Source organism: Danio rerio, chromosome 25 (assembly GCF_049306965.1).
Source record: "Danio rerio strain Tuebingen ecotype United States chromosome 25, GRCz12tu, whole genome shotgun sequence".
Lineage (NCBI taxonomy): Eukaryota > Metazoa > Chordata > Actinopteri > Cypriniformes > Danionidae > Danio > Danio rerio.
The window spans coordinates 29,064,031-29,130,942 of record NC_133200.1 but is presented as its reverse complement, the minus strand read 5'-3'; the positions used below and the strand labels follow the sequence as shown (position 1 = coordinate 29,130,942).

The window sequence follows — 66,912 nt, the reverse complement described above, 5'->3', positions numbered from 1 at the left end:
GTTTCTGACCCTGTGCTTGTTCTACGATTACGAAAGACATCTGCCTGCCCCTGATCTCCAGCCTGTTATTCTGACCAGTAAGATATCTGCCTGCCTTTGAACTTTTGCCTGTCCCACGTTCTGTCTCCTGGATTGCCCCTTTGTGTTTGTTTGTATGTGTGCTCTTAATAAAGCTTGCAAATGGATTCAATGCCTTCTGATTCATCACAACACTAATACAACCTTATTGTAGTGTTACCATCTTCAGAAAGACAGATACTAACTAAATTAAACTAAGTAACTAAACTACGCTTCAACCATCACAGTCTCCAAAATACAATTCTGTTTACAAAGTTTACAAAATACCTATTTTTAAAGTGGCTGCAGTAAAAAAAAAAAAAAAAAACATCACTCACAACTAAGAATCACAAGTAAAATACATTACATCTGTTTGAGGTTTTATAGGTTGTGAGAATTGCTTGAGGTAAAAGCTGGCACTCGGGACAAAGAATTAAGTGTAAAACACTAAAACATCTATATCAGTCTAGCAGTTAAATACATATTTATTTCTCAAACACCAGGTGAGTATCCTACAAAATCAATAATGAGTTTTGCCATTCCAATTCATTGTGAATGAATGGCTTCACTTTCACAATAGTAAAAACTCCTGCTATAATCTATAAACCTGACATTTCTCCTTCACTTTGCAGGTCTGCATGCTAAATATTTAGTTTTTTTTTTTTTTTTTTTTTTTTGGCATAAAGTACATCTATTGTGTTTAGCATTACTGCAGAAAAACTGAGCACCTGTGACAGTGGAACATGTAGACAAATATTTCAGTAAATCATCAAGAAAATGTGTAGAATATATGATTTGATTCTCTCTCACAAACACAACAGTAATAGCAGTTTGTTATTCCGTTATTATTAGTATCATAAAAATTGCATGTTCACAGGGGTCTTATAATAATGGCTCACATTTGTGAATGTAGGACTATTCACCTAGTAGATAAATTTCACTATTACATGTCACATTAAGTGTTCATATAGGTTCTGTTATTAATTACTTGTGTCATCCCAGAGACCTGTTAATCTTCAGAGCACAAACTAAAATATGTTTAATTAAATGCTCCTCATCCTCTACAGACAGCAATGGTCCCAAGATGATCATAGTCCAGATAAGGCACAAAACACATTGTCAAAACGTTCCATGTGACTTCAGTGATTTCAACTGTGAACATACCAAGCTCCAACAACACTTTATTGAGGCAAAACAAAACAGTAAATACAAATGTGTTTGCGTATATCTCTCCCGCATCAGATCAGCGCGTGCGTTTACTACAAGCAGTAAGCACACACCATGACCTGTTGTGGCAAAGGCAAACAAGTTATTTTTACAGTACTTACTGTGATTTAACCTTTATGACAAATGTACTGGACCTGTTACACATATATCACTATCTTTAATTAACACAAATTTCACTGTAACAAGTGCTGTCGTTTTGCTCCAGTAATACCTTCAAAGAACATCGGACTAGTCAGACATCCATACAAAAGCAGAGAGTTTGGTCTTGTGTAGCAGAACTGCAATAGATGTCTGTCTAGGCTGACACTTGTTTAGGCCATCAGTTTGTCCTTGATGCCCTCAACTGGAGCTTCCAGAAAACCTGCAATAAATAAAATACTAGGTTACAAGTAAGTTGGTATCTGCTATTATACAAAGTGAAATTCAAATATTTTTTTTTTTTTGGAATCCAAATTTATCCTATAATATCGTCACACTCAATAATTTTGACTTAACCATCTGAATATTCCTAACTAAGAGAAGTGAAGAATTAGGTGTGATATCATCAGGAAGCCCTTCGCCACCACCGGTACCAGCATTTTCCAGAATTCAAATTTCAGATTCTCAAAAAACAAAAACGAAGAAAAAAAAAAAAGAATCATGAAACATTCAACACATCTAATAATTACAAGTTGTTGTAAACCATTACATGTACTGTAAAAGCTGTTTAAAGCCTTTTAGACATACGGGTTGAGAAAAAGTCTAGAAGGAGCAGCACTTCTGCAAAAGTCTTCATGTACGACAGAGAATTAAAGGGATAGTTCAAAATTTGTATTCTGTCGTCATTTACTGACCACGTTGAACACAAAAGAAGATATTTTGAAGAAAGCTGCAAATCTATAACCATTGACTTCTATAGTATTTTTTTCTACTATGAAGGTCAATGTTTACAGGTTTTTAGTTTTTTTTCAGAATAGCCTCTTTTGAGTTCAACAGAATAAACTCATAATGGTTTTAAACCACTTGGGGAGTAAAATGTGAGTAAATTTTCATTCTTGGGAGAACTATCCCTTTCAGTTGGAAAACACCAATATTCTTAGACCCTTTTCGCAAGACAGATGATGCATTTCATTTGTCATCTTAATCCTCAAGTTTTTAATATTTAGATTTATTTAAATAGCATGTTTATTTATTTGTTTTAATGACATTTAATAAAAACAACTTCTCAATGACATCACATGTTCTGGACCTGCTACACATGTATCACTATTTTTATGAATACAAATTTCACTGTAACAGGTGCTGTTGTTTTGCTCCATAATACCTTTAGAGAACACAGTAGTCAGACATCCATACAAAAGCCTTGGCGTGGAGTAGCAGAACTGCAGTCTGTCCAGGCTGACACAGGTTTAGGCCATCTGCGTGTTCTTGATGCCCCTCAACTGGACCTTCCAGAAAACCAAGAATGTTAAAACCCATTACACCTCTTATCTGCTACTATAAAGTGTAATTTAAGCATTAATTTCTCACTAAATACATATTTGTTCCCAAATACCGTCACATAGTATAACATCACAACATATCACAATAATAATATCAATATAACAATATAATATCACAACATAGCCTAACAATCAATAAACAAACAGATTATAAAGAGAATATCACCAACCAAAGCACCAAGAAGATTTAACAGATGGACAAAGCCTTTTCCATTCAATGCTGTGCAAGTGAGTGCGTCTCTGGAGTAAGTGACATCTCTAAAAGCAAAAACAACAACAACAGTGAAACGACAGCAGTTCACTTTGTAATAATAACACTAATTATACAGCGTATATAAAAAAAAGATATTGTTTTATAACGTTGCTCAGTAACTTTAAACTGCGTTAGGAGTTTATCGCTTTGACTTTGTCATAAAAACATTTAGACTAACGTTAAACGTGACATTACCTCACACTTGAGGTAATGAGTACAATGAGGTACACTTCACCTCAAAAGTCACGTTTAAGATAAACTGTGTGTAAAACAAAATCAGGGGTAAATAAAACATTAAAGCATCGAAAAACACGCTTACCTCTAAATTCTGCTGCACTGCAGGTCAGGTGTTCGTAATTAAGTGAAGCGCTGCGCGTGGCCGCGTGCGCCGAGTCCTCCGATGATACCGGTAACCAAACATGTTGAATATTGGGTGAAGCCATGACGTTAATTCAACATACAGATCATGATAAAAAAATGTCAACGTTGATTTGTACAAGGATTTCTGTAAATTTTTGTCAACCATTTATCATTCAACATTGTTTCAACATTAAAGCAACAACTGACGTATTTTCAACCACATTTCAACGTTGAAGCCTTGTCATATGCAGGCTGTTTTTCAACCGTTCAACATTAAACGTTCTATCAACATTATTTCAACGTGCAAAACACATCTGACCCTATTTCAACCATATTTCAACGTTGAAGGTCGGTCGTGTGCCGGCTGGGAAACGTCACAACAACATGTAGTGCAAGCTCTGTAATCGGTTAGCTTGGTAGTGCTGATGAGTGTGGGTGGAGGTGACAGCCACACGAGCCTGTTGGAGCGAATATTTGAAGTGTGGAGTCCCGTGAAGGAACTCCAGATGGAAACTGTTGTTTTGTGTTTACCCTATAATTAAAGTTGTTGCATGTCCGCCGAGTCCCGATTAAAAATGAGCGAGTTCAAGCCACTTGCATATTAAGGTAGCATTTATAAAAAACAAAACACCAGCAAAGAAACTCGACAAAGAGGGACATAAACACCTACCGCCAGCTAGCATTTCTGAAGTGTTATTGCAGAGGAACACAGCACGCAGAAGTATAAATGGACGGCTACGCGCATTGCATGCGCCTTGTGTGACACTGATTAATTGACGCAGAAGTATAAACCAGGCTTTCCTTGTATGCGTCCTTGAGAGGCCAGCCAGCTTGTTGTGCATAATAAATTAGCTTGCTATAGACTGAGCAAATTATTTTTTTGTTTGCTGTGTATGTGTCTGCTTCTACATCTTGTGTTTCTTCATCAAAAGGGGAAACATAGTAGATAACAACTATAAACACAGATCAAGGCCCCTATTATACACCCGGCGCAATGTGGCACGGCGCAATACTTGTTTGGTAGTTTCAGCTTGGCGCAAGAGTCATTTTGAGGCGTTGCGCTACGCTGTTTAAATAGCAAATGCATTAGCGCTCATATGTGCATCCATAGATGTTCTGGTCTAAAAAGGAAGGCGTTCTGAGGCGCACTGCTGGCGGGTCGCTATTTTGAGAAACTATAATAGATTTTTCATTAGACCAAAACAAACCCAGTCTAAATTCTGGCGCAGAGTTGCGCCTCGCTTACACACTGCTTAATACGCACAAGAGAGCAATAGGCAAATATCTTTACATATGAAAAAAATTAAATATTAATGATATATATAGGATATAATAAGAATAGATATAGGATATAAATATAAAGGATTAAAATATTACAAAACATACTATTTTCTAGTCTACATAAATATGAAAAATCACTGCTTTTATGCCTTCTTCATCTCGGGAGGCTTTTTCATTTCATTCATAACAATTTTCTTTTGTATAATGTTATTATTATTAGCAGTATTATTTATTATATCCATATTTATATTTGTTTTATTAAAAACAAGCTTAGATTTGTCCACCTGTCAGGTTTTAGACCATAAGGGGCACTGCATGTGTTTTAGGATATAACTCAGGTTTTTCAACACACTTCATTAATATTGTTCATTTATTCGTTTGCTGGAAATTAGAACTGAATTTAGAAATAGTTTTAAATCAAATATTTGCGCTTAACAAACGCAATTAATTATTTATAGACTAATTGATGTCTGTGCTTAAAGGTTTCCCCATCCAAGAGCGAAAGTGAAAGTGATCCATCTCTCATTCTCACGCAGTAGATGTTCTGTTTAACAGTTTTCTGTAAAAAAAGACTTACTTAGACTTCCACTTCCACTTCCACTTCTTCCACTTAGACTTACTTTACGTCCTGTAAATAGCGAATGCGCTTATGGCGCAACGCAGCTGGCTCTTAAAGGAAATGGGAGATAAGACTCTAATTGGTTTATTCTCAAAACACACCTATAACTCATTAAGAAAATAAACTCAACCCTTTTAGACCATGCGCCTTGGCGCAATGTGGATTTTCCCGTCCGTAAATTAGCAAAAATGTGTTCTGACATGCCCTGAAAGCGTTTGCGCCCTGCGTTTTGCGCTCTGCGCATGGACCGTCAAAATAGAGCCCCAAGACTCTGTAAAGATTAGACAACATCAGACCATCACCAGTGATAGAGCAGTTGCAAATCACGGGAGAACTACAATTTGCTGCTACCAGAGCTACAACTGCAAGAATTGTCTAAGCAGCTACCTAATCTGATAATGCCTCCTGAAAACTAGGGTTGTCTGAACTCCCAGTGCCTCCTGAACCTGAGACTCCTAACCAGTGTTTAATTTGTGAATTGCGAGGTCACGGAATATATGGTAACGGATCTGGCATGTTATCTGAGGGTTGATGGTGGTGGCGTTGGATAGCAGAGGGGTGTCACGGACGAATGACGAAAGTAAAAAGGGGTCGGTTGTCGCAGACAAAAGTGAAGAGGGTTGGGGAGTTACAGAAGAAAGTTAAAGTGAACAGCTGATTGTGAAGGAGGGCGGTTGAGGAGGGGGATCAGTAAAATGAGGTGCCGGATCACTGGGGTCATCTGAACTGCCAGTGTATTCTCACCCTAAACCACCTGATCCACTGGAGTTGTATGACCCACCAGTGTCTACAGACCTATGCTCCCAGATCTATCTCAGGTCCACGCTCCCGGCCCTTCGCAGCTTGACAAAGATGTAAGAAGCAGCAAGAGTACATCAAAGGCACACATAGGTACACGGTGTGTCACACCATCTCTAAACATTTAATTCTAAACAACTTTGAGAGATATGGACACTCACGTATAATACAAGCCCACTTACATGCAAGCACACAAATAATTCCTTAATATTAAGAAATGTCCAAGGCCACTTTTGCTATTTTAAGGATGGAAAGAACAGTATGTGCACCCAGTGTGTGGTCTATGAGGGTTTTCCTTGCTCTCTTAATGAGTTAATGGGTGTGTTTTGGGTATAAAAAGGCATGCATTAAACATATTGGAGGAGGTAGCAGTTTTTATATTTAATTAGAGAATAAGCCTTTTTAATTGTTCATATTTAAAGATATTTGTGTACTGCTGTACACCCTGTGTGTATAAAGCAATGTGTATACATGTTTTGGACCTGCATGGGTCCATACCACTAATTAAAACACAGCAATGTTGACTTATTACCAGTTATTAATTGGTCAGTGGAGCAGTCTATTTTGGTTGCTTTAAAACATGAACGTAAGTCAACAATGTGCCTTAACACACCTCCTTTTCAAAGCAGTATGACCATGGGTGCATAAATCGGCAGACATTTATTTGGTATTTACAGAATGTTGCACAGTAGTGAAAATGACAATACAGGCTAATTCTGAAAAGCATAGCCTAAGGGTGCTTTCACACCTACACTTTTGTTTCGGAACGTATCTCGTTTGCCCAGTTAGCGCGGTTCGTTTGGCATATGTGAACAGGGCAATCACGCTCTGTTCCGCGCCAAAGTAATCGCTCCGGCATCACTTGAATGAGGTGGTCTCAGCTCGATTGAAACGAACTCTGGAGCGGTTCGATTGCAGTGAGAAAGCGATCCGATCCGAGCGCGGTTATATCACAGTGTTTTATGGATATGTAATAGGCTTACGGCTATATGATATATATATATAAGTTTCGCGAGTCTCCGGATGCTTGCAAACGAGTGATGATCTCCCGGTAATCTAGCGTCTTCCTCCCGGTCCTCAAATAGGCATCGTCACGCACCCTTCTCACCCCTCCCTATCGCGTCTCTCCTCAGACACGTCGCGCGCGCACCCTGTCAATCACCACCAAACCACCACCTCTCCTGACAGCTTAGCGGGACGCTGCAAAATAAACCCTGACACTGACCAAATTTATGGAGAGTTTACTCGCACGTGACTTGTTTAAGCTCTTTTGGTCCTTTTAGAAACTTTGCAGTGTGAAAGCGAACCGCTCCAAGAGCAAAGAGCAACAATGTAACAATTGTAATCTCTGTTTCGAAACAACTGAATCGATTCACAGGTTTGAAAGCACCCTAAATCCTCTAGAGATCACAAATTATGTAGCCAAAGGTACGTATGGCTGCATTTCGTCTTTAAAATCAATGCTACAGCATGGTATAATGCTGTTCTTTTTTTGCTGACCAGCTGACTGCTTATCTCTGTGTGGATGGCTTTTCCACTGTTTTACCAGTTTGAGCAATAGCTCAACACATATGTCGGAGGATTTGAGATGCAGAGCGGAGTTGACTGTGGGTTTGAGTCCAGTGAACAACAGCCCTCCTGCTCCTCCCTGGTGTTGGAGGGCTGGAGCCGTGTCTCTCCTGCTGGATTGTCCCTGGGTCATCCCTCCCGCTCGTCCCTGGTGTGCCAGTGTCAGCTCCAGCCCCAGAGCGCCCGCCAGTGTCGGCTCCAGCCCCAGAGCGCCCGCCAGTGTCGGTCCCAGTCCGGCTCCTTGCTTTACAGGTGCCACCCAGACTCCTTGCCCTGCCGGCCCCAGCCCGGCTCCTGTCCAGCTGCCTCCAGCCCCATTGGCTCCTGTCCAGCTGCCTCCAGCCCCATTGGCTCCTGTCCAGCTGCCTCCAGCCCCGCCGATTCCTGTCCAGTTGCCTCTCATCCAGCCGGCTTCCCACAGACCTCTTGCCTTGTCTCTCCTGCTGGATTGTCCCTGGGTCATCCCTCCCGCTCCTCCCTGGTGTGCTTCTCCACTACTCGGGTGGACCCTCCGGCTTCACCCTGGTTTACTGCTGGGGTCCCTGAACTGCTGAACCCACCCTGGACGTTCTCTCCCGTTCCTCCCTGGTTTGACCATCCCATCCCTAGCCTTGCTTCTTCTTCTTCTCTTTTTGTTGACTTAGTTTTATTAATTACAATTAAAACTGGAAAAAAAACACTCATTTATATTTCTTCATCACAAAATAAACAGACATATGAAAGTGATTACCAAGGACCTGTTTATATTCCTTTATTGCAGAAAGAAAAACACAAATGTATTTAAAACTTTCAAAAAAATAATTATATTTATAATGATTTCTAATCACAGTGCAGTGGTTAGTACGTTCGCCTCAAAGCAAGAAGGTCGCTGGTTCGAGCTCGGCTGGGTCAGTTGGCATTTCTGTATGGAGTTTGCATGTTCTCCCCGTGTTAGCAAGGGTTTCCTCCGGGTGCTCCGGTTTCCACCACAAGTCCAAAGACATGTGGTACAGGTGAATTGGGTAAACTAAATTGTCCGTAGTGTATGTGTGTGTGTGTGTGTGTGTGTGTGTGTGTGTGTGTGTGTGTGTGTGTGTGTGTGTGAATGAGTGTGTATGGATGTTTTGCAGTGATTAGTTGCAGCTGAAAGGGCATCCGCTGCGGAAAAACATATGCTGAAAAAGTTGGCGGTTCATTCCGCTGTGGCGACCCAGAATTAATAAAGTGACTAAGCCAAAAAGAAAAAGAATGAATTATAAGTATTTATAATGCTTCTGTCACAATAAATGCTAATATATTTTCATAACACACAGCAGTTGGTGTAGATGTGGATGTCTGATGAATGTTAGTGATTCGTTCATTTTAACGAATCTTCAATATGACTCGGGAACTACGAGTTCTCTCAGGGAGTGATTCGTTCATCCGCGCGTGTGCACATTTGTGCAGGTGTTTTTTTTTTTTTTTTAATTTGCCTTTCAAAAACAACAATTTAGGCCAAACTCAGTCCAAACATAATCTTGCACAAACTGACTGAGACATGTCAGATATACAGTGAATCAAGTACAAAACCAAACAAAAAATGAAAATAAATAAAAAACAATGTTCAAAATAACTTAATAAAACGAAACAAAAAGAAATAAATGACAACATACCATGCAGACATCTAACAGAAACTCTGTAAGGGGTTAAATAAAACCATATTCAAGAAACAAATCATATAATCTTTTAGCCTTCTCACCTTTCATTATTTTTAAAGCTTCAACATAAGTGGCAAACTCCTTTTTAAACACAATCAATTGAGGAGCTGTTTTCATAATTTTGCATTTGTGGATGAAGAATTTAAGTAAAATGAGTAAACAATTTGCAGTAAAGTCATCATCTTTGCTGTCCAAATGCACACCAAATTTCACAATGTCCCAACAAATATAAGGAAACCTTGAAATGTATTGTTTTATCCAGACTTCCACATTTGACCAAAAAGGATTAACCAAATTACAATGAAGAAATAGATGTTCAACAGTTTCAATATTACTATTGCAAAATTGACAAACATTACAATTCACATTGAATCTCTTTCTCAGAAACTTCTTTGCAGGGTAAATATCATACATAATTTTAAAATATACTTCTTTGTATTTTTAAGGAAGAGGAAACGTCAAATATTTGCATCTAATTTTTTAAACAAAATTTTTATTAAAATGTTGAAAAATATTATTTCTTTTAATAGGACCAGGATAGCATTCCTGTATAAGACATTTTATAATAAATATATTTGTACATTTCTTGTCCATAAAATTTAGCTTACCAATTTTAATGTCCCGAATTTTTGGTGTGACTGTGGAATAAACTAGTATCTCTTTTAACATAATAATTAATGGTAAGGGAATACTTCTAATTACTTTCAAATAATCTTTTTTAACACAATTAAAATTAAATATATTACCAAGTTCATTGCAACTGATAAAACAACCATCCTTATCCAAAATATGCAGTACTGACCAAATACCATTTTGTGACTATTCCTCCAAAAAAAAAAAGATTTACGTTGCGTTAATATACAACGATTGTTTCATAAAGACACATTATGAGGACTGAAGTTATGTCTGTACAACATTTTCCAATACAACAAAACCTGCTTATGAAAATTGGAAAGTTTCAGAGGAATTTTTGATAATTCAAAGTCACATTGTAAAAAAAACTTTATACCTCCTAGTTTTTTAAACAAATAAGATGGAATTACAAACCAATAAGAATCCTCATTTTTTATAAATGTTTGCAGCCATTTAATTTTAAGTACTCCGTTCATAATATCAAAATCTATAGCCTTTAATCCACCTTCACTATATTCCTTAATTATGTCATCTTTCCTAAAATAATGATACTTTTTTTATAATTAATAATTTATAATTAATTTTATTTATTTCTTTTAACTTTTTGGATGACATTGATAATGAAAAGCATGGATAAATTAATCTGGAAATACTTTCAATTTTTGTTAGTAATATTCTACCGAAAACTGTAATATCCCTTTGTAGCCAAGAATTTAAAATTATTTTACTTTTCTCAATTTTTGTGCCAATGTTTAGCTTTTCGTTTCTCTCTACATCTTTTGAAATTATAATACCCAAGTATTTTACTTCATTTTTAACTGAGATGTTATAAAGTGAGGTCAAATGGTGTTCTGAGTGAGTTCTTGAAGAAAGATTATATTTGAATTTTGGCTCTTGCAAAAAAGAAAAATACCTTTCCTTTTAATTGAATCTTTTAGACCCCTACAGTTTAAAGATGAAAAAGAGAGATTAGATAATACGAGAACATTAGAACAACTTTAACAACAAAAAAGACCTTCTAAATAGTTTTTAAACGTGTGGAATTAAATTGTAGGAAAAACCCAAGTACAAAAAAGTTGTACAAACTGTAAAATGTCCCACATCATTTGTCTATCATCTTACTTAACAAATGATACTGTCCATAGACCCCTTAATTTTCTGAAATTCGTTTTCTGTTTATGTAAGCAAAAGGACCTCGAAATCCAGCTGCCTTCCCCTCTTTTCTTGCTTGCTCAATCTTTGGCCATAGCGCTCTTCTTGCCTCTCTGTCCTCTTTCGTCAAATCTTGCGCAAATCTAATCCCCGCAACCTTGCACACGTTGGGTTTTTTGTTCTCTTCCAAATTTCCTCTCTCATTCCTATTCGCGCGAAGAGGATGATCACTTCTCTGGCCCTGTCAGCCTCTTTTTCCCCACTTGATGCACCACGTCCACCGCTTGGCTCATGCTGGACGAAAATTAGGTGTAATCTTTATTAGAAGCTGAATCACATCTTCTCGAATGGATTCTCCTGGCGTTTCTTTCATACCTTAGATATGAAGGGTCCATCTTCTCTTGTATCTTTCCTGTTCTAGAACTCGATTCTTCAAGCTGCTGTTTTCTCTTGTGAAAACCTCCACCTGCTTTTCTAACGTGTTTACTTTTCCTTTACACTCCTTAACTTCTTCTGCATTCAACTGTACCGCCTTTGCGACACTTGCGATCATGGCGCTATGTTGTTGTAATTGTGTGCTAATGTCTTCGTGCTGCTCATCCACTTTAACACCGAGAGCTTTTATTGCTTCTAAAATAGCGACATTCAACACACCAGCATCAGATGAGTTTGGATCCATTTCCATCGTGTTTTTTCACCTTTTTTCCACCCTGAGGCTTTAACGGGGTGGCAGGGTCAGAGTCCGTGCCCCGTTCTCTTTTACCGGAAAGCTCGGAGTCCATCGAGTACCCGTGTTCCTCCATACTATCTAATTAGATGGATGCTAAAGGGAAATCATATACGAACTTGAGACAAACAACTTCGGGTATAACGACACTAGACTTCAAAACTAATGAGATAAAAAATATTTAAACCATTTAGGACTAAACTTGGGACATATATACAACATAAATAAGAAAGGTTGACTGCTCAGTTTGCCATCTTGCCGGAACCCTATTTGTGCAGGTGGTATTGTTCATTTCAAGTCTTTTGAGTCATTCATCGCGGAAAGGCAGAAGCCAATCATACTCGTTTAGAGCCGGAAAAAGAATTGATACATTCACCTCTCGAGTCCTCTATCGGATCTGAGTCATTCGTTCATCACGGGCCAATCATATGCGTTTAGAGCCAGAAAAATAATTGATCCATTTACCTCTCGAGTCCTCTATCGGGTCTGAGTTATTCGTTCATCACAGGCCAATCATATGCGTTTAAAGCTGGAAAAAGAATTGAACCGTTCATCTCTCGAGTCCTCGGGTTTGAGTCATTCTGTCACGTGATGAACGAACGACTCAAGAACCAGAAAACTTGTGAACTAATTATCATGGCTTCTATCAACTCAGACTGTGTACATTGGTTAAGATTATATGTGACTGTCAGTGTAACGTGAAAGAACCACTGACAGTTGAAGACATGAAGAGGTGAGCTGAACAAAGAGACAACAATACCTTCATAGACAAAAGAGCAGGTAAACATTGAATTATTATTTTCTCCTTCTTATAGTATTCTATTTATAACTTATTTGTCATGTGATCAACCTTTTGGGCTAGTTGTAGATATGTTTGGCAGCAATTTGTTACATTTTAATAATATTTTGGCAAATTGAACCAAATGAAAGAAATGACTCGAAAAAAAATTCGTTCATCTTGATGAACGAGACTCAAAGATCAAAGTCAGTAAAATTATCTGAACTTTCCTATCACTAATGAATGTAGAAGTAGATGTCTGATGAGTGTAAATGTGGAGGTCTAATAAGTGTAGAAGTGGATGTTTGATAAGTGCAGATGTGGATGTCTGATGAATGTAGAAGTGGATGTCTAGAGTGTAGAAGTGGATGCCTGAGGAGTGCAGATGTGGACATCTGAGGAGTCAATGTAGATGTATTATGGCTGAGTGATCACCTGCAAGGATAAATTGCAGTGACAGATGTAAAAATCATATAATTTTTGTATTCCACATGTCTCTTGTGTCCATGTATTTATTATTGTTTTTGTTAACAAAATTCAAACTACTTTAAAACTGTTGTATGCCAGTTCCTATAAAGATCCATTTATAAAATAATGTCAAGTTACACCTAAACAAATTATATAGAGCAGGTCACCAGCAAACTGCCCTGTTACTTTTCAAATCAACACCCCAAAACAGAGCTAGTAAATTATTCATGGTTTTCATAATTGTCTCTAAACAAATGAATTAAGAAAATAAATTATGAAAAACTTGTTATATTAGATAAGCTTTTTTAATATTAGCATAGGCTACTCTTAAAGGGATATTTTATTGTATCCCTTTATATTAACAGTGTAATGATTCATCAGGCATTTCTGGATCCATTTGCACACTTTAATAACAGTAAGATATCACAGGCGGAAACTCACAAACATCAGATAGAAATGGAACTTTCCAGTAGAATAGTCAAAGAGCAGGCGTGGGTCGGGGCTAGGAGAGAGTGATCGTAAACGAGAGACAGGCAGAGATTCTAGGCTGGCGGCTGGCAGAAGGAATCAATATAACTATGCAGTGGTCAAGGCAGGCAGATAGTTTCAGAAACGGTAAGACAGTCCAGGATTGATACACAGAAAGGCAATAAACAACAAGGTAACGCTCAGAGATGATTGCCGGGGCTAATCAAAACTTCGCACCGAGTGAAGGATGTGTGCGTTTATATCGAGAGTCTGAAATGGGTTTCAGCTGTATGTAATCAGTCCCAGTCGAGCCTTGGGGAGATTAGAACTCAGGTGATGGCTCCCTCTGGTGGTCACACGAGGAACGTTCATGAGTGGATTTCACAACAGAACCCTCTCCCTGCGAGCAGCTCCGGAGGCGAGTAATTTGTCGGCGCCGGGGTCTTCCGCGCGGTCGGGGGGCCGGCTTGTCCGGATGTCTCTGATGAAATTCTAGGGTGAGTGTGGGATCGAGGATGTCCCTCGCGTTGACCCAACTTTGTTCCTCTGAACCGTAACCCTCCCAGTCCACCAGATATTGGAGGGCGCCACCCCGACGCCTCGAATCGAGTAATTCTCGAACTCGATAAGCCACCTCGCCCTCTATGGTGATGGGGAGCGCCTGTTCATCGTGTAGTGGTATTTCCTCTCGTGGACCACCAGCGGGTTTCAGCAAGGAAACATGAAATGTGGGAGAAATGCGATAATGATTAGGGAGTTCAAGACGAAATGATACTGGGGTAACTTGACGGATAATTTTAAAAGGACCAACATACCTGGGATTAAGTTTTCTACAGGAATTTCGGTTGCGTAGATCTCTGGTTGATAACCACACCCACTGTCCTGGCATGTATCGATGACCTGTTCGCCGATGCTGGTTGGCTTGCACCTCCTGTCTTCTCACCGCTCTTAATAGGTGTGTATGAGTTCTGTTCCAGATCTCCTCACTTCTTCGGAACCAATCATCAACTGCAGGTAATGTAGTGGGTTCTCCGGACCATGGAAATAGAGGCGGTTGATATCCGAGAATGCATTTGAATGGGGTTATTCCGGTAGAGGGTTTGACAAGGGAATTTTGTGCGTACTCGGCCCACAAGAGATAGCGATTCCAATCTGACGGATGCTGATGACAATAGGATCGAAGGAAGCGGGTAATTTCCTGATTTAGTCGTTCGGTCTGTCCATTTGACTCAGGGTAATATCCAGAGGTGAGGCTGACGTTGATATTTAGGTTTCTACAAAAAGCAGCCCATAATCGTGACGTAAATTGGGGTCCCCGATCAGAGACAATGTCATCAGGGAGCCCATAAAAGCGAAATACCCAGTTACACATCGCCTCCGCTGTCTCTAGCGCGGTGGGCAGTTTAGGCAGAGGAATGAGACGACATGCCTTAGAGAAGCGATCAATGACGGTGAGCACCACCGTGTTGCCCTGAGATACCGGAAGATCGGTTATAAAATCTAGAGCGATATGGGACCAGGGACGTTCGGGAACTGGGAGTGGTTGTAATAATCCGGCTGGTACTTCATGTGAAGATTTTGTGGTCTGGCAAGTGATGCAGTTCTTCACGTACCCCATGACATCCTTCCATAACGCTGGCCACCAGAAACGATTGGAAACTAGATTCTTTGTGGCTGTTATACCTGGGTGACCTGCGCTGGGGTTGTCGTGCACTTGCTTTAACACCTCCTGTCGAAACTCCGGTGGTACAAATGTCAAACCAGCAGAACAGTTTGCAGGTGGGGTATTGTCGTGATTAAACTGAGTAATCTCCGTGATTAAGTCCCATTGAACGGGAGCCAGTAGTAAATGATCGGGTATAATGGCATCAGCCTGCTCAACCTCGTTACCCCTCTCCTCCATTCGTGAAAGTGCGTCCGCCTTGGTGTTCTTGCTGCCCGGACGATAAGTTACAGTAAAGTTAAATCGAGTAAAGAACAAAGCCCAGCGAGCCTGTCGGGGATTGAGGCGCTTGGCGGTGCGCAAGTACTCAAGATTTTTGTGGTCGGTTAGTACGGTAAATGGAAAAGTCGCTCCCTCTAACCAATGTCGCCATTCCTCCAGTGCAAGCTTGATAGCTAGGAGTTCCCTGTTACCGACGTCATAGTTACGTTCTGCACTGTTCAACTTGCGTGAGAAGAAGGCGCATGGATACATCTTCTCGGGGAAGCCCTGGCGCTGAGAGAGTACCGCCCCTACTCCTGTGTTGGAGGCGTCCACTTCCACCACAAAAGGTAGTTCGGGATTAGGATGACGTAATACTGGAGCGGAGGTGAATCTCTCCTTTAGCACTGAGAAGGCCTGTATAGCTTCGGGTTGCCAGATTAATTTAGAATGACTGCGTTTAGTCATGGAGGTGAGGGGAGCTGCTAGGGTACTGAAGTTTCTAATAAATCTTCTATAGAAGTTTGCGAAGCCTAGGAAGCGTTGTAGCTGCTTTAATGTCTGGGGGAGTGGCCACTCTTGCACTGCGGTTACCTTTCTCTCATCCATGGTAACTCCTTCCGCGCTGATAATGTAGCCCAGGAAAGACACACTTGTCAGATGGAACTCACATTTCTCGAATTTTGCATAAAGGTGATGGTGAATAAGCCTCTGTAATACTGCTCTTACATGTTGGATGTGTTCCTCCACAGTATTAGAGTAGATCAGGATGTCGTCTATATAGACGATTACCCACTGATCCAGCATGTCACGGAAGACATCATTCATAAATGCCTGAAAAACGGATGGACTGTTGGCCAACCCGAAGGGCATCACGGTGTATTCATAGTGCCCCCTGGTGGTGGAAAACCCGGCCTTCCACTCGTCTCCCTGCTTTATCTGTATTAGATTATAGGCACTTCGCAAGTCGAGTTTGGTATAGATTTTAGCCTGACGTAGTTGTTCTAGGGCTGCTGGTACCAGAGGAAGAGGATAACGATATTTGACTGTGATCTCATTGAGACCACGATAATCAATGCATGGACGCAGATTACCATCTTTCTTCTTAACGAAAAAGAAGCCGGCCGCCGCCGGTGAAGTAGATGGGCGAATTAATCCTTTTTCTAGTTCCTCCTGGATGTAGGAGTTCATGGCTTCTGACTCGGGCTGAGACAGTGGAAATATTCTTCCCTTGGGAGGTATCGTGCCTGGCAGCAGCTCAATAGCACAGTCATAGGGGCGATGAGGTGGTAAGTGAGTAGCGCTTTGCTGGCTGAACACCTCGGTCAAATCAGAATATACTGTTGGTAATGTGGCAAACTCTTGACCTTGAAGGGACTGTATATTTATTGTCTGGACAGGAAGCTTAGTGATCTCATCAAGGCATTGATGTAAGCAAGTTGAGCCCCACTGCAGTATCTGCCCCTTCTGCCAGGAAATGTGAGGGTCGTGCCGGCGCAGCCAGGGTAAACCGAGAATTACAGGATGTCTGGATGGCTGAATTATATAGAAATTGATCCTTTCCTTATGCAGCGCCCCGATTTGTAAATTAAGGGATTTTGTGACATGCTGGATCCTTCCATTTCCAATAGGACGTCCGTCTAGCGCCTCCACTGCAAGCACAGATTCACATGGTAGCAACGTTAACTTCTAGCAAATTCCCATGACATAAAATTACCAGCGGCACCTGAATCAATGAGGGCTGTACAATCAATACCCCAATCCGCCTGTGACATTCTTATTCGAATAGTTAAACTTGATATGTTAGAAGATGATAGACTCACCGATCGAGCTGGACGGATCGTGCAATTAATGCGTCGATGCCCAGATTCTCCAAAATACAGACAGAGATGATTCTGCAATCTGCGTTCACGCTCCTCCGGAGTTAATTGAGTGTAACCGAGTTGCATGGGTTCGTTCTGAGTCGGTTCGATATCAGGGAGGCGTCGCAGCTGCGGTACTCGGCGTGCTCTGATAAGATTATCCAGTCGGATTGTGATTTCAATCAATTCACTAAGAGTTTTCCCCTCTTCGCGACAAGCCAGTTCTGACTGTAATTCAGCAGACAGTCCCTTACGAAAAAACAGCTTAAGAGGGTCCTCTCCCCAGTTTGTTTGGGCTGCCAGTGTACGAAAGGCGAGTGCATACTCAGCCGCTGTTCGCCTTCCCTAAACAAGTGTCAACAGCTGCTCTCCGGGGCTCTTCCCATCGGCGGGGTGTTCGAACACTGCTCGAAATTGTGTCAGGAAATCCTTAAAGAATATAAAAGTGTTACCCTCCGGCTTCCATATAGCTGTAGCCCATTCCAGGGCTTTTCCAGAAAGCAGAGCGCATACAAAGGCGATTCGGCTGGAATCAGTGGGGTAAAGAAACGGTTGTTGATCAACAAATAATGAACATTGCAGTAAAAATCCCTTACATTTGGAGGGATTGCCGTCAAATTTATCGGGGAAAGCCAATCTGGGATTTACTGCAGACTGTGGCAGGGGATCGAGGGGCATACTGAGGGGCGACGGAGGAGGAGGAGGAGAAGGAGCGGCCGAGAGGTTAACAGGTGCGACATGTAGCCGTTGTACAGCTTGAACAAGCTCCTCGGTTAAAGTGGTCAGTCGTACCAGTTGTTGTCGATGAAGGGCTAACTGAGCTCCTTGAGTGGACAATTCGGACGATAACTGTAGTAGAGTTGCTGGATCCCCTTGCGGCGAAGTTTTCTGTAATGATTCATCAGGCATTTCTGGATCCATTTGCACACTTTAATAACAGTAAGATATCACAGGCGGAAACTCACAAACATCAGATAGAAATGGAACTTTCCAGTAGAATAGTCAAAGAGCAGGCGTGGGTTGGGGCTAGGAGAGTGATCGTAAACGAGAGACAGGCAGAGATTCTAGGCTGGCGGCTGGCAGAAGGAATCAATATAACTATGCAGTGGTCAAGGCAGGCAGATAGTTTCAGAAACGGTAAGACAGTCCAGGTCGATACACAGAAAGGCAATAAACAACAAGGTAACGCTCAGAGATGATGGCCGGGGCTAATCAAAACTTCGCACCGAGTGAAGGATGTGTGCGTTTATATCGAGAGTCTGAAATGGGTTTCAGCTGTATGTAATCAGTCCCAGTCGAGCCTTGGGGAGATTAGAACTTAGGTGATGGCTCCCTCTGGTGGTCACACGAGGAACGTTCATGAGTGGATTTCACAACAAACAGCTTAATTAATGTTTACTTACACTTATGTACTTGTTTGTGGGATAGATAACATGACTAAACAATAAACAACATGTTTATTCAGTAGTAGTGAATCTTGGTTAATCTAAACTTATTAATATTGTATAATGTTAGTTACTGCATTAGTTAATATGAACAAATAATGAACAATGATCCAAATTCAATGCTACACAATGTTCACTTTGCATGTTATTCATGTTTGTGGACTCTTTACCAACTCAGTTTATAACTAACAAAGCATAAATAAGGGAATTAGGATTCTTTTAGTACCTTATACAGTACTTTAACATTAATAAACTGTTACGAGCATTTGTAAACTCGTTACTAGCATGGTTTATCAGTAACAAACCATCTTTTAAAGGAATCAAAAACTTTATTGTAATGTGTACATCACTCCAACATTATGTGTTACTAACATATGTAAACTCTTTAATGATATAAATTTCACATAGCTCTTGTTCTTAATTTTTTTCTTTAATTTTTGCTTATTTTTTATTTTAAAGTCTGGCAATGTTCTCCCTGTTATGTGTAACCCTCGATATACAAATGTATTATAAGCTGTTAATCAATGGACCAGATGCTCAGAAGTCTAAATTCATCCAAAGAGAGAGAAGATACAACAGCAGTGAAGGACTCGGACACAGAGGTAAAAATAATAAAAGATTGTATTGTAAAATTTTTACAGAAATATAAAAAAAAATTGACTAAAAAAATAAAACAAATTCTAGGCTTTTTTCACACTTATCTAATGACCTGAATCTTATTTACACTCTCTAATAACACTTCTCTTTCTTCACAGGGTTTTATGGCTGTATCACTAATAAGGCAAGTTAATATTATATTATTTTTCTGTTTTTCTATTGTTAAGGGATAATATTATGTTTAGGTTACTATTATAACAATAATGTAATACTAATATACTAATAACAATACTATGTTAAAGGTTTATAAGTGTAAGTTAATAATACAATATTAAAATTGTTTTATCATTCAACATATAATCAAGATTTCCCTTCTTAAACCAATTAACTTCTCTTTATAAAGCTTCAAAAATTGCAACGAATAAACACTAAAAAGAAACAATGTACAAATAAAATAAAAATGAAAATAAAACATTCACTTAAAACATTTCAAAATATCCCAAAAGTCCAGTACAGGTGATGAACTTTCAAAAAGATTTTTTTTAATTTTTTTTTTTATTTTGCAAAACAACTAGGTTGCAAATTCAGTTCCAGAGATCCAGGATGTTGCACTTGTGAGTGTGTTGTAAATGTGCACTCCCACCATGACGCTGAATAGGTTTTACTTTGTATCTTTCCAACAGGTGTATCCAAAGAATCCACTTAATGGGAGGCTTGCCAGTCCAACTCCACAATTAGGCACGCACGAAGTTGAGACAATCCAAATCCATAAAAGAGTTCACACTTCAATTAATTCGAATCCATAGCAGATCACATTCAGCAACTGACGTCAATAGAACATCTCACCGATGAAAAACCAGAAGAAGATGCACAAACAAACAAAACAAAGGAAAAAAAAACTGGCCTTAAAAACACAAGGCCAAAGAAACCATTAGCATTTTACAGTGTATGCATTATCTCAGCTTAACACATTTATAAATAAACAGCAACAGTAAATAACCATGTATATGCTTCTCTCTGCTGAATTTCTGTGTTTTCCTATTTCTCTCTCCTATTTGGCATTTTCTTTTAACAAATGACAGCATTTTACTTAAACTATCTTAATTAAACTTTATACAATCACTTGTATGATACTGTGTATAATACTGTGTTTTTACTAGACCAAACAAATGGTTAATTAATGAAACACATTTTTGACACTAGTTTAAATCATGTTATAATAAAAAAAAAAAAAAAAAAACACGAACTCACCAAGGAAATCATTCAAAATCAAAGCGAAAAAAACAGGAAAACTCCAAATGGCACTCGTGTGCAGATTTCACAGATACAAATCTTGTTTTTCTCTCAATCCTTCATTAAAAATATATGATAGAAATCATTTCAGCATCTTATTAATGGTCAATTTTCACAGTTAATACGCATTTAAAACATTAAAAGATATAAATATAATAGTTTTCTATTGTTATTAATATAACAACTTTAATCTCTGCATTCCCTTGCGAACACTGAATCACCATAGCAACAGTAAACACAAGCAAACAGACAAGAGAGATTTGTTATCGTTTGTAAAGCTGATCTGCTGCTATAGTAGAAGGCACGGTGATGTCATTCTAAAGCACTATTCCCTTGAATGCTGTATAATGCTCTATTATAAATTATTTATATAAATAAATAATTTTAATATATATTATTTAATCAAGTATTCTGACAATGTTTTTTTTCTCATGTTTATAAGAGTATTTCTATTAGCTCTATTGCTGTGTACTACCCACTGGTAACCTGGGTTACATATGTAATGTAGTAAAGGATCTGACAAAGATCTGTAAATGGTTTTACACAGTAAAATCATTAATTACTGCTTTGTAATAAACCCATAGATGTTAGTAACACATGAGTTATAGTGTTGGGTTAGTGGTAAGTCAGCATAGAGGTTACAGATGTAACACGTTGAAGTAGTGTTCATTTTACAATAAGGTTCCTAATTCACTTAACTAATGCTTTGCTAGTGATCAATCATATTAGAAAAGAGTCTACAAACATTAATAACATGTCAGATGAAGATTGTAAAGTGTTGAACTTGAGCTACTGTTCATTATTTGTTCATGTTAACTGCATTAAGTAACATATTACATTGCATTAAGTTTACATTAACAATGTTTTAGTATTAATGAATAAATGTGTTGTTTATTGCTTAGTGATGTCATTTAACCAAAGAACAAATACATTAGTCTGTGAAAGTAAACATTAGCTTTTTATGTTAAGCTGTTTATGTAAAGAGATACAATACAACAATGAGAAACGTGTTAACTGATGCATATGTTTATTTAACATTAGTAAAGATTAATTAACGATTTACATATGTGTTTTTCACGGTAAGTTTGTGTTAACTAATGTATGGACACTATCTAATGCAACCTTCCTGTAAATGTTACCCTTTAATCTCATAAAAAAATGAATTTACTGTAAACAAGCTAGCGGTTGCTAAACTGTTTACTTTATCTCAAAACACACGGATGACATCGAGGGGCCTTTGTGCAGGATATATCAGATACATATCACGATCGTCTGTAATAACATTCACCTAATAACTAAAAAAAAACACATCTATTGACATCGCAATTGGAATATACTTACAGCACGAGTGTCCGTACCAGAAGCATCAGTCTCACAGAGAGTGAAAGCGAGCCCGCATGTGCTTGTGCGGCTGAGTGCTGTCTGGTTGCGCATGTCCACCTGAGATTGCATCACTCTGAATGCTCATGTCTGGCTGAGATTGCACCAGTCTGAGACTGCATCATGTCTGCATCCAGACCCTTCTCAGTCAGTCAGTCAGTCAGTCAGTCAGTCAGTCAATCGACAGTGGTCTCTGGTGGATTTACGCAAGAACAGCAGGCAGAATGGCACTTGCGAAAGAAATTTTAGATCTGAAAAAGCATACACATTGGCCTCTGGCAGATTTGCAAAAACAAAACTGCAAAAAAAAAAAAAAAAAACTAGCTCCTGGGACGTATTTCACAATCTCCAGAAATGTATATAAGGGTATGTAATCAGAAAGAGCTTGGGTTGGAAAATGATATCTGTGCCAGACTGAAACTAGCACAAAAAAAAATAAAAATAAAAAATACGACTGTTACGACTAGCACTGCATTGCACAGCAAGTTTATGATTAAAACCCTAGAATTGCAAGATATTTTCAAAAAGATGGAGTGTTAAAAAAAAGTGTTGTGCATGCAGAGATGAGAAAGTGAGTCCTACAGGTAATTTGTCAAGCCCACTCATCTGTGTGGAGCACATCAAAATTTCCAAGGTATGATAGATGTGAGTAGGTCACCGGCGAGTGTTTAGTCTAGCCCACAGGATTATGTGGGGGCTCGTCTGTCACTTTGGTTTTTCCATCCAATAAAATAATTCAGCAAAAAAATTGTTCTTAAACTGTCACTAAAATGCAATATTTATACCTCATAATTAAATAGAAAAATCAGGTGAATAACTGCAAAAAGGTTCAGTTTTTTCAGAAAAAAAAATAACCACCCCTTTTATTAAGCTGGCAACAGGCCAGACAGTTTAATATTAAAAGAATGTTGACTAACTGATAAAGAGAGAATTTAAGAAAGACTTAAGATGGATAAGGAAAGGTTGAGCACAGGCTGTGTTTTTTTCTGACAAATTGTCTCAACCAAAATTGGATATGAGAGATTAAGAGAACTGGCATAGCTCCTATACTGCATTTAGCTGTTTATTCTGCAGTTAGTTTTCAAGGCATATTATGTACAGACTATATCAGCCTGATAAAACTATAGATAGTGCGTTAAAGCGGGGGAAAACACAAGCATTAACGGCATAAACATGATGACTCATTCAGTGGCGAACTTAAGTTTAGACTTACACTTTTTGTTGAAAAAAGCTAGTAGAAAAAAGAAGCTCACTTTGCTACCAACAAGCAAAGTTTTGTTTATTTATCATCTCCATGTTGTCAAGACTCTGATTAAATAGAGGAGAGGTAGTAACAACAGTTACAATTTCATCAGCAGTCCCATAACTAATCTTCTTGGATCCAGTCCCAAGTCTCTGTTCTCTGACTTCAACAAGCAAAACAGGAAACAAGAAATTTTAAGTTGCCATTCAATATCTGAGAACTGTTAACAGTTTAAAGTTCTCACTTACCACAAGAATCTTAAATACCAATACAGAAAGAAGGCAGAAAGAATCAACCCATGTCAGACAAGCACACACCTCTACCACACCCATTGTACTGTCTTATTTAACAATGTGGACCACCTGTTCTCCCACACTCCAGCAATTTTCTTCTTGAACTTCACATTGTGGATTTACACTTTGTTTTTCTTCTTATTTTCTGGTGTTTTCCTCTGTCTTCGAAGTTACGGAACCAAACCCATCACTTGCTCTTGTCAACATTTTGTCAACAAGTCAACAGTATTGATGTGGCTTATAAGGACATGCTTTATGTCCTTGTAATTCAAAATGCTTAAAAATCATATCAACATTTAACATTCAAATGTTGCCACAGGTTTGCTGTGGGGGTTGGGTTTATCCTGAAAGTATTCATAGCAATTCACTTTTTTTTCAAAATGTTTTATATTACAGCCTTATTCCAAAATTTATTACATTTATTTATTTCTTCAAAATTCTACACACAAAAGCCCACAATGAAAATGTGGAAAAATATATTTATTTTTTTAAATTGCTGCAAATGTAGTAAAAATAAAAAACCTGAAATCACATGTACATAAGTTTTCACAGCCTTTGCCGTGAAGCTCGAAATGGATCTCAGGTACATTCTGTTTCCACTGATCATTCTTGAGATGTTTCAGCAGGGATAGCATAGAGTTCCCCTGTGGTAAATTCAGATGATTGGGCATGATTTAAAATGGCATACACCTGTCTATATAAGGTTACAGGGTTGACAGTTGTAGGGAGTCAACGGATCGTTCCAGAACCGAACAAATCACAGACCATATTTTTCTTAAAAGATTGGTTGGTGCCTACATGTCTGAGCTTTGATTTCATTTTCAAGGCAATCCACAGTATGACTTGCCAGTCGCGATCACAACTGCGTGCTAATTAATTTTTACACCTTAAAACAATAAGAGGCTCTACAATCCAAAACCCACCAAACCGGTTTCTTAAAGTGCCTTTTGTTTCACGCCTGCGACCCACGTCTGAGAGGAATACGCATTCTAGGCTCACAAAGAAGCGATCACGAGCTTCCAAATCTTAAATGGACATACAGTAAAACTGTTTATTTGATTAATGTATGTTTGCTTCATGTTTCTGTAGGTTTTTGTGTGTACATGTTCCATGTGTTTAACAAAACTGTTATGGATAGTCATTGAGTAATAGCCCTCAGTGACAAATGAAATCTACAGAATGTTTGTGATATACTTCATGTTTGGTATTGATTGAAAGCTAGGAACATTTCAAATTCATTGGTTTATATGAAGAAACCATACTATGAAAAGTGTCCATGTTATGAGACTTTATTTTAACCACTATGCTATCAAAGCAGCACCCACACCAGGTGTCAACCTGGCCTTCTAGAGGGTGGAATTGGGGTGTGACTCCACCCCGCACCTTCTCTGATTGGACAAGTATTGTGTAGACCCAGCCTCTACCAAAGCCTATAAAACTTTGAACTAGGAAATTTCGTCGTCGTCTTTTGCCGGTCAACACAAAGTATAGCCTACAGTCAGTGAAAACCTCTCATCTGTGTCTGTAATCTTCAGCAGCACATGTAGCCTTTATTAGAGAGTCATTCCATCATTCCCAGTTCATATTAGTCCAAAAGGTCATGATAAAAATTAAAACAAGGCAGTTTGTTCACGTCTGCTGAAGAAATAACGTGCTCCTTGGCTTTCCATTTTTTTCCGCACTCCAATCTTGCGTTTGTCCTTTTCTTTCTGAATGTGTCATTCTCGTGTTTGTCAGCTTCTCACAGGATCGGGTTTCCAAAGCTTGTCAATAATCAAGCCAAGTTATTATCATCAGCTCAAAAAGTTAGTTATTTCAGATATAGACGTGCGGCGAGTGCAAGTAATCTCTCGCTGTGCATTTCAAACATGGCGGGTCCTTTGTTTACATTCTGGCTTGTTGCGTAAGCAAATGACGTATCTCTAAATCAATAGCGTTCAGCTGCGTGTCTACCTCCGCCTTTTGTTGTGTTTGGGACCCTTTCGAAAGGGTGCCGAAAAAGTGGTATGGTACGGTTTGGTTCGGTATGCCTTTTGACAATGGAAACGGCCATTAAAGCGTACCAAACCGAACCGTACCGTACCGTACCACTCAGTGGAAACGGGCCATAAGCTGAGTGACTGGGGGTGAAAGGCCTTAGTCAGGGAGGTGATCAATAACCCAATGATGCCTCTGTCTGAGCTCCAGCTTTCTTCTGTGGAGAGAGGAGAACCTTACAGAAGGACAAACAACTGGGCAGCAATCCACCAATCAGGCCTGTATGGTGGCCAGACAGAAGCCACTTCCCATCTGGAATTTGCCAAAAGGCTTCTGAAGGACTCTCAGACCATAAGAAACAGAATTCTCTAGTCTGATGAGACTAAAATTTAACACTTTGGAGTGAATGCCAGGCGTTACGTTTGGAGAAAACCAGGTACCGCCTACCACCAGACTAATACCTTCTCTACAGTGAAGCATGGTGGTGGCAACATCATGATGTGGGGATGTTTATCAGCAGCATGAACTGAAAGACTAGTCAGGATAGAGGGAAAGAAAAATGCAGCAATGTACAAAGACATCCTGAATGAAAACATGCTTCAAAGTGCTCTTGACCTCAGACTGGGAGCTAGAGCCCAGCTACAGCTAGAGCCCAGACCTAAATCCTATTGAATATCTGAAAATGGCTGTACATCGTCACTTCCCTTTCAACCTGATAGAGCTTGAGAGGTAATGCAAAGAGGAATGGGCAAAATTTTCCAGACAGGTGTGCCAAGCTTGTGGCATCATATTCAAAAAGACTTGAGGCTGTAATTTCTGCCAAAGGTGCATCAACAATGTATTGAGCAAAGGCTGTGAATAATTATGTACATGCGATTTTAAGTTTTTTTATTTTTAATAAATTTGCAACAATTTAAAAAAAATCTTTTTTCATATTGTCATTATGGGGTATTTTGTGTAAAATTTTGAGGAAATAAATTAATTTAATCCATTTTGGAATAAGGTCGTAACATAATAATTTGGAAAAAGTTAAGTGCTATAAATACTTTCCAGATGCACTGTAATAATACGTTTGTATAAACTGTATAAAAAAATACATTAAGTCTATGGACAGTCATCTCCTCATAAACCACAAATACCAACATGTGTGTATGTATTATGTACTCAGTAAGCAAGTAAGTAAGTAATGTGTATTTATATAGCACATTTCTTGTGTATGGCCATACACCCAAAGCGCTTTACAACCATGAAGGGGGGTCTTCCACACCACCACCAGTGCACAGCATCCACTTGGATGGGGTGACAGCAGCCACAGGACAACAGCAACAGCTCACCACACACCAGCTATTGGTGGAGTGGAGGGACAGTGATACAGCCAATTCAGTGGATGGGGATGATTGGGAGACCATGATCGGTAAGGACCAATGGAGGGAATTTGGCCAGAACTTACTGAGAGAAAGCTTCCAAATGGGTCAAGGCAATTTTTTAATGCTTTTATAGTAAACCAAAGACAATTGTATTTAAATGGCATTTTAGTGATAAGTGAATAAAGAAAAACGAGGGAAGCCAATGTATAACCATATCTGGTGAGTTATTTGAAACAGACATTCACAAATGTGAATCTACATTTGTCCCCTCCTCAAAGTTTATTGCTCTTATCTTGTGAAAGTACAAAGTTCAAGTTATCCTCCCCTTTTATAATTTACAAACCTTCACCTTCACCAGTGTTCACACAACAGTGGTTCACTATGAGGGAGCTTGGCATAATTTTATTCATTTTTGCTCTGAACCACAACATTCAGGCCCAAACACGAAAGCCAGGTAAGAGGGGTCTTCTTATCCTCCTTTTTCAAATAAAGATTAAAATGTAAATATTAGTTTGTGTTGTGAGTGACAAAATGTTTTTATACTAATTAAATAATACATTGTTATATAAAATCATTTTTTAAGGTTAAAAATTTTTTTAAAACACACAAAACACAATCATCATCTTGTGTGATAAAATGAGGCAGAGTAAATTTTTTTAATTATGAGCAACCTGTGGGGTCCCTGTCTCACCTTAGAAAGCCATTTTGCCATTTATGGTGTAAAGGACGGTTATAGTTTGTTTCTGAATTTGAGGAATTTAGAAAATTTTAATACCAGAGGTTGATCTAGATGAAAGTGGAAATAAATTAAAAAGTAAAAAAGCAGGTTCAATCAGGATAAACCCTGAATTATAGCTTAAGTGTAACTCTTCTTTAAAAAAGAAGATTTTGTTCAGAAAAAAAAATAACTATGTATATTTAATAATGAACCTTTACAAATGCATTAACACTCAAATCTGCATGAATTTGTTTCATAATTCAGTGAAGTCAACTTCCTGTAACTACAATTCAACTCCCTGCAGGGTGTGGCCAATTCAATTCAAATTTACTCCATAAACTGAAAGAGAAACAGACACAACCCTGATATAATTGAATCCTCTTTTATAGTTATAAAAGTAAAATTATGAAAGCATAATTAAAACATGTACATTTTGAATTTACATTTAAAGTGATGATGAAAAATTCTTAAAAAATAATATATTCTGTGAATATATATATTGTGAATATATATATTGTGAATAATATTTAAAAGAACCGTAATGGAAATAAAAAAGTGAAAAAAAAGAACTTAAAGATTAATCTTCAAAGAACAGCACAGAACTGCTCTCCTAAAAATGCTCTACATTGGCCTTGTGGCTTCAAAGAAGAACCTTAACACCTATAGAAATGTGTAATTCCATATAAAGTTCTTTATTTAAAATAGCAATAAAATGTCCTCAAACTAAAAAAAATGGTTTTGTGAAAGCCAAAATATTTCTTTTAAGGCATCAGTGTAAATAAAACTTCTGGAACTTTTATTTTTAAAAGTGGAGAACACACAAACACACTGGAACTGAACAATTTGAACAGATTTAACACTCCTGAACTGTTCTATGTAATTTAACAATCTATGTGACTATAACATTGACATCTTTTACTATTTTAATGTGTACAGCCCTGTTGTCTTGAGGTTTATAGGCAATACATAGCCACTGCCGTCCAGGTGTAAATCGCTAGCAATCATTAACATATTATAAAAAATGACAACATTTACAACTGTCATAAAAACTAGGTGTGCCCAGACTAGTTACACATTATTCATTCAGCAAGAGCATCCCCTTTTCACTGATGTTATAATACTTTATTTATTTCGAAATAAAAAAAACTGGTAAAACTGATTTTAAAGGATCATTAATCAATCGTTTTAGCTTTTGATAAATCAACCTGTTTTCTTTGTTTTAACATATTTTTTTAATAATTTGTGGGGAAAGAATTTGCAGGAAAAACTACATCGCCTATGATCAACATTTCACCATCTTCTTTTAATGAAAAACTAAATTAAAAAAGATTATATATATATATAAAAGAACTTTTCATATTATTTATTTTATTTGATTTGTGTTCACATTATGTTTTAATTTTATGTTATTGTACTTAATTATATATAGATATATGGGCTGCACAGTGGCTCAGTGGTTAACACTGTCGATTCACAGCAAGAAGGTCACTGGTTTGAGTGCCAGCTGAGCCAGTTGGCATTTCTGTGTGGAGTTTGCATATTCTTTCCGTGTTTGCATGACTTTCCTCTGGGTGCTTTGGATGATCTAAATTGGCCATAGCGTATGAGTGTATGTCAGAGTGTATGGGTGTTTCCCAATAATGGGTTGCGACTGGAATGACATTCGTTGCGTAAAACATATGCTGGAATAGTTGGCGATTCATTCCGCTGTGGCGACCACTGATAAATAAGAGCCTATATATATTTATTTATTTATTTATAGGTAAATAAGAATAGCCTAATTGAAAGTACTTCTGGATTTAACAACACTGAAAAAGAAGCCAGGCACTAATGAACTGTAGCCTACACATGAGAATTTTTAAAATATCGATTGCTGGACAGAATGTTGGACATTAACGAAATGCAATTCATTCTACCTTTTCCCTCCAAAATAGAGGCCTGCACTCTCAAACAAGATGAAGGGACAGGAAACGACGTTGTGGTTTATATGTATTATGATGCAGATAAAGACAGCTGTTATCCTTTTCGATACAATGGCGAGGGTGGCAATTCAAACCGTTTCATAACTGAGAAGCAGTGCATGAGAAACTGTTCACACCGAGCTGATCAGCTGTTCCCTATGGATGGTAATTTTCTATGAACAAATGTGTCTACAATACTGTGCCAATTGTTTTCTCTCTCTCTCTCTCTCTCTCTCTCTCTCTCTCTCTCTTCATTTTGATGCAGATTGTTTCATTTTCTCATTAATTTATGGATCAACAATGCTTTAAATACATGATTTATTAACTTAAGAAAATGCTGCCACCCTGTGGTAAAAAAACAACTTTTTCCCCGCATGTCACCTTCTTCTTCTTTTTTTTTTTTTTTTTTTTTACAGGAAAACAGATTTGCGTGCTTCCCAGAGAGCCAGGACAATGTTTCGGTCACTATCTTCGGTATTACTACAGCCCCGAGCATCACACATGCAAGCCGTTCTATTGGACTGGTTGTGTGGGCAATGGAAACCGATTCCTATCACTTAATCGTTGCAATGCCACTTGTTACAACTCAGCAGGTACAAAATTAATATTACAATAGTTATTTAACCTTAAGATGAATATGACAAAAATGTATATTTGTTTGAATAGATAAAGGCCATGAGGACCATTCAGGTGAATCTGATGTACCTGTTGGTAAGTGAAACTTGAAAATGATCTTTTTCATTCACATTATTAATGAAATGATGCTGACTTATAATTATCCCAATAGGAATTATCCTGGGTGTAGTGTTCGGTCTAATTGGTGCCATTATTCTCATTGTGGTGATCGTCTTTGCTGTCAAGAAGTATGTCATTTTATTTATGTTTGTGTTAATTTTCATTTGAAATGTTTATACTTCAGTTAGACAACATACCATTTCAAACAATTCTTTCAATTTTACAGGCCTAGCTCAAAGAAACGTGAGAAAAAAGATGGAAAGTCAACAGAGCAACCACTAAGGGAGCAGGCAGTTGAGATGGAAGGAGGGGAAGCACAGCCAGCCACTCTTGAAATCTCTACAATCCAAACTTAAAAATCGTTGAACTCACATTTGTACATTGAACACTCAGGCCGATCATTGTTTACTTTTGTAGAAGAGGTTAATTTGACAAATAAAAAAAAGTACAAAATATGTGTGTTGCTTATTTGCTTTATTCTTTTTTCTACTATATATTTTTTTATCTTTCTAATTTACGTTGTAATATATGTCTGCCATATTAAAATACACAATGCATAAAAAATGTCTGTAAGGTATTAAATTGTTTGAATTATAAAACTGCACATTGTTTGCTTGTGTTTGAAAAGTTAAAAAGCACAGTGGCCTCCATAAACTTTATTTATCCAATTCACCAATACCGCATGTCTTTGCACTGTGGGGTAAACAAAGAACATGGAGCAAACCCACACAAACACAGAGAACATGCAGACTCCACACAAAAAGTCCTCCTGGTCCAGTCAGGACTCAAACAAGCAACCTTATTGCGGTGAGGTGTCAGGGCTAATCACTGAGCCACTTAACATATTCATAACCAGTATTGCAAAATTCCCAGAGAAAACAGATTCCTTGTTCTATTTATAATGAAGTCTAACCTTGTAGATTCAAGCTGTTGAGACACTTTGAGATAAGAACAAACTTGAAACCGTATTTAAAGACAGGATATGCAGTCTAGGAATTCAGAACAAAAAATATATATTTTACTGGCATATAATATTCCATTAAAAAAGACTTGTTATAATTAAAATTCAACACAGGTCAAATAGTTTTGTTATAGCGGTATGGGTGACATAGGTTGTGTTGTCGCCTTACAGCAAGAAGGTTGCTGGTTTGAGCCTCAGCTGAGTCAGTTGGCATTTTTGTATGGAGTTTGCATATTCTCACTGCGTTCGCGTGGGTTTTCTCGAGTGCATTGGTTTCCCCCGCAGTTCAAAGACATGCACTATAGGTGAATTGGGTAAGCTAAAATCGTTCGTATGTGTTTGAATGAGAGTGTATAATGTTTCCCAATATGAGTTGCAGCTGGAAGGACATCCGCTGCATAAAACATTTGCAGAATAAGTTGGCGGTTCATTCCGCTGTGGCAACCCCAGCAGGTTAAAGGACTAAGCCAAAAAAGAAAATTATTGAATAGGCTAAGTACATAATTAAAATACCAAGTAAATAAGAAAAAAAAAATACACGTGAAATGAAAACAAAACAATTGAACATTTAGCAAATATTTTATATTAGATTGTTTGCCATATTTTTACATAAAAAGCTCACACATTTTTAGATATTTTGCAATATTAGTAGAACAGAAGGTGATATAATAATTATTGCTTTCTCTATCCATTAAAAAATCTGATGGCAATATACAAGTTACACATATGCTAAAACAAAATCTACACGTTTGAGTTTGGATTTCACATATAAACATATGGTATATAGCCAATGTACAAAATCAAAATATTGGAAAATAGCCATATTTCCCCCCAAATATTAGAATATGTATCATTATGCAGCAACTTCCCTTAAGCCTAAAAATATTTAATTATTTGTGGAGCAGAAAACGTGTTTCGTTTTACTAGAACGCAACATATGTCTTTTCTCGCCCCAAGGGCATCTTTCTTGCGCTCTCTCTGCTTTTTAGAGCTGAACACAGTAGGTGGCGATAATATCCCTTAAACGTTGGTCCTTCCCGCCGTAAAACCGAAGAAGAAGTTCTCTTTTTAGACAGCATTTTTGATGTATAGTTAGGGAACTTGGTAGGTTTTGAAACAGCCTGAGTCTGTGCGTGCATGTCTGCTATTTTAACCCATAACAACACTGTTTCATTTAACAGACCAGCAATATAGCTCACACATTTAAACGTAAAAGTAATCACCCATTTGAAAACGTATTTTGTGCCTCTCAACTTGCATTTTAAAAATTTAATAATTACAGTAATCATTTAAACGTAGACTTAGCTAGTGTAGCTAGCTCACAGATTCATGGAGTGTCCTCACCTCAACTCCAGTGTCTGCATGACAGTGGATCTCACCCGGTTCCCCAACGGTTCCCCTTCTTCATGGTGCTGTTCCGGTGAGTTAAATACACATGGTAATGGTGGCTATCTCTTATAATCAGCATTTCAGTCAGTTTCCTGTAACGTTACGCTCGTTAGCCGAAGTGGCTAATTCTTCATTGCTCACAGCAGATCGCGCAGTGAGACTACACATTGGTGCTAATAAAACTAATAATTTTAAGAAGACATCATCGTATACGTATATTAAACACGTAATGTAATTGTGTTAAATTTTACAATGAAAGTAACTGCATTTAATTATAACCCAATTCAAGTAACGTTAGCTTAACACAACATTCAAACTTGCTCAGTTCAGTCTGACACCACTGTTGTTCTTTGAACATATTTTACATTTTGTTTGTTTTTTCAAGGACATAAAACTGATGTCACATTTACTGTATCGCTTGTTTAGCTGATGGCTTTTCATAGACCGAAAATTTGTAACACTTGCATGTAGATTGTTGAAAATGTTGATTTTACAGGAAGTTATTAATATTACTTTTATGTGCAGCACTGTTCAAAATATAAAGCGGTTTATGTAGTGTTATTTACATAGACCGGAAATAAATGCAAACATTTTCGCAACTTAGTCTAGTGGTAAGCTGGTTTCAATGAATTCACTAGCTATTGCAAATTGTAATTATTGGCTTAGTATATTACAGGCCTTGCGGGAAAATGTTTCTGAGAACAAATAAGAAAGACATTAATGGTTGAAAATAACTTTATAGTTATCCATTAGGTCTCAGAGAAGTAAACCTATAAAGTGGAGCATAGTGTCTGTCTGATCAGCTGTTTTCTCATCAGCAGGTTTTTCATATAAAACAAGGCTTAGGCAAGAAGTAGAGGGGAAATGTCAGGGGCACTATTACCTATTTAGACAACTGAAATGTATAAATATACATATATATATAGGGCTTGATTAGGTCAAGAAGACCATGATTGTTCCCCTCTGTACTATAACTTTTAGGTGTGTATGTAAAATGAAAGGATGTCTGGTAATTGTTTTATATCATGGCTAATATTATAAATACATAGTTATTTAGTGATGTACAGGGGATTGGGGTCAGTATTTTTCTCTTTTACTCTAGTAAAAATTGACAAAACATGCACATAGCACTAAAGGAGATATTTAATAAAAAGATCAAAAATAGCATTTTCAAATAAATGGTTTTCCTATCAGTTTTTCAACTTAATTTGGCTTTGCTGAAGCTATTTTTTTTACACACACACACACATATATATAAGCCATCTTACTCTGCAGATTGTAGGCAAGACAAGTTATAGACTCAAGATGAATTGTCATATGAGATTACATTAAAAACATATGAACATTTAGGGTGTGACTGCCAGTAGCCCTTCACACACCCAGAGGACCTAAAAATGCTCCATATCTTGTTTAACACATTTTACACTTATGAAACATACAGAGACCTTCTCGTATTTACAATGGGTTATATACACAGTAAGTGTTTTTCAGCCATAGATAAACTTAAGTGAAAGGTTAATGTGACTAATTTTAATTTCAAATTGCTCCTTTTATAGCATTGATAATGTAATTAATTTAAATTTAGTCAGTTAAATAGACTTTAGGATTTAAGACATGTTGTGGAACAATGAAATTTAATGCAGTGCTTACTTTGTGTCAGCCACTTTATATTGTATCTCAATCAGGCAGTGAAGGTAATTTATTTTATTAAGAAACCAGATCTTAAATGTGGTGATTTTATAATGGGAGACTAGGAAGCGTTTGAGCTGGATTACTGAATATTTAAATGTCCTGTACATATACCCAATAATTAGTAACTTTTAAATATTCACTAAAAATTAAAATAATGAAATAAAACAGAACTAGGAACTACTTCAAACAAACAAATAACAAATATATAAATTGAAATTACTGCAATTTTGCTGCACTTTCATGGCAAATTCTTAAAGTACTGTTCACACCTACATTGATTTTGTTTTCTGTTTTTAGTAATACTGCAGTTTTGTTAGTATGTCACTTCTTTTGTGTAAAGTACATTATAACTCCCATTACAGTAGCAAAGACTTATTTTTTTCCTATTATTTTTTTCAATCATTGCACAGGCAGTTAGTAGGTACAAGGAGACAGACTAGGTCTGTTGACTTTTTCCACATTTGTTGGATCATGGACAGACTAGCATTCATGAGAATCGAGTGTTTCTTAGCAACGGCTAATTCAGATGCTTGATGTGCGCTCAGAGGGAAGGTGATCAAGGCATTAGAACAAAGCTCTTTTTCCCAGCAGACGACAGCCAGAAATTACATTCAGATGAAGTTAACATGTCACCTTATATGTTCACTATGCGAAAGTGTTTATTATGTTTTTTTTCTTCTTTGATATATGGGTTTGGTTTTATGCATCTGTAAAATTATAATTATATAATGAATGTAACTTCAATATGTATTGATGTTTTGTAGTTTGCCGGTCAAACAAAAGCCCTTGGGTTTGCCTGACGTGTATGAACGTGCATTGTGGACGGTGAGTACTTAAATGTATAGATTATTTTTTCAACTTAGTCCTTTTATTAATCAAGGGTCTCCACAGTAGAATGAACTGCCAACTTATCCAGCATATGTTTTGCGCTGCGTATACTCTTCCAGCTGCAACCTATGACTGGGAAACCCATACACACTTATTCTCACACAAACACCATGGCCAGATTAAGCTTTCCTAATTTACCTATAATTCACCTTTCCTAATTCACTTATAATTTATTTAAAAAAAAATATTCTGTCATAATTTCTTCACTCTCAACCTCTTTGGGCTTCTTTCTTCTGCTAGACCAAAAAACTATTTAAAATTATATATATATATATATATATATATATATATATATATATATATATATATATATATATATATATATATATATATATATATTTAGTACACACAGTAACATAGATTTGGGGTTTAATATTGTGAAAATTTATATTTAATTGGTATTATTAATGTATTACAGAATATACAAACATATTTATAACATGTTGAAGTACAATTCTACTGAAATAAATAACATTTAATCATTAAAATATACACACATAAGCATTTAATCTCTTTTCTTTTGTAGGTATGTTAATGGCCATGCCAAAAAGCATTTTGAAGAGATTGAAGCTCCAGGTTGCAGCCAAAGGAAGCCAGACAGAGAAAAGTTGAGGGAGAAGGGTCAACAGCACTCTGTGTGTATGGACTGTAACAGTTATAGCACATTCTGGTAGGTTTCTTGCCCTATTATTCATTCATCATTCATTTATTCATTCATATATTCATTCATTCATTCATATTTGTCAATGGACTTTAAAATTTAATATTGTTCAGTAAGCAGTGTTATATGTTAAAAAAAAACTATTTTTGAGTTTCTTACCTATTTCCTGCAGTTATAAATGCGACGAATTTGTGGTGAATGACACAAAACTTGGGCATGTGCAGAGGGTCAGAGAACATCTACAGAGTTTGGAGAAGTAAGACTGTAGTTTATAATGTATCTGTTTATCAATCAAACATCATAAAACTTTATTGACATTGTTGTGTTTAAATGGTTTATTCTTTGTCCAGCTCTGTGTGTAATACCGACAGACAGAGAAAGAGAAAAATGTCTGAAAGTTTTTCTCCTGACAGCAAGATGAAGCAAGACAGTGTAAGTTTAATTTGTTTCTATGCATCTTTGCAAAAATGTGCCAAGAAATAGCTTAGAAAAAATATTATGCACCCACCTACACATGCACATCTTTTGAAAAAGTTAGGACACCTTATTTAACTTGGTGGGTTTTTATCAGGAGAAAATAAACGAAATAAAAGTTTAAATGTCATTTTTTACTTAAAAATAAAGCCAAAATTTAAAAAAAGTGATGAGTGATGAGCTTAGGACACTCTTAAAATAGGGATTAAGAATGTAAGTAGCAGTCAAGCACAGCTAGTCAAATGCCATTTAATAAGCTGATCATCAGCAAGTGTGTGCCCCTCTAAAAGCAGGCGTTTTGGCAATTTGTTGGTCTGGAGCCTTCAAGTTTGTGTTAAGACACTGCAATTATCAAGCAACAGTTGCTGCCATCAATCAGAAGTCCATCATCCCACAGTTAGTTGAAGACTTATGAAGTGGACATTCTATCAATTTTACTCCAAGATCCACAAGAGAAGTGGCAGGAAAATCAAGCCTAACCCTAACCCTAACTTCATCATGGATTCTACAGGCCTCATTTAACATGTGAAAGAATAATGTTCATGACCGTAGTACAATTGGAAAAAGATCGGACAGGTATGGCACGTTTGGAAGGGTTGCCAGAGGAAAACATCTCTTCTCTAAAACAACATGACAGTACATTTTGAAAGCTAAACTAAAGAACCATAGGGGGAAAAAAGCCTAGAAAAATGTCTAGGTGTTGCAATAGTCGAGTAACAGTTCAGACAAAATCCTAAAAGCCATGGTATTCTTCAATAGGTTGTCTAAACTTTTTCTCACAACTGTGTCAGAAGTTGTCATAAGCTACTGAAAATTTAGTTGTACTGTTTCAAAATTTTCAAATATTTTTTCCTTATAAAATTAATTCATTCGTGAAGGATATTTTGATGAAAATGGCAGTTTATTGACCGAGAAAACAGTTATTTTTAAATATAATTTTTTCCACAACATTACTGCCTATACTGTAATATTCTTTAATTATATGTTATCATTATAAGGTAAATAATCAGTGAATAAATAAAATGTTTATAATTGATTTTTCCTTTTTATTTTTAAATGTAAACACACAGGAGGGCGCTCTAGTGCAATGTGCCACAGGCCTTCGCAATCTGGGCAACACCTGCTTTATGAATGCCATTCTCCAGTCTCTGAGGTAAGAACAGCCTTTATGACCCTGAGCAAGGGGCAGTTGATTATGCGTAGCTTGGCGGGGTATGGGTAGCCCAGCCAGTCGTGCTTAAATGCCTCCCCTGAACCTATGTTGGTGCCTTTAGTGTGATTTGGCAGACAGCGATGCCTCTGTGGCCTGTCAGCTGGCTGAAGTAGAACTTAGTGGGCAGCAAAGGGATGGATTAGGCAATCTGCCTGCTCATAGCAGCTTTAAACTGGCCAGGCTGGTGAAACTAAATAGCCCTTGTCAAACCGATTAATGGGATCAGTTAAATGATAAAAAAATATCTATTTACATATATATATATATATATATATATATATATATATATATATATATATATATATATATATATATATATATATTGTTGTTATTAATTATTTATTTATTTATTTTTAGTTTTATAAATTTTTAATTGGCTGCATAAATGTGCTATGCATATTAGTTGACTCGCGGGACAGTAACATGTGCAACCACATGTGCCTACAGACATATTTTGCCAAAAAAGCAAAATGAAAGAAGGATATTGCTGGTCACAGTATAACACAATCGAGTTGATGCCAAACTAGCGCTGATGCTGATTGCCTGGATCTGTGTCATAATGTCAAGTATAATTTTTTGCACAATTGGAGAAAGAAGCTGTCAGCAACCCTCTATTTTGGACACAAGCAGGCCACAAGTCAGAGCGTCTGGGTTTTCTCTCCGTCAGAGTGCGCTCTGGTTGTGTTCTCAAAAACACAACAAATAAGCTAAAGTTGTAATTATTTAGCGTGCAACTAACAAACCAACCTTTTTTATTTGTAATATAACAGTTATTAATAGTTCTTATAAAATATCAATTTTTAAAATAGCCTACATAATCTACAAATCAAACAAATCTAAAGATTTTTTAGATTTTTGCATAATGATAACTACAAACTGAGGCTTTCATTTTATAGCTTATAAAACATCTATGCAAATTAATGCAATATCATATGTAAACAACAAAATTGTTACATAGAATAGTAGCCTATTCTAAAAAGTCAACGTATGTGCCTTATCATTGTTTTTCATCACACGCAGCGTGTGCACATGAACTGCAAGTGAGAAAGGAAATAAAAGCACACAAGCTCTAAGGTAAAACCATACATTTAAGACATAATCTTTAAAATAATGACTTATATAAAAAATGTTGACAGAGTTTTATGATATTAGAATAAGAGCGAAGAATTAATTAAATGCATATTTTCTGTGAAGCGATCAATTTGAGTATAGCCTGCTAATTTTTTTTGACAGAAGAAAAAAAAACATGATAGGGAAAAAACAGCCTTTGTTGGTTCTTAAAATGTATTCAGTTTTGTTTTGTAATTTAAATTTGTCATTTAAGTGAAAAATATCTAGGGAAGGACCATTTATTTTATTCTTTTATTTAGTTTACAACCGGTGGTTGTTGGTTGGCAAAATTAACCAAGATGAGCATCCCTACTTACCAAATATCATATAAACCACTAAACTAGCATTTTTTGACTATTTAGAGGGAGCATTTTGTTTACTGAAGTTACACTTCAAACATTTGCAGTCAGTAAGATTTTTTAAAAGGTAAAATATATATATTTGCAGCAAGGATATGCTTATGTATGACTTTACATTTAGTTAAAACAAATGCTGTTTTTAATCATTCAATTTGTCAAAGTATCCTTAAACATATTAATCATTACAGCTGGTTTCTACATTCATGATAATAATCTGAACTGTTGCTTAAGCACCAATTACAGGAGAAATTAGTTAAAATAGAACACTTATTTTAAGTTCCAATAACATTTTACTATTACTGTTTTTTTTTAATAAAGAGACAAATATATGTAAGAGTTTAACAAGACATTAGAAAGTGACCATATATTCTTGTTCTCAGGATTAAATGGCATTATTTTGGCAGCTGTTCAGTACATAGTTTTAGAAATTAAATTCATGTAGAATTATGTGCACATGTCATATTGATGCCAACTCAAATCAGGATGATTGTCACTAAAATGCAATTATTACATAAAAATATTATGTGTCATGTTTTCTTATATTCTAAACAATTCTGAAGTCATACAACATTTGTTTTGAGAAACAAACTGTAATTTAAACAAATTGAGTGCTGCTTGAAAATCTACAATGTAGTTTATATTTAACATTCAATTTCACCAATTATGTAATTTAAATTGCTTTTAATCAGATTTATTGTTGAGCTGTCAATGATTTCAAAGCTTGCATAATGGAAACTAAATCTAACTCGAAAAAAAACATTTACATTTAAACTCGTTTGCTGGGCATAATTCTTATAAGAGGACTGCATTGACAGAGTTCTGTATTATTTTGGTAAATTGTCAGAGTTACAATGATGTTTGAAAAGACACGCCGAAATTTATGTGAAAGACATCTGTTAAGTTAAAGCCTGTTTTTTGTTTGTTTGTTTGATTGTTTGTTTGTTTCCTGTCTCCAGTAATATCCAAGTTTTCAGCTGTTATTTCAAGGAGTTGCCTTCAGTGGCCTTACGAAGTGGGAAAACGGCAGGAAGGAGAATGTACCACACCAGAAGTCAGGGGGACAGCAGTGTGTAAGGTCCTCTCCATTAAATGGCAAACAGAAGGGAGGGGGTTGTTTAAGGAAATTAAAATATTTTGGCATGTATTTCTGTTTAAACACATTTATATGTAAGTTTTACTTTCATATAAAATTGGTACATTAGCTCGTGTTGATCTAGCAACAATTCCTAACATGATGAAGGCTTAAATGTTATGATTTTAGTTTAACATTGATAACCACTTGTTATACAGTATAATCCTCTATAACCTCACAGATATATTAGAGTCCATATGGTGTCTATTACAATGGCTATATTTATCTGCCCTGTTGTGCAGATCTCTGGTTGAAGAGTTCAGAAAAACCCTGTGTTCGCTTTGGCAAGGAAGTCAGACTGCCTTCAGCCCAGATGCTCTCTTTTATGTCATCTGGAAAATAATGCCAAGTTTCAGGTACCATAAAATCACACAGCTGCACAAGTTGTTGCATATTTTCCTTTGGATTTGTCAAACTCTTCTTTTAAGGAATATTCTAGGTTTCATATTATTTTGTGTATCACTAAAGTTGTGTAATTTTAAATAGTAAATGATTCGTTTAGATTTTTTTGTTTTTAATTCATAAAATAATCTTGAAAATTCTTGATTTTGTAATCTTGTTGTAGTTAAAATGCCAAAACTGTGCACTTGAATATATGGAAAGCAGAGGTGTAACCGAGCGCGGTTGATCCATGATTCGTATGGATCACAACCCACGGTTCGGAACACACTGACCACAGTGGATTAATACATTTTCTTACATGTAAATTAATCCTAAATTTGTAATTATCGCAGAGAGATCGCCTGTCGCCTCATTCTAATAACTTTTATGAAACTATTTGGCCTTTCCTGTAAAATATAATTATGATGGAAGAAGTTGTGGTGGGTTATTTAGAATGTGGTGGGTTATTAGTTTATTGAAGGTGTTTTCTGTTACTACTTGTTTAGCCTGCATCAATGCATTCAGTGTGTACACTGCTCAATTAATCATTAAAATATCGGGATCTCAACACCCACGCAACATAAATTAGAAATAATGGTGATTTGCATTTGTTTATTAATTTTAAGAGATTGAGTTTTTAGTCTTTTGAGTTAATTATGAAGTTACAAATGGTCAAATAACACAGAAGTACTGGGATAACAGTTTATAGTTTAAATAAAACCACTGATATTTATGGTAAAGATAAATTCACCGTCATATGCATTTAACTTGATGCTCAAAAATGAAAGTTGTATGCAGCAATTACATTATTTAACCAAAAGGTGGCGGCCAAAATATGACACTGAATAACTCTTCAAAAGTTATCATCTAGCAATGAAACATGAAGTTTTATAAGTGAATAACTGAATCATTTATTGAAAATGAGACTAAAAATAAATATGGGTTGTACAAATTATGATGTTAGGTTTCTACATGTAGCGTTATCAACAAAAGCAGTAGTAACAGTGAATTTTTCACAGTACTGAATATTTTACAATTTATTGCTACAAATTTTTGCTCTGTTTGCTGTAAAAACTGTAACTCTTTTAATTTAAATGTTTACATTTTACTGCCATAATTATGTATATTATTTGCAATAATATTTCTGAGTAACCCACTGTAATTATCCTATATAGAAGTTCTGGATTGTATCAGTTTGGTGCCAGACTAAATTTTATTTTTATTTTTTTACTAAATCTACATAGCTTTGTCACTTTTAGGTAGCATTGACAAATACTATCTCTGGCCTTGTGATGTCATCATTTGAATATCATTTGTATATTTCAAAACAATAAAAAATAGATATATACTATGTTCTTGTCAATAAACATAATACTAAGTATGTCTTGAAGAAAGCAAATAGGATTGATTTTTGAATTTTTATTGTTATTATTATTGCAGGGGCTACCAACAACAGGATGCACATGAGTTCTTGCGTTACCTGCTGGACCATCTCCACCGAGAGATGCAGGGAAACAAGAATGGGTCACCCAGTCCTCCTGTGACCTCCGATGAACCCAATCATGCCTCCGAGAGCAAATGCTTCATGTACGAGACCCCTCTGAACACGCATGTATTCTTTCTACTCGCATTCACCTTAGCATGGACAAGTGAGACCCCACTCAGTGCAAAACATTTTTAATTGCACTGTCCCACTTTTGATAACTGCTGAAGGTTTATTCTTTTATTAAATAGACCTAAAGTGACATTCAGCAAAGTTTTACCAGGAAAAGTTATTATATATTAAACTTAAGTTTTTTTTTATTTGTTTGTTGTTTCTCATTGTATTTGCTTTAATGAACTGATCTTGCCATAAAAGTAGCCTTTGTACATGATGTGGTATTAAGTTAAAATTGATATGTGATATGAAGTTATCTAAAATTCAGTCTTATTCCAAACCATGGTGTTTAGGATAATGTTAAGTGTTAATTAATAACATTTTTGTGGGGAAAATTGGTAGATTCTTACTGCATGTCAACTACATCAAATGTGGATGGGCTGTTAATACAGTCTTGGTGGTGTGCAGAAGTTCTGTTGTCACAGGTGAGAGATCACATTGACACAGGGATATCCCCGCTCTCCTTACTTCCTCTATGCGTCGTGGCTTATATTCCCCTCTCCTGATGAGCCTCACCTGACCCAGATCGACAAGCTGTTTGAGGTGAGAGAGTGATGGTAATCTCCATGGCGAATGAAACCACACTGGCAGGTCTGCCACATTGCCTCATTTGGACCATACCAGTGTGGCTGAAGGGCACCCTGATGATGGGTGGCAGATCTGGTGGTTTAAGGGGAAGGTGATGAGTAGAGGTGCACTCAAAGAAGGCTACAGACCTGGCGCATCTTTGCTTCCAGTTCTGGCCGGTAGTATTTCTCCTGGACCCACTGCCCCTCTCTCTCTCTCTTGCCTCTTGGGCTTCAGTTGCCTCCCTCAGCTCCAGCGCCTTAAGTTCTGTCCAGCTGGCGGTGCTGCGGAGCATAAACAGATAAAGTCATCGGTAAGGCAGTGCCTGCAGTAGGCAGTTGATCCCTACCCTCTTGGCGACCTGGATGGCGGAGGGTCTATCATGTAGCAGCCAGGCATGGGCATGATGTAGCAGGTCTGCCGCTTGCGTCCTGGCCGAACACCGCTCATCAAATGTCCACTGTTGGTACTCGGATGCTGCACACCGATGTTTGGCCTAAAAGAGGCCGGATCTCCCTCTTAAATGCAGAATAATCCTGATGAAGTTGGGGCTGGAGGGAGTGATAAGCTGGCTGGCCCTCCCCTGTCATGTAGGGGGTGAGTAGCTGGATTCATCCCACACCACTTTGTCTGCTAGCACCTCAAAGCTGCGCAGGTACGCCTCAACATTATCAAGGTCACCGAGTTTGGGTAGAAAATGGTATGGGGTTAAGGACTCGGGGGTGGGGCATCTGGGAGTGAATAAACAGCCTGCCCTGCCCTCTCAAGTTCCGCTAACTGTCCCCAATTGACATGCTCATTGAGGTGAGGGAGTCTTCTTTATGGTGATGCTGAAACCACACTCACAGGTCTGCCACACAGTACATCCAAAGCTAAAGCAGGACCTCAATATTCTGCACACATATATGGTTAAATCACCTACAATCATGTACTTTGAAAGTAAATGACATACCTCTGGATTGACGTTTGTCATTTTTTTCAGAGATTTTGGAAATGCATCTGCTTGTCGCTGGTTGAACGTTTTGAAACACTCAGCTTTTTTTTTTTAATCCACCACACTGGCAAAAAAGTCCAGTATTCATTTCAACTTTTTTTTTCTAGTCAAAGCAGTACACAAATGGTTCGGGGCAAGTTTTTAATTTGAGCTAGGTCTCTCTCAGCAGGCCACCTCGTTCCATATCTTGTCAGCTAGTTTAGTGAGTATGTGGGCAGCAGTGATAAAGATGGCACACAGAGGGAAGTCTGTTTCAAACAGAGATGGCTGTTCCCACACTTGCCTGCTGCTAGAGGCAGAGCCACCCTGTTGTGTTTGTATTAATAGCTGCAGACAAGTGAGGAAGACCAAAGTCGAGGGTGACCTGAATGGATTTGGGGTTATTGAAAAGGAAGTGCATTGTTGTGGTATGCTCAGTGAATTGTGCTGAAGTGGCTGATTAATCCTGGTCTAAATAGATAAAGTAGGCATTCTTTCATAAAGGCCTGATGAACAAAACTTGTGTATGTTTGTGTAGTAATGTTGAGCAATTCTGCAATTGTTTCTAGAAATGGGACATCCACTATTGTTACATCTGTGTTTGGTGGCGTTCTACAGAATGAGGTGTATTGCTTGATATGCGGCACGGAGTCTCGGAAATTTGATCCATTCTTAGGTAAGCATAATTTCACAAAAACTTGACTTTTGTAACTATTGTTGGAAAAGTTCACCTGTCTTATTCTCCTTCAGATCTTTCACTCGACATTCCCAATCAGTTCAGAATCAAAACCACAAAGGACCAAGAACCGGGGCCAACGTGCACTTTGAGTGGTAAAGGATTATCTGAAACGAAGTTGCTGCAGTTTGGTTAATTTTGGGCAGTGTATTTAGTTTTTCTGTTGGTTACAGATTGTCTTCGTAGTTTCACAGACCTTGAGGAGCTCGATGAAACAGAGCTATACATGTGTCATAAGTGTAAAAAGCGACAGAAGTCCACCAAGAAATTCTGGATCCAGAAACTGCCCAAGGTAACCAAATATTTAAATATTTCGGTAATATGTTGTCCATATTTTTTCAGCTATATGATGTCATATCCCTTTCAGGTGCTTTGTCTACATTTGAAGAGGTTCCACTGGACAGCATTTCTGAGGAATAAGGTTGACACCTATGTAGAGTTTCCCATGTGTGGCCTTGACATGAAAAGCTACTTGTTAGAGGTGAGAGCATTCAGTTTTGTTACACATTGTTTTGTTTTTTTTGTTATTTGTTTCTAATATTTAAATGAACATTACAAGAAAACAAATCATGCCAATATACTGTTATTTATTATTATATGTATAAAAGGATATTAATGAATAAAGTAATATTTATTTACATTGAAAATGCATGTTTTTCTTCAAAACACAGTAGACAAAATGATTGGCATCTCTAAAATTCTAATGAATAAAATATATCTGTGTAATACTTTTCTTTAAGTTTACATTTTTAGCACACTTGAGTGAGTACAAGCACAAAAGAATCCAGGCATTACCTTGTCACAAGAGCACAGAGATAGAATTACAACTTCTGTATGAGCCCAGTTAAGAGTATTGAGTACTTTTCTGATATAAATCAAAAGATTCAAAGAAAACAGATTTAAAATATCAAGTATTTAAAATTCCCATTTCCACTAATACAATACAACATTACTTGCAATGAAGTTGAAATAAATTAGCCTGTTATCCCTGTACTTTTGTGTTATTTAATTGTTTGTAACTAACTGAAAAAAAGTGTATAAATTAAATCTCTCGATTAAGCGCAATGCTTCAAAGGATTAATAAACATACTATATATATATATATATATATATATATATATATATATATATATATATATATATATATATATATTCATTCATTCATTTTCTTGTTGGCTTAGTCCCTTTATTAATCCGTGGTCGCCACAGCGGAATGAACCGCCAACTTATCCAGCAAGTTTTTACGCAGCGGATGCCCTTCCAGCCGCAACCCATCTCTGGCAAAAAAAAATAAATAAAAAAATGTGTGTGTAAAAATGCTTTTGTATAAATGTGTGTAATACAATACACACGCCTGTGACAATATAATAAATACAATTTCACAATGTAATTACAGCCTGAAAACAGCTTGCCTGAGAGATGTCTGTATGATCTTGCTGCTGTTGTGGTGCATCATGGGTCTGGGTAAGCAAAGGCCTATCAATGTACAACTCATTAATCAGCAACAAGTTCTGTTTCTTTGTTATCCAGAAGGGGGGGGGGGATGTTATATCAGTAAATATGGTGATCTTTTCATGAGATTTCCTTTTTTACCCCATCATATCTTTTCACAATCTGTACAGATAACCAGATCAAATATAATATTCTTCATCGCCATCTTTTTGCACAGAATCGGCTCAGGACATTACACAGCATATGGGCGCCACGAGGGCCAATGGTACCATTTCAATGACAGCACGGTCACTCTGGTCAGTGAGGAGGCTGTGCTGAAAGCCAAGGCTTACATTCTCTTTTATACTGAACACAGTGATCGGGAGAGTCAGTCCAAGCTTTAAGACTTTTTTTCAGATCAGCTCAGTCAGTTGTTGTCAGTTGTTGGATCTTCGTATGTATCATCTGTCTAATGTTTTATGCTATCCAGTTATGATTTCTACGTTACAAAACCTCAGTAAAAACCGAATTGCTGCTTATATTTTAACTTGATGACTTTTTCATTAAACAGACACAATTTTTTTTTTTCACATAATGCCACCAGTTTAAAAAATTGTGTAAAAAGATTCCAAAAGCTATTCCTCAAGATACTGTTTTTTTTGTGATGAAAAAAGACTTAAATTGACTTTGAATATAAAATGTCTTAGTTGATTTTTAAAAAATATTATTCCATCAGCTAAAAAAATGCTGTCAAATTTCTATCAGACACTGATGTCTCCTTATGCCAACATACTGCTTGCTGCTCCTGAAAAATGTATTTCTGTTCAGCTCAGAAATTCGTTATTGTCCTCTAAGAGTGCTGATGATCAAGTTTGATGTGGAGGTCTTTCTGAACCAAAACTTGAAAATTTTCATTTTACTTGACAAACAAGTAGTTATTGGTATCGCAAAGCAGTAGTTGACTCAGTCACAGCTTTCACATCTATATTGTAAAAATCACTTCTGAGAATGGTCCAGTAGCTCACATGTTTCTTGAAAATGTTTGACCAACTGTACAGTTTGTATTCTTTTAGAATTAAAGGGATGCACACTGTGTAAAAGTTGATCTGCAGTAGTTGACTGATTTTACTTTCACTTATAAAGTATACAATATATTATGTATTTACTGGTCCATGTTGCAGCTTAAAATCAACTCACTTTGACAGAAGCTATTTTATTTAAGTGTAAAATTACTCATTTAAGTAATACATTTAAATGTTTTGAATGTTCTTTTTATCTAGATTCTAGGTTCTAGAATTCTAGATTATTAGGTCAGAATTGTATAAAATTTTGTTGGGTGTTTTTGTAAGACCTAGTTAAACTGAAATGCAGTGATTCATTCATCATCAGCATTCCAGCAATTTTGTATACCTTACAAACGTGATTTTCTTTCTAGAGGTTGTGTTAAACAAGCCTATCAGGTAATAACTTTCCAAAGAGAGGAAGTTCTTGCCATCTATTTGTGTGTGTGTGACCATGCATCAGATGGTCCGTGGGTGTGGAGTCTGACACTAATTGTGCCTAACTTGCATATCAGTTATTGCAAATAACGAAAAACATGATACATTACCTTTAAGCTTGATATCTTTAAAGCAAGTATATTATATAACTTGATAAAATTAATTTGATACAATGACTTGAGCAGGCAGTTTCATGTCTTGTCAGTTGTTATTGGTTCACAACTAATAATTAATAGATCATAAAATTCAATGCAGCAAAAACAAATATTCCCTTCTAATAATGGGTCATTTTTTAGGCAGAATGTTTAAAAAATATTTAGTTTTTTATCTAACATTTAAGCTAGGAACACATTAACTAATTATGCCTGTGAAAACGCATACACGAGAGCTGAATGTTTTTTAATCCATTTATCCATTCACTCATTCACTCATTTTCTTTTAGGCTAAGTCCCTTTATTTTTCCGGGGTCGCCACAGTGGAATGAACTGCCAACTTATCCAGCATGTTTTTACGCAGCGGATTATGCAACAATAAGGCAACAGATGAGATGTTTAATTTGTTTAATCAGGTTTGTTAAAAGTGTCATTTAATGTTTTCTCAGTCATACATTTGTTATAACAATGGAAATATTCGAAACAAATATTTATAAACAAAGCATACACTAATACACAAGCTCCCATGGGTAGAGCAAACACTGTTGCTCCCCACATGCCATGTGCAAGCCAGGTAGCACTCTTGTCAGGAAGAGCAGTGAATAGGAACAGCTGCTAGACTAGCTCACAGTTGTCTGTGTGAAACAGTCATGCTTTAGAAAGGACAACAAAGTTCATACTCTCTCTCTGCTGTTAGGCCACAGCTGCCAATGAGATCACGTTGCTTGTGCAACTGCATCAGTCGCCGGATGTCATGACTCACTGAGTGTGGCTGCAATTGCACTTAGGAAAAAATATGTACGCTGAGTCACCTACTGAGTTTCCTTACTAACCAGACAACACCATGATGGCCTAACCAATTGTGTTTGGGGCATTGCTCTTTGGCAGAACACTTTCTCTGTAAATAAAGTCTTGCTGCCATTTTTAGCAGTCAAATAAACTTTTGTAGTCATCTCAACTTACATCAATTAAACTGACTGTGAAAATATTGCTGCTTGCTTCATCTATTGTATTGTGACAAATGTAATCAGTAAGGTAGGTAAGATGAACCCCAACTTCCAGTCATTTGAGTATTAGCAGGTTTTATCCAGTTAGGGCCATAGTCTTGTGGACTGCTTTCTGAGAAATTGCATAGTTGCATTCCAATTAATATGACATTAATATTTGTCCTCTTATATTTGTTCTTAACAATAATAAGTAAAAAAAACTATAAATATAAGTTTTATATACATCTCAAGAAACCCCATAGATTTTTTAATCCTCTTGTTAATGCTTTCATCTACTTTACGACTTACTGTAATAAAACTATCATTTAATTGTCTCCAACCTAAGAGTTGGTTGAAAGTGCGTGTGACATGTGAATGCTCATGTGTTTAAATGCATTTGATCAGCAATCAACCTCTGTTTAAGTATTTATTTTCAGGTATTCAATTAAAAACTCTTAAAGGGACAAAAAAAAAACTAATCACTGCTTACCCTCAAATAGGTTCAAACTTTTATGATTTTATTTGTTCACAATGCAAATTTATGTTTGATTAAATCACTATTTTTGTTCAGAGGAACCCATAGGTGAGAGGAAGTGCATCTGAGATCAAATTGTTACCTGGCAGAAATGGCAAATTCATTTTTTTAACACTCGATTGTGTTATTTTTTGACCACTTTTGATTCGAATCAACCAAGACCCAAGCAAAAACAGGTGTGAATGGGGCCGCCTCAGTATGGGTGCTGAGTAAATCCCCTTGCAAGTGATACACAGAAACTGCCACACTCTCATACTGCCTCCTGTCAAGGCGTTGGAGACAGATGGACCAGAAGAGTCCATGTGCCTCACACATTTCCATTTTTGACCGTGCTTGTAGCAGTACTCCCAAAATAGCCCTCATTCCTTGCAACCTTATATGTTCAAGGCCTAAGCAAAGACTACAGGGGAGAGAATTGCAAATCCAGGTCACACAAGACACAGTGTTGTCTCTGTTGCTTTGTGGTTATTAGCAGGCCTGTAAGTGTGCTTGCTATGCATCTCATAGAACTAGATCAAGAGTGCTTGCTACACCTTTTTTCATACCTAGACAAGGATAGTCGGCGCAGCCTATCCTTAACGTGTGTACGACTAAGACAGGTCTTCCTAGACCCTCAACTGTGGACACTACTTCACTTTTGGTCTCCATGCGAGCTGAGGAGAGACAACTTTGTTGTGGGATCTTCGCTAAGATACCTCGCTGTATGCTGGCACTCAAGCAGGGTCAAAGTGTGCAACATTGAGCACTGGATGAAAACTACATTCCAAAAGGATCTCTGTAGCAAGCATGAGAGCTTTGTCAGTGACTTCCTGGAGCATGTTTGCAACATGTGAGTGTTTCCTTTTTTCTTTGTTTCAACCTACATTTTACTGTTTAGCTTACTCCTGAACACAGATGTGCTCCTCTGATAGATTTTAAAAAATTAAGTAACCTAAATGAATCTTACATCTACAATCTATTATTAAAGGAAATACCTCCAAAATTAGTAAACTGTGAAAGAACGTATACATTTTTTTTATCCACCCCAAATAACAGTATCCAATTTGTATCCAAATCATTTAACACTATATTCTTTACATAAAAGTTGTCCATAAACATGCAATATATTTGTAACCAAACAGTCCTATATTTTGCTGTTACAACTTGTGAAGAGGTGTTGACCTTTAAATCAGGATATGTTTCATGTCTGATTATATCATGTTTGATATAAACAAATTCAACGGATATTTGAAAGCTAAGTGAAGGGAAAAAATTTGTCAGAAAATTATAACAACCCCTGACAAAAAAGATAGATTCACTCCACTTAGATCAAATACTCTCAGTTTCTTTACTTCAAATCAAATAAACAAATCACAGAAAAGCCACATATTTTTTTTTTAGTTTATTTGTTTAATAACACTGATACATAACTCGAAACATTTTTTTTATTAACAGCAATTAGTTTTGAAAGTTGATGAAAAAAAGATAAAAAAAGAAAGAATTCATTAACACAACTAGCTCTTTGTTACTCTTCTGGTCTTTATGACTGCCTGGATTGTTTTGTTTTTGATGGACTTAACTAATGAAAATCTTTATTTTGCATCAAGTTGCTTACAGCTTTTTTAATCATTGCAGGACAAATCAACTTTGCAAAAACAATCCTTAATCTTAACAACCTTAATCTGGATATTTTGCTGACCATGCGATTGTGTTGATATGCCTTTTCTAAAGAACAGATGTAACAATCATTTCTCTATGGATTGAAAAAATGACATAATTATTAGATTACCAAGTGCAAAAACTCAACAAGGATTTTAAGCATTATCTTTAAACTGCGGACTAGTCATAAAACATGTGCCAGTATTTGGTTTAAAATGCGAATTGCAAAATGATTTACCTAAATTTTGAATGATAAAAGACATTTTACTATCTATTCATTATTGAAGTTTAAGTTCTTTTGTTTGAGTTATATAACAGAAAACCAGAGTGTTCAGTTTTTTTACAACAACAAAGTAAATATTTTGTATGATTTCTATGATTTTATGAGTGGAAGGCAAAAATATAAATTAATATATTTATATATACAATTATTCATTAATTTTCTTGTTGGCGTAGTCCCTTTATTAATCCGGGGTCACACAGCGAAATGAACCGCCAACTTATCCAGCAGATTTTTGCAGAGCAGATGCCCTTCCAGCTGCAACTAATCTCTGGGAAACACACACACACACACACACACACACACACACACACACACACACACACACACACACACACACACACACACACTATGGACAATTTAGCCTACCCAATTCACCTGTACCGCATGTCTTTGGACTGAAGGGGAAACCAGAGCACCCGGAGGAAAACCACGCGAACGCAGGGAGAACATGCAAACTCCTCACAGAAACGGCATATGAGCCAAGGTTCGAACCAGCAACTTTCTTGCTGTGAGGCGACAGCACTACCTACTGCGCCACTACGTCGCCCCCATATATATATATATATATATATATATATATATATATATATATATATATTTTTTTTTTTTTTTTTTTTTTTTTTTGAAGTCAGAATTATTATTAGCCCCCCTGTTTATTTTTTCCTCGAGTTTCTGTTTTAACAGAGAGAAGATTTTTTTCAACAAATTTCTAAACAATAGTTTTAATAACTCATCACTAATAACTGTTTTTTTTTATCTTTGAGTATACAGCCTAACAAAACTAAAATTAAGGTCAGCATGAAATGGATTTACTTCGAAGGGAAATTGCTATTAGCTAATATAATTGAAAAAACATCTTGTTTTTGGACAACTGTGCCAGTAGAAAAGAGCTGCTGTTTTTGTGTGTGTGTGTGTGTGTGTGTGTGTGTGTGTGTGTGTGTGTGTGTGTGTGTGTGTGTATACACACACACATATGAAAAATTCTAATTAACTATCAAAATATAATTTGAGGCTTGCAGTCCTAATAAAGAACTAATTTTGAGGAATGAACTTTCTTACCACACCCACCATTCTCTCACATTTGCAAGGTTCTTATATAAAATGAGGGGTGACAGGGAGGCTAAGTTATTAGCACAGTTGCCTTACAGAAAGGAGATGGGTGATTTGAGTCCAGGCTGAACCAGCAGACTTTTCTGTGTGGAGTTTGCATGTTTTCCCTTTGCTTTGGGTGCTCTGGTTTTCCCCACAGTCCAAAGACATGCGGTATAGCTAAATTAGGTATACTAAATTTGACAGTGTGTTAACGGAAGAGTATGTGGGTGTTTCCTTGCACTGGGGTTGTTCTCTCAGGGCTGGGTAGCAGCAGGAAGAGGATCTAGTGTGTGATACGATTTTGCAGGTTCATTCTGCTGTGGTGACCCCACATAAAGCTAGAAATAAGCCAAAGGAAAGTTGGTGTAATAAAGGTTGTGGACATTTACTCTTTTCCACAGAGTATATGCAGAGAAAACTCAAGCTTTTTGTTTCATGTACATAATGAGATGGTATTATTATTCTGTCCTAACCAATTGTTGCTTATTCAAAAGTATAACAGATAGCATACTCCATAAGAACAGCAGAAAGCAGATTGGGTAAATTTAGTGACTTAATTGTCAATTGTTCTTATCAATATCTTACTTTTTGTAAAACTACAACAAAGAGGGGAAAAAGTATGTATATATTCGCATTTACTTTAACAAGTTCAATTCAACTAGCTAGACATGAACACCCAGAACTAACAAACTACTGAATCTGCACTTTACTTCAATGTGCTTCTAGACATTGGACAGAGTTTTTAAACACCAATATTTCTTTCGGCTAGCATAAGAGCCACTTTCTCCAGTTAATTACTTACAAGTGCTTATCTTCGACACAGCAGTTGCAGATATGTGTCTCATTGCCCAGTAGTGAGCACTTGATTTCACATGTGTAAACAAATTTAAGTAATGCAGCAAACCACTGATTTGTCAAACTGTCTTGTTCCTTTTGTTTTGTTTTGTAGTATTAATAAACACATGTTTATAGTGAATGTATAGAATGTTTTCAAGATATGTAGTTGAGGAAAAGTTGCCAGAAAAATGCAACTTAAACTAAAATAACTTGCCTAATTATCCTAACCTGCCTAGTTAACCTAATTAACATAGTTGAGCCTTTAAATAATAATTCTAAATAAATACTAACTCTAATAATTCTGACTTCAACTGTATGCTTGCAAAAAAAAGTATTATTACTTTGTTGACATGAGGTCTGTGAAGTAACGGCACAGCTGAATTAACCTCTGGGATATTTAGGAGAGAACTATACTGCCTTTTCAGACAGCCTATAATTATGGTAGACTCTGCAGATTCTTCCACAGCCATTTTGCACTCACAAGAAAAAGAAAGTAATTGGTAAAATACATAAAACAAATAGGATATTATCTTAAAACAATAAAAAAATACTTAATTGGATCTTTAAATCATCCTCAGTTTAGAACAAAAATTTACAGCTAAACTTACTGATCACTCAAACTATGCTGTGGCTTTACTATATAAGGTGTTTTGTATCTAAATAATCTTTAAATAGAGAGCATGCAAAGTTCTATAAAGTGGTTCCCATATGATCATATCATGGTAGCAGGTTTGAATAAAACTTGTCCATCATTCAATTAACTTTGAAACAGACAACATTCCAACAGACAACTAGTAAAACATTTTAAAGGGTACATACAGTAGTTTACCCCTTTTTTATGATTTACTATTTATATGATTCTTCTGAGTGTGCCAGTTTAGGTTCAGTTCAACAGACAGTTCAGATGTTTTTATTATAATGTGTTCAAATGTGTCATGTTTTGGTCATGTACACAGCTCGCTTTTTTAGTTGCTTGTTGCTTCACATGAAAATTAGTTTCGGCTTCCCGCTCAACGTAATAAGGTGGCAGAGCCAAAAGCTTTCACGCTGAGCTTGTACACAGAGAATAATAACCACACACACGGAATAAACTTTGACTGAGGCACTGGATGTGCCGCTCGAAGCCTTGACACGGCAGAAACATGAAGTGTCCTGAATGGTCGCGCCACGCATTCCAGAACTCCAAACACAGGCCTCCACCAGGGCAAACACAACGGCACCTAGCCGCCAACCCGAAGCCCCGCCGCGTGCACCTCGACAGACACCCACGCCTAAAACTCCGAAATGCACGGCACCGTGCCACGCAGAGAGGCGCTTCTGCAGGCAAGTTTGTTATTTTATTTCCAATGGAGAGACGCGCACATAAGGCAACGCGCTTGAACTTTTTCAGCTGCACCTAACACTCACAGGGAGCTTCTGTGTTAGCGAGAAATGCAAATGGCTGAAGTTTAAGGTAGACGCAATGAAAAGTACACATGTCTGCAAACCTACCAAAAGGTACAAACAATAATTCCGATTAGAGCGATAATGTGGAGAATATTGATCTTGTGTTGAGTCCAATGAGCCTTACATCTAAAAATAGAGCAAGGGTGTTCCTTTAGTGATATCGCTTTGACTCACACTTTGAAAACGTGAAACAAGAAACTGAGGATATGATCATGATGCGCAGCTGTCAATCAATATTGGTGGACGGGGGGTCTGCACTTCTATGTCAAGTTGCGGTTGATTTGAAAACAGCTCCAGTTGGTCCAACGTTTTTGTTGTTAAATTGAAAAAAAAGGACTGTGTGTGTTTATATCAACCCAATATGACGGTCTATTTACTATATTTACACACGTCTGTCCAAACAGCTTGAAAAGTAGATTTTTCACCATAGGTGCCCTTTAAACATGTTTTCTCTATATTGTAACAACTTGGAAAAATATAGGAACTGTCATCCAAATTTCCCAGTTTAGCTCTTTATAGTATATAGTATAGTATATATTAATCTAAACAGTTTAAATGAATATTATGGAAATACGTGAACAACCAAAACTATATTGTAACAATGACATATAAGGCGATGCAGTGGCGCAGTAGGTAGTGCTGTTGCCTCACAGCAGGAATGTTGCTGGGTTGCTGGTTTGAACCTCAGCTTGGCTCAGTTGGGGTTTCTGTGTGGAGTTTGCATGTTCTCCCTGCATTCACGTGGGTTTCCTCTGGGTGCTCCGGTTTCCCCCACAGTCCAAAGAAGACATGTGGTACAGGTGAACTGGGTAGGCCAAATTGTCCGTAGTGTATGAGTGTGTTGATGACTGAGTGTGTAAATGTTTCCCAGAGATGGGTTGCGGCTGGAAGGGCATCCGCTGCGCAAAAACGTGCTGGATAAGTTGGCGACAAGAAAATGAATGAATGAATGAATGAATGAATGAATGAATGAATGAATGAATGACAAACACACAAAGTTTACTGAGCTTAATCTTTAACAGAGTCTGGCAGTATGGGCTGAAATCATTTAGCTCACTTTTGTACCACACCTGTCTCAAATATACAGTCCATTGTATATTTGTAATTACTAGTTATTATTAATTGTTTGTAGTTCCCATTGAGCTAACTTGTTATATAGAGAATAATATTTTAAATTCAACTGAGAAATGTTGTTGGTGCTTGTTTTTGTGGATTGAAATCCTCATTAGCATAGTGATGATTGTTCCTTCCCCAGAGAAAAGTTCAGCAAGACATGAGGGAAACCTCCTTTGAGAACCCTTCCTCAAAATTTGCATTGCCAGGTGGAGCCTACAATCAGTTCTTTGTTATAGTCGAATGAACGGTGATCAGTAAGAAAGAGAGAAAGAGTGTATGTGTGTGCATGTGTGCATTTGGTTTTAAATTCCAGTAGGGACACCAAGCTACTCTATGGAGGAAACAGTCTCAGATGGTCTCAAGTTCAAGTGGAAATTTACTTTCAGTTTTCATATAAACAATATCCCATCACTATGCATATCCAGTAGTCTTAAAAAATATGATTTGATGATGTGATTTGATATTAATGTGTTATTGATATTGCATCTGAAGGGGATATATTCATGAGGAAAATATTAAATAGGCTTTTCTTCCCCACACCCAGACTCATTCTCATAGCTAAAGTATACTTTGCCTCTGAATAAACTTGTAAATTTGTTATAAATAAATAGTTGCCTGTTCGATAAAATGTATGTTCTTGAGGGAAAAAAAGGAGACAAAACTCCTGCACGAGATAAGTGGAGCCACAAGAGGAAGACATACTTATGTAACCGGTGATTATGCGGCACATATATCTGGCATGTTTACTTCATCTGGACAGGTTTGAAAGCTCCTCCTGCTCAAACACAATGGCTGAAAACTGCTCCAGCAGAGACTATTTAGATCCCAGAGATTTTGAGTTTGCAAGCTTCCCTCATCCTTTCTCTGCTGTTGATTCCTTTATCAGTTCGTCTGTGCCACCAATGACCATCTGCAGTGTTAATAAAAGCAATGGCACGTGTAGTGTGAGATCCGCCCCATGGCCAGGGTTATTGGGACAGTGCTCATAGCACTTAGAGGCGGCTGGAATGTGCTGGTCTCACATGTGGTTAAATGGTAAGATTATGTAAGAGTTTATGTAATCTGCATCAGTAAACGTGAATGACATCTCAAAGCTAAGCCATTAGCTCGCTTTGTAAGTGTATGTGAGAGTGCTGACCCTGTGCGAGTCCACCAGCAGGCTGCAGCAGAGGAGAAATCCTAGTACAGAAGGTTGCTGTTGCCCAGCTCACTGGTGTGCGAATGGGAAACAACTTAGCTTTCAGCTGGAGCTATTTATTATAACATCAGCTGTTTATGTTGCAAAAAAGAAAAAAAAAATTGAAAGGGAGGCTAATAATTTTGACTTCAACTGTGTGTGTGTTTGTGATGTGATGTGTGTGTGTGTGTAATGTTTTTCAATTAAATTAGCTAATAACAATTTCCCTTCGAACTAAATCTATTTCATGCTGACCTTAATTTTAGTTTTGTTAGGCTTTATACTTACAATTGTAATTACTGCTGACTGTACAGTAGAACTATTTTCTTTAATACCGTATTAAGTTGAGATATATTTATGATTTATAAATATATTGAGATATATTTATGAAATAACAATTTCTGATTTTCCTCAAAAAATGACATGGCAGGATGGGTTCAACTAATGGTGTGACTTTTTGGTTGGAGCTTTCTAGATTTGACAAATGACATAACATGTATGAATCCTGCTACTGGTGCAATAAATAAAATCTTAGGCTAAATGAATAATTTTATTTGGTTCTTTCTCATAATGTGGCATAGGAGTTAAGATAAATAAATAAAAAAAATACTAGTCATTGTAGTAGTATCAGTAGTAGTGTTAGCAGTAGTTGTTGTGGTAATAGTAGTAGTAGTTGCTGTATTAGTTGTGGTAGTAGTAATTTGTGTACCTCTTTGAATACTACTACTACTACTACTACTACTACTACTACCACTACTACCACTACTACTACTACTACTACTACTACTACTACTAATAATAATAATAATAATAATAATACACCTTTAATAATAAACCTTTGACTTGATTTCTCTCCAGTACCGTGGGCTGACAGAGCATTACTGTACGTTGCAAAACGTCCCCAAAGACTCTTCTGCATTTTAACAATCTCAACAAATTAAACAAACAAAAAATGTTTAGAGCATAGTAGTAATTATATTTAGCATGTCAAAATTGTGCTTTTTGTTTTTTTAGGTGTCCAAATCTGATCTCACTGACTCTGTCTGGATGTGGGCACATAATGGACAACAATGTCATCAAAGTGCTACAAAGCTGCAGAAGGCTACGTAGCCTGAGTCTAGAAAACTGTGCTCGGATAACAGACTCTGTACTCAAGGCTGCGGTGGAGCATGGCCACAATCTCACAGAGGTGAGAGTGGACTTTTGCCGCAATGTGACCCAGGCAGGGTTGCAGGAGCTAAAAAACAAGAGACCAGAAGTACTTCTGAGTGCATTACACAGTGCGGATATGATTCCAGATTGCAAGCCTGAGGAGAAAACACATATCAAGAGAGCTCTGCAGAAGTTCTTGATCTTCTCTTGACTGACCGTTGTGACCTTATGTCAAGATGATATTTATTTTCTAATTCTATTATAAATGTTTTTTTTCACCAATTTTTTGATTCCTTATTTTATGACATGCTAATTTTATTGCTAACATTTTATATTTTATTAGTTCCCTCTTTTCACCCACCCTCTTTTGTACCTTCACTTTCATAGATTGTTTATTCGTTTGTTTGTCCATTTGACTGCATAAAATGACTCACTAGTAAAGTGCAAACTAAGTATTTGATTGTGCTAACAGGGCATTTACCCAATCCACATGTTTTAGTGAAATCTAGTGTTTCAATAATAAAACTTTAGCAAATTATGTGAATGGTTGTATTTTTTAAAAGCACAATATGTTTTGGTTACATAATCTAGGTTTGTTCTGGAACTGCTTATAGTCATTTATTCATAATGTGGGTTTTGGAATTCCTCCTAGAATATTTAGAAAATATTTATTAGAATATATATATATATATATATATATATATATATATATATATATATATATATATATATAAAATACTTGGAGGTTCATTCCACTGTGCCGACCCCTGATGAATTAGGGACTAAGCCGAAAGATATTGAGTAAGTGAAGTTGTCCAACGATATATTGTGAGAAAAGTCGTACAGCATGGTCTTTACTGCTTTATCGCTTTTATAAAACCAAATTTTATCAAGCTAATTATTTAATCATCTTGCAATGTAAAAGAATTGTAATACTGGGTTTGTAGGTCAACACAGCATTTTGGACACGCACACATCTCATGATGTTTAATGAGAAGAGATTTTTTCAAAGCATTCCCTGTTTTTTTCTTCTGAATAAACTTTTTTTTTTATTTTAATTTGGGTGGAATGAAAGTAGTTTTAATTTTGAAAACAAACTTTATGTTTTTAATATTACTAGCCCCCTTAAAAATTATTTTTTGATTGGCTGCAGAACAAACCACTCTTGTCAAATAACTTACCTAATAAACCATATTTGCCTAGTTGCCTAGTGCACTTTAAGCTGAATATTAGTTGAAAAATAGATATTATCTATTTATCTTTACCTATATAATCTACTTTCATCAAGGCAAGGACAAAAAAAATTAGTTATTAGAAATGTATTATTACAAATATTGTTTTTTTTTTTACAAACATTGTTAAAATCTCCTTTAAACAGCACTTGGAAAATTAAAAAAAAAAGACTTACAATTTTACAGAAGGGCTGCTAATCTTTTCTTCAGCTGTACATATACAGTAAGTGTGTGTGTCTGGGTGTGTGTGTCATGTTGGTATTGTCCTTTGACCTGTATTTTCTCCTCAGTGTATGCATAAGGTACTTTGGATATTGTTATCCTATTAGATAACATCTTTGGAAATAATAAATGGGTTGCAATATATATATATATTTTTTCGTCAAACTGCTAAATGTATTGTCATAAAAAGCAACAGTTAAGCTTTATAACTATATTAAAGTTTATTCCAATTTTTAAATAATGAAATGTTGATGTCATATGGCTGTTTAAAAAGAACAGTAATCTTTACAATTTAAACGCAAATCTTTTTAGAAGATGCAAGAAGAACAATTGTTTGCCTTAACAGACTTGTGACCTAAAACCTCCACAGAGTTATCTGAGGTCATGTTGGGACGACTTCCAGCATTTTGATTAGAAACATATTATGTAAGAGATGTGGAGTGTAGAAGTAGGTTGGCCAGTGTCTTTTTTCACGTGGTCATGATATTTTGCTTTGTAATTGCAGCAAAAGTAGATGTTCTAGACTCTCAGTATCCTTCATTTGCTCTTTTTCAACATTTGTTTTTTTATCTGATATTTTGACCTTGTTCAAATGCATTTTATCAAACAAATAAATACAGTTTCCTTAACCACCGAGGTATTATTAAAGCAGTATGAAGAACAACTGCACACTCTGCTTGTAAATAATCTATAGTAACAATAAAGATACATTTAGAAAAAAACAAATCACTTGTTATAAGACTTAACAGAAATCATTCATTTGTTCTCCACAGGATGTTCCTTGCAATGTACTGCAATTGGTGGTAGAAATAATATTGGGACCTTTTCCCTTATTTCTGTTATCTGACTATATGATATAATTTATATTCATATTTCCAACTCATGCTCTCTTATGAAGTAAATTTTGTGTTAATACAGATATGTGAATTTCTAAAACCTGCCAGAGAAAACAAGTAATGCCTTTCATTATAAAATCACTTTTAATTATGCACTGTATAAGTTATAACTGCAGAAAAAGTATTTTCATGTTACATGTTTGTGTGGTTATAAGGAATAAGACATAACATAAAGGGAGTTTGCTGGTGCTGGACGAAAATAAGAGAAACCACAACAAAGTGTACATTTAACAGTGAGTTGGGGAATTTAGAATGTAAATATTTTTAATTTTTGAATTATTAATCAAAATCGTCTCAGGTTACGTATATAACCATGGTTCCCCTTCTTTTGGGGAACTTCAGTGCTATAAAGTGGATTTGATTTGAAAATCCACGTATGGGTGGTTTCGGTTCAGAAGCCGCTTGTCTGAAAGAGTATTGAACGGGCCAATGAATGCAATGAATTGGCAGCGTAAGCTTGCACAGGTGTGCTTCATTGCCAACTATCCCAGCATATAAGCAAACCTGGAGCGAGCAAACGCCACCCTTTTCGCTTCAGAGACTTTCTGATCGAGTCGATGAGGGTTCCTCCTGCTGTGATCCAGCGATTCCGAGCGAACGAGAGCATTCTCCCGGTCCCTGGTCGAGCTGGGTTTCTCCCTTGCCTGGCGTTCTTTGGGTCCGGTCCTCCAGAGCGGTGCGTAAAAAGCTGCAACTTCTCAAAGAGAGCAACACAGTCGTGCAGCACATCCTTTTCAGGACGGCGCTCCGACTGTGCGTTTCTGGATGCGATGGTTTCCTATCCTTGGATGATGGGCACGGGCACTGCGTTGCATGCCTGGGGGGTCCAGCATGTTAATGCTCTGCTCGCGGGCAGTTCATGTCGTAATTGCGATCCCATGACTGTTGCGCAGTAAAGATCGCGGCTAGCCTTTGCAAAAGGTCAAACCACCCCAGTTGTCCCCTGCTCTGCAGCGGGCACTCAGGCAGATCTGAGAGTTTCAGCGAGAGATAAACCGTCGCCCACGGGGTCTTGAAGGGCACTTTTTTTCTGCTCGTGCTGCGTGTCCCTCCCCCCTTACCACTCTTGATGGTGGAACGGCCAGGGGGTATGTGGCGATTCCTCAGGTTGAGTGCGCGATGGCGGTTAATCCGCGCGGCGCCTCTTCTTGGCGGGGTCCGCCTCGTCTTCCATCCAAAGCCTGTAAGTTATCTGCCTCCCCCGGAGCTAGAGCTTACAAGGCTGCGGGCCAGGCTGCTTCCGCCTTGCATGCGATAGCCACCTACCAGCTCTACCAAGCGCAGGCGCTGGCCGAGCTGCACGAAGGTGCACGAAGCCGCCGACTATGCTCTTCGGACTACTAAGTCCGCTGCGTGTGTGTTGTGGAGGACTCTCACTCTAGTGATCCTGGAGCGCCACCCCCAGCTGATATGCGCGAAGTTGACAAAATCCGCTTTCTTAACATCCCCATATCCCAAGCTGGCATGTTCGGCGACACCGTCTGTGAATTCACCCAGGAATTCGAGGTGGTGAGAGAGCAGTCTGATAGGTGATGTCTTATCGGTGGTCCGTAAGCCCGCTCCGCCCGCGGTGCCATCCATACCTGCTCCTTGCCGAAGGCGCCCACCTACGAGAGCTGCACCGCCCCCGGACACGTTTCTGGCGAAGCGAGCGTGTCGAGCACCTCGGAAGCAGGCAGCCCCCCCTGGCCAGAACGCCGCTAAGTCCGGCAACGGACCGCAAAGCGTCCCTGGGACAGGTCATCTGGAGAAGAGGGAACTTGCTCTTTCCCCGCTGGAGGGCGGGGTCCCATTTCCAACGGCACTTTTTACTGCCATGAAAACATCATGAAAAAGCACTTTTCCACTTCCCCGGATGTGACAGCCTGAAATCTGCCAGTCTGGGACGCTATGCTTTCTAGCTTGCAGATTCGGTGCGTTTCGCCAGTAGCTCACGAGCGCTGGAAGAATGGTCTCCTTTTTCCCACCCCTCGAGCCTCCCCTCCGGAGCTCGGGTGCGGAGTGAGAGCAAATCTATCACCTCCAGCTCCTGCGTGGGACCCGCGCACTTCCCGGATCAGCACACCCACTTCGCGCTGCCCCACTGCTGGTACGTCAGCGATTGTAGCGATGAGTCCATTAGCGAGAGCTCTGCCTTCCTGGTTAGTGGGGGCCAGCTCTTCGTGGTGGCTTATACGCACAATCAGACTCGACTATGCGATTCAGTTCGCTAAACGGCCCCCAAGTCACGGGTGAGTATTTACCAGGGTCAGCCCCCTGTCCGCCCCTGTCTTGCGAGAGGAGATTGCTGTCCTCCTGGCGAAGGATGCAATTGAGCCGCTCCCTCCAGCCGAGATGGAGAGCGGGTTTTACAGCCCACACTTCATCGTGCCCAAAAGAGCGTAGGGTCACGGCCAATCCTAGATCTGCGTGTTTTGAATTGCTGTCTGCACAAGCTGCCGTTCAGAATGTTCACGCAGATGCGCATCCTCCGGTGCGTTCGTCCTCTGGGTTGGTCTGCAGCATTAGACCTGATGGACGCATATTTCCATGTCTCCACTCTTCCTCGCCACCGTTAGTTTCTGCGCTTTGCGTTTGAAGGTCAAGCTTGGCAATACAAAGCCCTGCAAAGGATCTCTTCTCTCGGGCTTGAGCTGGACTCGGTCACCATGGCAGCGCACCTCTCCGGAGAGCACGCTCAGCTGATGCTGTACTGTCTGAGAGAGCTTGACAGTAAAATAGTGGTCCCACTGAAACTATTTCAGAGGCTCCTGGGGCATATGGCATCCGCAGCCGCTGTCATGCCGCTCGGATTACTCCATATGAGACCACTCCAGCACTGGCTTCACGATCGAGTCCCCAGACACGCATGGCACGCGCGCGCACACTGAGTCACTGTTACTGCGCTGTGTCGCCGTGCCCTCAGCTCTTGGAACGACCCCTCGTTCCTACAGGCCGGAGTGCCTCTAGAACAGGCGTCCAGTCATGTTGTTGTTTCAACAGATGCTTCCAGCACGGTGTGCTGCGGGCATGCAGCTGCGGGCCTGTGGAAAGGAACCCAGTTGCATTGGCATATCAATCGCCTGGAGCTATTGGCAGTGTTCCTCGCTCTCCACCGTTTTTTTTTTTTCCGATGCTTAAGCAGCAGCACGTGCTGGTCAGGACGAACAGCACGGCGGCGGTGGCGTATATCAACCGCATGGGGGGTATTCGCTCTCGCCGCATGTCTCAGCTTGCCCGCCGTCTTCTCCTCTGGAGTCATCCGTAGCTGAATCGCTGCACGCCATTCACATTTCAGGCAAGCCCAACCGTGCAGCCGATGTGCTTTCACGGCAGCCTTTACGTCCTGAAGAATGGAGACTCCACCCGAGTCTGTTCAGCTGATATGGGCGCGATTCTGGAAAGCCTAGATCGATCTGTTGCTTCCCCCGAGAATGCTCATTGCCAGTTGTTCTTTTCCCTGACCGAGGGCTCTCTCGGCACGGATGCACTGGCTCACAGCTGGCATGCGAAAATATGCATTTCCCCCAGTGAGCCTGCTTGCGCAGTTACTGTGCAAGGTCAGGGAGGATGAGGAACAGGTTGCTGGTTGCGCCCCTCTGGCCCAACCGGACCAGGATGTCAAAGCGAGAGCAGACCCCCGGAATTTTCCAGATCAGCATTGTGCTTTCTTTACTCCAAGAGAAGCTGGAGAGCAAGCTGTCGCCCTCCACTCTCAAGGTTACATGGCTGTCATCTCCGCTCTCATGATGCAGTGGCTGGCAGCACCGTGGGAAGGCATAACCTCATCATCCGGTTCCTCAGAGGCGCTAGGTGAATTAATCCACCCCGCCCCCGTCTCATGCCCTCTTAGGATGTTGCCCTCGTTCTCACGAGCCTGCGTCAGATCCCTTTGATCCTCGACTCAGTATCTTTAAGATTCTGTCCCTTAAGACAGCTCTGCTGGTCACGTCGATATTGATTTAGAGGGTCGAGGACCTGGAGGCATTTTTCGGTCATAGACTCGTGCCTGTAATTCGGGCTGGCTTACTCTCACGTTCCTGAGACCCCGCCCGGGATATGTGCCCAAGGTTCCTACCACACCGTTTTAATACCAGGTAGTGAGCCTGCAAGCGCTGCCCCCGGAGGAGGCATACCCAGCCCCTTTCATACTTTTTCCAGTTTGCACTTTGCATATTTATCTGGACCGCACTCAGAGTTCATCTGAGTAGCTCTTCGTCTGCTATGGCGGTCAACAGCAGGGAAGTGCCATATCGAAACAGAGGTTGGCCCACTGGGTAGTGGATGCCATCTCCCTCGCTTAGAGCCAGGGCGAGCCGTGTCCCCCGAGAGTGTGCGCACTCCACTCGCAGCATCGCATCCTCTTGGGCGTGTGCACGCGGCGCCTCTCTAACAGACATCTGTAGAGCAGTGGGCTGGGCGACACCTAATACATTTGCAAATCTGCGAGTGGAGCCGTTTTCCTCAAGGGTATTAGGTAACCCTTGGTGATTAAGGAAACAACTCGGTGAAGGTGGTGAAACACGCTTGCTGCTCCATTCACCCTAACACGGAGATACGTGCGCTTTTTCATCTGTCAGTAAAGTTCCTCGTTAGGTGAGCCCTGCAGATTCCTCCGAGGCCCCCAGCACTGACTCAGCGGAGGAGTCACTCGCTGGTCCATTACGTTGTAGGTCTGCCCACTGGTCAGCCCACGTTTTAGGTATAGGTGCCCGCTATGCGTGATCCCCACTAGGCGATCCCATATGCTTACTCAGCCATGGTGCAGTCCCCCCTCACGGGCAGACCCGTGTCTTCCCTCTCTGCTAACCATCTTATTATATGCGTACTCCCCCTTCTCAAGGCTAGTCCATATATTTTGCCATCATATCTCCCCATTAGGTAGCAGGTGGCCTCAGCAGCGTCCTCCCTATCAGGACTGCACGCTTTCCCAACGTACTGTCGTATGAATTGAACCTGCTCCCGATCAGGTTTGACCTAGCATAACTGTTGCTATGACAACAACTCTCGGATCAGCTTTGAAGAACGAAACGATCCTGGATCGTGTCAAATCGTCAATATCCAAATCCAGCTAACTGAGTAATCCACGTACGAAGAACAGACCCAAGGAGTGACTGTGAATACAAGAGGAAGCTGTCAGAAAGGGATGTCCGGGTGCTAACCAGAAATGATTTAAAATACTTAATGAACGTAAATAATTCTGGGAATGTTTGCAAACAACAATAATTGTTTATCCCTATAGGATTACTAAATTAAATTAAATTCTAAACAAATTTTTCAAAGCAGAATTTCAGTTCCTTTCAAAAATTTTGATCTATTTCAAAGATAATTACTTAAAAGTATTTGTCCAGCTGCAGTAGTTCAAGTTGAATCATGAAGTCAGGCAATACACTTATAAGACCACATAAAAGCCCGTTCCCTCCAGACTGCCTATAGAAAAGCATTTTCAGCCTGTATCAACCTGTAAATTGAAGTTTCCACATGTCAATTCTTAAAATATAATCCAGTTTTTGACCAACAGCTGTTTATTTTTAAACCGGAAATGAATCTATTAATCTATGTAATCTATGTTTGTCTTAGTTCTTATATGCCATATAACATAAATTATGAGTAATACAATAAGCAAGTTGAAGAGAATAGTAATAGCTACAGAGGATATTTATTGGCCAAACAGAAACACATGGGCAAGTTGTGACATAAGATCTGCACATACATGTACAACATACAGCCTTTTTCTCCTTTTCCCTCTGAGTGGAGGAATGCAAAGGCAGCACAGGCCACGAGCTGTTTCATAAAAACTGTGGGAGGGAAGTCACGTTGTAGTGAAATTCACAGACTGAGCGGAAAAGAAGGGGAGGGGGAGTTGATTTATGTCATCCAGGAACGGTTGCTGGTGCATTGGGTTTTCTTTTAGACTCCAGCACACATTCATTTCCTCTGAAACTCTGTGTTCTGTGATGCACATTTCTAGGTGTGTTGAGATACATAATATGTGACATAGTTATGTATCTAAAAGGAACTAATTGTGAGATTTATCTGCTATAGGAAATTGGTTCAAGTGATCATATGAAATATTTTTTTGATTTTAACTAACAAATTCTCATAAACTTTAATTTCACTTGAAGGTGAAAGTTTTCTCATGCAAACATGTTCAAGGTGGTCAAATTCACCCGTGACCAATAGAGATTAGATTGTTTTTAAAGTTTATGAACTATGCTTCATATATTACAACATTATTGATAATTTTTTATTACATTATTATTGATAAACTTTTCAGTTGTGTAATTTTGCAGATTTTTAAAGAATGTTTTTTCTTGTTCTAATTTGGTAGTTGGTTACAAAGAGACAAATTCAGGGATGTTTTTAATGCTAAAACATACACTTTCTTTCCAATTCTTACAATTCTCCTGCCATTTTTGCCACTGTGTTACCACACTAGATTTTAGCTTATTTGTTATAAGAATGCATATGTTGCCCCCATTTATTGTACTTTTCTTTATTCAAATTCACATGTTCGCAGCGTGATTTGTCTTTGTGATGTGTTGAGATCAGGCAGCTAGAGAGGGGGTATTACATAAGGATGGTTTTTAAATTTGTAGAAAGACCCATATAACAGAGATATTTATAGTTTCCCTTAATTTAAAAAAGATCAGATGCTTGCTTAATTTAAAAGCAAATGGCGTATACACTAAAATACAGACTCA

General features: G+C 37.9%; 3 protein-coding genes and 1 long non-coding RNA gene across 5 annotated transcripts; 3 read left to right on the top strand and 1 right to left on the bottom strand.

Moving 5' to 3' along the window:
* Positions 1 to 1,221: 1,221 nt before the first annotated feature.
* LOC141381001 (uncharacterized) lies at positions 1,222 to 3,417 on the bottom strand. Its single transcript, XR_012400455.1, has 4 exons — positions 3,338 to 3,417; positions 2,936 to 3,023; positions 2,588 to 2,711; positions 1,222 to 1,645 (listed from the first exon to the last, which is right to left on the bottom strand). It is a non-coding gene; the product is annotated as an uncharacterized lncRNA (long non-coding RNA).
* A 23,858-nt stretch (positions 3,418 to 27,275) lies between these two features.
* Positions 27,276 to 30,932, top strand: si:dkeyp-73b11.8. The gene is given in 6 exon segments (NM_001386683.1): positions 27,276 to 27,382; positions 29,581 to 29,772; positions 30,024 to 30,200; positions 30,274 to 30,318; positions 30,395 to 30,470; positions 30,569 to 30,932. Coding segments are annotated over 6 exon segments (693 nt in total). The 5' UTR covers positions 27,276 to 27,309; the 3' UTR covers positions 30,699 to 30,932.
* Positions 30,933 to 32,382: 1,450 nt separating this feature from the next.
* On the top strand, positions 32,383 to 47,071 carry usp3 (ubiquitin specific peptidase 3). Of its 2 annotated transcripts, none has more exons than NM_001199871.1 (15): positions 32,383 to 32,723; positions 35,149 to 35,209; positions 35,799 to 35,942; positions 36,106 to 36,189; positions 36,284 to 36,365; positions 37,478 to 37,560; positions 40,046 to 40,159; positions 40,464 to 40,577; positions 42,043 to 42,189; positions 44,369 to 44,475; positions 44,550 to 44,630; positions 44,709 to 44,827; positions 44,903 to 45,016; positions 45,932 to 45,999; positions 46,205 to 47,071. In NM_001199871.1, the coding sequence occupies exons 1-15, from the start codon at positions 32,633 to 32,635 to the stop codon at positions 46,368 to 46,370; spliced, it is 1,575 nt and encodes a 524-aa protein (NP_001186800.1). In that variant the 5' UTR covers positions 32,383 to 32,632; the 3' UTR covers positions 46,371 to 47,071. The 2 variants fall into 2 exon arrangements, with proteins under 2 accessions (NP_001186800.1, XP_073798356.1); XM_073942255.1 differs by having other exon boundaries at positions 32,398 to 32,723; positions 40,046 to 40,164.
* Positions 47,072 to 49,563: 2,492 nt separating this feature from the next.
* On the top strand, positions 49,564 to 58,409 carry fbxl22 (F-box and leucine-rich repeat protein 22). Its single transcript, NM_001013279.2, is given in 2 exon segments — positions 49,564 to 49,967; positions 57,742 to 58,409. Coding segments are annotated over 2 exon segments (684 nt in total). The 5' UTR covers positions 49,564 to 49,632; the 3' UTR covers positions 58,091 to 58,409.
* Positions 58,410 to 66,912: the final 8,503 nt, after the last annotated feature.

Coding starts and splice junctions, on each gene's coding strand:
- usp3 (NM_001199871.1), top strand. CDS start 32,633: ATGGAGTGTCCTCACCTCAACTCCAGTGTCTGCATGACAGTGGATCTC. Junction 42,190..44,368: donor TCCGAGAGCAAATGCTTCAT/GTACGAGACCCC, acceptor AATTGTTTCTAG/AAATGGGACATCCACTATTG. Junction 44,828..44,902: donor GGATCCAGAAACTGCCCAAG/GTAACCAAATAT, acceptor TATCCCTTTCAG/GTGCTTTGTCTACATTTGAA.